The following is a 72,089-nucleotide window of genomic DNA, read 5'->3' as shown; positions in this document are numbered from 1 at the left end:
TACCTGACTTCTCCCAATCATTCAGCCCAGCACATTGGAGAGGTGATATATGTAATTAACAAATCCAGGTCCTAGCTGACTGCAAAAAATAAATTTCCTCAAATTGGCTGGATGTTTGGTATTAGTAATCATGTGAGCAGTGATGTGTCAATTTTCGGTAAGCCACTAACATTCAGCATAGCAATTTGCATATCTGACACATTTTGTGTCAACACCGTTTGATTGTTGAAACTCATGACATCAATAAATTTGGTTAAGTAGAACAGAGCAACAATCAGTAAACAACACAACCCATTTTCAGTAGAGAGCAATGAGTAGGGACACTTTACCATGTGTTGAAATATGTTAGGAATGAGAGAATGAGCAACATGACGCAGCAATAATCTTTTGAGAAACAGAAGCAGGGCATCATGGTAGTTGTAGTAATTTCAAAGACAACTTCCAAAACTTGAAAAATGGTTACTGGAACATACCTGAGGGACATATGCAATGGAAATGGGCTAGATACTTACAATGTGACACAAATAAGGGTATTGCGTTATTTGGTGTTGTTCCATCACCATACTATCATGTGTCATATAATGGAGATTGACACCTGTAATCTTAGATACAATGCAATACATTCATGCAAACAATCCCAAATATCTGATACTGAAAGTTTGAGGTTTCGCTGTTATGAAAATATGTGCAGAACACATTGGCAACAGCTGAGTTGAGAATAAACAGGACATTTAGGTTGATTGAGCCTTTGCAAAGTGTAACTTACCAGACTCCCCTTCATCAGGTATTCCTGTCATATGTATGTGGTATCAACAAGGCCTTCTCCTTTGAGGGCATGACTGGTATTGGTGGCTCGGGAGAACCGCCACCAGTCTGGTTGGCCTCCAAGTGATGCTTGCAGGCCAGAGAACGCAACTTCCCCCACACGTCATTCCACCTCTTCCTAATTTCTTCCTGTGTGAGCAGGTTGTTTGCTACAACATTTACTCTGTCGACTATTCTGAACCACATTTGCCTTTTCTGTGATAGGGGTATATTTTGGACGTGGACTTCAAACAATTGTGGCTCTAACCTTAGGATTTCATTCACTATGAATGCCAACTTTCCCCTCAGTAAAATGTGGATTTTTGGGACCTGGCATTGTGCAAAATAATTTGATTAAATGAAAAATATTGACCACAATGAAATAAATGTAAGAAGATAAAGGAACAAGAAACAGGGAAAAGACACAAAAAAAACTGACTTCACTGGCAAAATCTCAGGTAGCAAATGTTGTGGTGCAGTGGATTGGCAAACGAACGTGGTCTGAAATGGGTTGTGTTTTGTAGTGTGGTATGCAGGTGTTTCCATTTGGGCAATAGACATTAAGGGCCGTATTATGCATGCGCTGCATTTTCCTTCATTGTGCTGGGCGCACTTTTTAATAGTTACACCTGGCACAATGAAGGAAAATGTGCCGTATTATGATGAATGTGCTGCTCTCCAGGCAGCCGTGAAGAACCGGGTATTTAGAACCCAGCGGCGCCAGGGGCACACCCAAAGTCTTCGGGTTCACCTGTCTTAGAATACAGAGACACAGGATACTTCTTGGTGGCATCAGAGATCGAATTTATTGGCTGCAGCCAGTAACAGGAGTCCTAGAAGTCATCACGGTATGAGTTCTCAGGAGACTGCTCAAATTTACAAAGCAAGTCATCCCTTTTTATGCCAGAAACATCACATTACAGTCAAACACCCATTGTTTTACAAATTGTCCAATCGCATGTAACCACACCAAAAGTATCGCATGACGGAAAAACCCACTTTTCAGTTGTCCGGCCCATGATCAATCATCGAACAATCCCAACATTCTTCTTTAGACAAGCCGGACAGACCCATAATAAAGAGACCACAACCCATATCGTAAATGGACCATAAAAGAAGAAACAGAAACAGATAGAAGTAGGATGGGGCATGGTTGTGTGCAATAAAACTTTACGAGATCCCGTGCTCTGACCCTTAATCAAGATCAGCTAGCGGGCGGGAACGGGTTTGGCAGGGTCGGCCTCAGGCAACGAGGTCAGTTCACTCAAGTCATGTAGGAGTCAGCACAAACTCGAGCCAAGGTGCGCCTGACCAAAAAGCTCGTTTAACCACAGTCATTGGCCTATGTGAGGGCAACCACAAAATGGCTACCATGCGCAAAATGGAACCCAGGGTTCGGAACGAAAACCCTAAATACGCAGTGAATCCATTGGTGTAATGTGACGAAAACACACTTACTAGCCGAACTCACTAGTTATGGTTCGCTGTTACCAAAATCGTAACGGACCCATGATATTTATAGCGCAGATTCAGATTTCACGAAACCTCAGACCCTCCTTTTGCCCTTACATAGGCAATCTTAGTCTGCATCTGAATTGATGTCGATATTCATCAAATCATCAAGGTGCTGTTGAAGCATCATCTTATCTCTCTGTACCTTTCTCAAGACAGGCGGTCTCCTAACACAGGTAGTAGCACAAAGGCCACATATGGCAGGACCACACTGTACACAGAGACAACACAAGAAAAGAATCGCTAAAGCCACACCAATGATCGTCAGAATCCACCATCCCCAAGCGGATAACAGTCCCCAAAACCATCCAGTTAACGACCAATCTCCTCCATCCGTATGTATTGACTCGGAGATCTTATGTAGCCTGGAGATGGCCTCGTATACTGTCGGAGCATTATCTGGAATGAAAACGCAGCAACTCGATTGGATCACTTTACATACTCCACCTCGATCTGCAAGTATGACATCTAAAACCATACGATTCTGCAATGTCATAAGGCGATCCGCTTGAAGCTCAGCTGTCAAATTACTAAGGGCACCGGCAGTTTCGTTTATGGTGGATTCATCCACTCTCGTCAATTGCCGCAAGCTCCTACTGTTAACCATAGGTCTCCAAAACGGTAGGAAACCCTTAAAGGAGTCTCCCACTTCTTGTCCAGCGGTATCTTCCTGATCGAAGACACCCCTGGCAACTCTCGTCTTGTGGTAATCTGCGGCAGCAGTATACGTAGGAGGCAACAAATATCCAACATAACATGTTCCCGAAAAATCAGGGGGCAACCATGTATATGCTCTGTTGTAGCAAACAAAATACGTACCCTTGGCTGCCAAAAACGGCGGGGAAGACTGAGACGTAAAAACATACGTCTGAGTACAAACACTCTTCCCTAACTGAGCTTTCGGATTCCTGCCAATACCTTGCAGACAAAAACGACCTCGGTGGGGTACGATCCAAATCGGAGGTGACCTCTTTCGTCTCTGCTTTTCACTCAGGCTAACACTGTATCCAGTCGCGTTCCAGCCAACATAAGCTAGTAACTCGTCCTTGGGAATAGTCCTATTCGTATCGATATCCCTACTCATATTCGAAATTCCCTTCACCAAGGCTCTATTACTCGAGTTATCTCTTATGGAACGCAGGGGATAGACTTCGATAGCATAAATGAACATCATCTGGAAGGCCCATAAAGACCCATTCTGACTAAACGGCAGAACCAGATAGGGAATACCTCTATCCGTAGTATGTGGCATAAGACCACACACCCAACAATTAGTGATGTTTACTACCAACTGATGTTGATGCAGAAGCTGTACAAATGAGTTATTTGCAAATTCTGACTTTCTAATCTGCTTGTGTTCGGGTAAGATATGAAAAGAATGCAACGAAGTAGTGATAGGAAAAGACGTAGGTTGGGAAGTGGGTGCAGAAGTCAAGTGGGTAGAAAAAACAATCCAACCCACCAAAGCTAACGTTATGCTAAGAAACATCATAATACATGTAATCGGAAAACATTTGAGATGTATTATCCTGCATAGTTTCATCTTAAAGTTCGTTTTCTCAACAGCTCTCTTGACCTCAAAAAATTCCATCCTCTCACCGTGCTGTTCGCGGCGGTTGGTTTTCTTCTGCTAAGGAGTGCGTCTGTCAGTCCAGGGAACGCCCTAGGACCAACCAGAACCATCGACCTTGTGTCTACACGGCTGCAATCCCAAGTCTTTACACCGCGACCTTACAGCTGAACCCGGATGGTGGTTCGAAAAAAAGGAAAAAGAAGATCAAAACAGTTCCTCGGCTGAAAGAGTGCTGTTCTCAAAATGAAAGGAATTATTTGTTCTTTATTAGTCCATTGTTTCTAGACCGCAGGTTATAATGACTTTTACCAGGCTCTGTCTGACTTTGAAACAACAGTTCAGGTTCAGTGGTGTCCAATCTTAAAGGTGAAGGCACAGCTGCTTGCAAGACATCGTCATCTCCTTTCTCAGACCTTGTCCATACCAATTCAGCATCGCTAAACGGTGTGAATTTCGGAAATCTCTCAGTTTCGGTGTCTGCGATACCTCCGCGGATCCACTGGTCGTACGGCAGTGGTAAGGGTACCCTCTTACAGTGTACGCCGTGGATCCAATTTCTTTTTCCGAAGACTTTTACAGATGTCCTTGTAGACAACAACACCTGGTGAGGGCCCGTCCAACGGGGCTGATCGTTCTTAGTCCTCTGAAAATTCTTTACCAGGATCCAATCACCAGGATTAATAGTATGACCTGGGTCCACATATGCTGGTGGCAAGCTATCATGAACCTGTTGATGCAAGACACACAATTTAGCCGTCAGATCATACAAATAGTCCACCAACACAGGATAATCGATGTCACTAAATTTCGTTGGTCTCGGCACTCCCCACACATTTGCCGGTCGACCAAAAACAATTTCATACGGACTAAGTCCAATTCGGGAATGCACTGTAGTTCTAGTTGACAAAAGTGCCAATGGGAAGGCATCGGGCCATTGGAGACCAGAACTCGCCTGACTCTTGGCTAACTTCAGCTTCAGAGTGCCATTATAGCACTCCACTAAACCAGCTGATTGGGGATGATTCGCAGCGTGGAATTTCTGCTTTATGCCCAAACCCTCACATACTCTCTTCATGATCCTGCCCACAAACTCACTTCCGTTATCACTCCACACCATCCTTGGCAACCCGAACCTAGGGAAATATTCTTTGAGCAAGACTTTAGCTGTGGACAAGGCAGTATTATCTTTTAGGGGGTATGCCTCTACCCATCTAGAAAAGGCACAAACAACTACAAGGACGTATTTCAAATTGTTGCATCTTTCCATGTGGATAAAATCCAATTGCAAAACCTCAAACGCATACGTCGGAGGCGCGAAGTGACCAGCTGGAGTTGGAGTTACTTACCAGGATTATACATCAGACACACCATACAATTTTGACCACATTCTCCGCACACTTGGGAATTCATCCGTGCTCCCACACTGGAGCCAACAGCTTACAAATCCCTTTCGCACTGATGTGAGACATCCCATGTGCCATCGTAACCACCGCAAGCACATACGCATCGGGTAACATCCATCTTTGGTGTTCCGACAACTCAACCCAACAACCAGTCGAATGCAATCTACCCGTAGTTTCTCTCCACACGTTTTTCTCACTCTCCGTAGCTTTGGCCTGAATCGATTTCACACTCCCAATCGTATCCTCACACATTCCAGCTGCACCACTCCATCTCACAGGGCCTGCAACATACATTCGACCCATCACATTTTTCGCTGTTTCTTTCGCAACTTCGTCCGCAAATGCATTACCACGGCCAACATCATCCGTAACCTTTCGGTGAGCACTACACTTCACAATCGCAACTTGCTTCGGCAGAGTAAGTGACTCAAGAAGCTCATTCACCAACTGTCCATGTTGGATTTTAGTTCCATGCGACGTAAGAAATCCTCGCTCTCTCCACAAGCGTCCAAAACTGTGTGCTACACCAAACGCATACTGACTATCGGTATATACATTCACTCTCTTTCCTTCAGATAAGACACACGCTCTTGTTAATGCGATCAATTCCGCTGCTTGTGCTGAATTATAGCTCACTCGTGCAGTTTCAACAATCGTACACAATGTCGTCACGGCATATGCCGCAGTCGTTTCACCATTCGGGAGCTTGTAGCATGACCCATCAACCCATAGCGTACCATCTGGATTTGAAAGAGGAGTATCTTTTAGATCAACTCTACCCTTCGTTTCCTCTTCTGTCCTAAGAAAGCAATCATGCTGTTCTTGACCATTCTTATCCACAGAAATCGGCAACAATGTCGCTGGATTTAATACGTTACACCGTTTAATGTGCACGTGACTGGCCAAAAGCGTCAACTCATAACCCGACAACCTTGCACTAGTAAGATGCTGAGTCTTTGTTCTGTTCAATAAAGTATCCACTGCATGTGGAACCATCACCACCAACGTATTATCCATCACCAACCCAGCAGACTGTCGGATGGAAACAGCCGCTGCTGCTGTAGCTCTCAAGCAACTCGGCAATGCTCTAGCTACCGGATCCAAAGTCGACGAGAAATACACACATGGACGCTGCTTCTCACCAAACTGCTGCGTCAAAACTGACAATGCACAACCCTCTCTCTCATGAACGTAGAGTGTAAAAGGCTTACTGTAGTCAGGAGTACCCAACACCGGAGCAGAACACAACGCGTCACGCAATTCAGAAAAACTTTTATGACAATCGTCAGACCAGGGAAGAGGACTCGGTGTATCCTTACAAGTCAAAGCCAACAAAGGTTTTCCAACAAGGAAAAATTCGGAATCCACTGTCTACAGTACGATGTGATACCCAAGAAAGCGCGTACCTCACTCTGCGTACTAGGCACAGTCATTTGAGCAATTGCTTGGATTCGTTCTGGGGTCAACCTCCTTCCCTCCTTCGACAAGAGATGACCTAAGTAGGTCACTTCTTGGCGACAGTACTGTAACTTCGAAGGTGACACTTTATGATGCAAATCAGACAAATTTTGTAACAACGAAAGAGTAGTTTCTTTACAAGTTTCCTTATCATCAGTAGCCACTAACAGATCGTCAACATACTGAATAAGAGCAGCACCCGCAGGCAACACAAAAGTATCAAGCTGAGTTATCAAAGCCTGACTATAGATGAACGGACTTTCGCAATAGCCTTGAGGAGCGCACTTAAACCGGAAGCTTCATCCTCCCAAAGAGAAGCCAAAAATATCTCTACTTTCTTCGGCAATTGGAATACTAAAGAAAGCGTTCTTCAAGTCTATGATGGAGAACCAGGCAGCTGAAGCTGGAATCAAAGTCAACAAAGCAGTAATGTCCGGAACAACAGGAAACTGGGGCACAACAATCTTATTAACCTCTCGAAGGTCAATCACAAACCGATACTCAGGCTGCTGAGAAGAATCAGTACGCTTCAAGACAGGCAGAACAGGACTGTTACACACGTTACCTCTCGTATCTTCGATCACACCTTTCTCAATTAAATCATAGATGATCGCTAAAAGCGCTCTTTCATCATCACTCGAAATCCGATATTGGGGAATACGTGGCAATCTAACATTCGATTTGAGCGTCACAACATATGGTGGAATCCCCAAAAGACCCACATCATTAGGACCAGTAGCCCAAAGAGTATCAGGGAGACAACGCAATTCCAGTGGAAGCTGATCTCTAGACAGATACATCGGAGAGGTCACTCGCTTACCCAATGTAAGGTGTACTGCCGAAGGAGAACAATACAATGTTGCGTGCAGTCTCTTTAACAAATCCAGACCCAACAAATTCTCACCACAACCTGTCGTTAGAATAATGGGTGCCTCCAATTCACAAGGCCCAATAGAAAGAGACAAGGGACTAGAAACTGGATTACGAGCCGGGGCGCCAGAAAATCCCACTGAAATATTCGTTAAGCCAGACAAAGGTGCGCCAGGGAGTTTAGAGTGCATGATAGAACTCTTCGCTGCACCAGTATCTAAAAGAAAAGGCTCTACCACACCCGATGTAACCACTGCAACATAAGGTCCATTCTGGTCTACTGGAACTGACACTACTCCCTCTCTTTGTCCTTGGCTGTCCTAGCAATCATTATAGCCCGTACTCTCACTCTCAACGTAGCAATCGTCAACATAATATTGCGGAGATCTGCCAGTCTGTACGTTCTGCTGATCAAAATAATTCATAGACGTCTGTGGGGGAAAAGAACGTTCGTTCTGAGGGAATGCGCCACGTCCTCTACCCCTAGACACCTGCTGGAAACTACCACGACCTCTTGGAGCCAACATACCGCTCGCACGTTGTCGTAAAACAGGGCACTCATTCTTATAATGACCTTCCTCAATACGTGCACTGATTCAGACCCAAAGGTGGTCTTGGAGGAAAATACTCAGGTTTCTGTGACAGTCTCTGAAACTATGGAGGTTGCTGAAACTGTAGACGTTGCTGTGATTCTTGCTGATTCGAGCGAGGCGGATACGCCTGCTGCAGAAGAACCTTCGTTTTTAAGTCTTTTGTCTTTTTCTCTAATCTATCTTTCTCATCCTTATCCCTATTCTCGTAGTACTGTGCAGTCGCCAATATCTGGGCCGACGAAGAGACAGCCCAAGAACTCTCGGAATCTTTCAACTTATTACACAGTTCGGGAAGTAAATTAAAGACAAACTTATCTACAAACAATCTCTGGCCACCTTCCGTACTCATATCTTGACCGCTATGATCTATAAAAGTCTCTTCAAACCTGGTGAAGAAATCAGACACACTTTCGTCCTTCTTCTGCTTACATGCTGTCAACTTGTCCCAATTCACTCGTAACGCTGGCATCATCGTTTTCATCATATTAATAATTCTACCGGGTAAATCCGCAATTAGAGGCTCAGGTTTAGCTCCTCCTACCTGTCTAGCATCTGCAGCTGCAATATTCACCCATGTATCACCTAATTCTACTGTATGATCCTCATGGCGAATCTTCACCCACAACGGTTGAGGGACTACATTACCCAATAACATATCCACATCAGCTAGATTCATAATGCATGCGTCGACTGTCTGGGACAACTCCTTATAATACCCCGCGGGATTCTTACGGGGGTCGGGTAAGGTTTGCTTAAGAGCCAAAACCTCAGCTCTCTTCCAAGGGACATGTATCCAAACTCGTCGGGAAATGAGCCAAAATAGGTGGATTAGTGTTTGCGTCTCCCTCTCTCCAAACTGGAGGAACCTCTCTCATTGGATATTGTCGTACCTTCTTTCTAACTGAGGCATCAGGCTCAAACAATGGCTGGGGAGGAAGTGCAGACCTATATGTAAGAAGTGTCACTACCGCATCCTCGACACCAGCTCCCACTATCGTCCCTTTGGCAAACTCACTCTGAATATCAAGCAATCCAACAGGAGCCAACTCCAATTCATCATCTTCCCACTGTTCCCGAAGCAAAGTACACATCATATCAAAAACATACCGCTGCCTCGGCTCTTTCCACTGTAGGAACGTATTCAGAACCGCTCCCGGATCATACCTAGAAACATTCGTAACCCACCTACGAGCCAACGAATCCAACACTCCACGCTCCACAGAACCAGGGAGCTGACTACGTCTCTGTCTGTCATCAGAAACGGGAGTCGTGACTAGCGACCCAAATAGAGGAGTTAAGAAATTAGTAACAGTGTCAGCTACTCCCCGACGAACAGAAGGGGAAGCAGTCATAAGAACAGGAGAAAAGGTACATTGCGATGGCAAAGAAAAAGACGCAGAAGTGGAGGAAGTCGAAGGGACAGGAGCAGGAGGCACAGCAGTCTGAGTCAAAGGTAAAGTAGGCAAACCAGGAAGAGGGGGTGCCGGAGGAACCTGAACCAACTGTGTAACAGGAAAAGAGGGTTGCGGAGGGACTAAAGGCTGACCAGCAACCTGTTGTACAACAAGCGGTAATATCGGTGCAGTAGCACCTTGCACGTAAGGGGGAGGTGACTTTAACAAATAGGACATTAATGGATCCTTTTCGGGATCCTTAACAGGATTCACAAGAGGGGGTGACAAAACTGGATAACATTTGTCAATAGCCATATGATGTTGCCTATTTGACACCTCAATCGCTTTATCTTCTTCATCTTCTTTAAACTGCCTAGCAGCTTGCATTATCGATACACCCTTTTCTCTCTTATCTCTTTTAGCTTGTTTTATCTCTCGTTATCTGGCTTCTTTGCGCCAAAGGCAGAAGGAGTCGAACATTGCCGGCCGGCTTTCTTCCTAAATAATTTCGCTTCCAAATTGTCTAAAATCTATGTATCAAAACTACCATGTTGGGGACATCGTAAGACACCATCTTTCCTAGTATAGCGGACCCATACTTCATTAAACGTAATGGGGCCCATGCCGTGTTTAGAATAGAGCTCATAAGTCGGAGTTCCAACTGGGGGTATCGGACACGAGTCCTCCAATCGGAACTTCCTGTTATAACCACAACAAAACCAAGTACCAAATTTGCTACGATTAGGCATCTTCGCTCACTAATCGAGCTTCAAACTTCAAGGGGCTATCTCTACCGATACACTCGTAAATATACGAGACCCTCGGCTTTGGAAATTGCAATTTTCAAATCAAAACTAAGGACCAAACAAACTAAGAACCAAACTAAGAACCAAGCAAAACCAAGAACCGATCAAACTAAGGACCAAGTAAAACTAAGAACCAAACAAATTAGTGGGAGCGACCCACTTATACTTAACCAAGTTGTCTGCTACGCCACCCAGAAGATCCGTCGATCGTCTCGCCTTACGAAGTTTCACAAAAAGGGGGGGTGTCCAAGACAGGGCGACAGTCAGGGCAGCGGTCCTTACGTAGCCGTCAGAAGGGGGAAACCTCGTCGAAAAGACCTTCGGTCCACGTTTTCGACATGCAGGGGTCGCTGAAGTGGGGGCCCTCCTCCAGAGTTTCCTCACGAAGTTCCTCTCGATCCTCGGGCTTGGACCGGTACCGCTTGATGTCGGCCCACGTCGGGCTCCAACTGAAGAACCGGGTATTTAGAACCCAGCGGCGCCAGGGGCACGCCCAAAGTCTTCGGGTTCACCTGTCTTAGAATACAGAGACACAGGATACTTCTTGGTGGCGTCAGAGATCGAATTTATTGGCTGCAGCCAGTAACAGAAGTCCTAGAAGTCATCACGGTATGAGTTCTCAGGAGACTGCTCAAATTTACAAAGCAAGTCATCCCTTTTTATGCCAGAAACATCACATTACAGACAAACACCCATTGTTTTACAAATTGTCCAATCGCATGTAACCACACCAAAAGTATCGCATGACGGAAAAACCCACTTTTCAGTTGTCCGGCCCATGATCAATCATCGAACAATCCCAACATTCTTCTTTAGACAAGCTGGACAGACCCATAATAAAGAGACCACAACCCATATCGTAAATGCACCATAAAAGAAGAAACAGAAACAGATAGAAGTAGGATGGGGCATGTTTGTGTGCAATAAAACTTTACGAGATCCCGTGCTCTGACCCTTAATCAAGATCAGCTAGCGGGCAGGAACGGGTTTGGCAGGGTCGGCCTCAGGCAACGAGGTCAGTTCACTCAAGTCATGTAAGAGCCAGCACAAATTCGAGCCAAGGTGCGCCTGACCAAAAAGCTCGTTTAACCACAGTCATCGGCCTATGTGAGGGCAACCACAAAATGGCTACCATGCGCAAAATGGAACCCAGGGTTCGGAACGAAAACCCTAAATACGCAGTGAATCCATTGGTGTAATGTGACGAAAACACACGTACTAGCCGAACTCACTAGTTACGGTTCACTGTTACCAAAATCGTAATGGAACCATGATATTTATAGCGCAGATTCAGATTTCACGGAACCTCAGACGCGAATTCGAGCTGCCCCCAGGGCAGCGAATTGATGTGAAAAATGGAAAGGCTGCTTTGAAGCCACTCCGTGTTTTCATTGTAGAGGTAGTTACCCGCCTGCACTTTGAAGTGGAAATTGACATCCCTTTGCAGGCGAGTGCAGTAAGTGACTGCACCCCACTGCAAGAGGATGTCTGGGGGGTCCATTGGACCCACTGTCCCCCATCCAGAGGGCTGCAATCAGGGGGCGTCCTGGCAGTGCACCACCTTTTAGGTGGCGCACTATCAGTGCGCCTCCTGAGAACTTTTTTGTCTCTGCACCCGCGTCTGTAATACAGCACAGGCATACAGGCGAAAGGATTCCCTCATTTGAATGAGGGACAACCCCATGGAAATGAGGGAATGCCCTCTGAAGATGGCACTGGTGCTTTATGTGTGCCAGCACTATCGGTATTACTGAAAGGGATGCACAAGTGTCTGCAGCCTGTTCTGCGATACCAAAGTGTCCCAGAGGTGTGCAAACGCCTGTTGCACCCCCGGGGCACTTGCAGCCATGGCGGCTGCAGGTAAGAGCGGTGGGGCAGTGGGGCCAGGTGAGGGAGGATTTCGAAAGACGACCACGAGGGAAAATTCATTATTAATTTAATTCTCTCGGGATTTCCCCTCACCTGGTCCCACCTCCCCACCACTCTTACCTGCAGCATCCGCGGCTGGGCACTTGCATAATACTGCCCCATGTGATTTCTACAGTCATCCACCCAATTGCCACAGTAATAGTGCAATGTTGATCGCGTACTGAGACGGAATCTGTTGGGGAGGCGCTGCTATACACCACCAGCATAGCTGTGGCATTTAAATAGGCTCGGCAGAAACATGCTGCCCTGACAGCGATGGAGTTGTATTAGCCAGCATTGGAGTCCTCGGCATTGGCGATGGTGTGCAGCGACCACGGCGGTAAACACTCTGTCGATGCGGAAGGCGAGTTAGCCTGCATGCCTCTAAATATGGCAGGCAAAAGACCGTCGTCTCGGAAAAGTAATTGGGACCTCTAATATCTACATCAGTCCCTAAGTCACATAGGCTACACCTACAGCCAAGAAAGTATATTGCTGGAAAATGCGAATAAATGCACTAAATATCACTCTAATGCAGCTAATATAGGGTCACTACAAAATAAGATCTTGTAATTAATGTAAGTGGACACAACCACTCCCCATATATGATAGAAATAGAAGTGAGAGAGGTATTGCAGGCTATAAGAGAGGCATGCACTAGCTCCCAGGAATCCACAACCAAAATCCTAAAAGATAAACTCCCTAAAGTCCCTGCACACATCAAAGCCCAACTGCCACCTATAGCCACTTTAAAATGTTTAATTGCATTAACTAAAAAAGCCTCCAGTGATACTCCATGTGCACCTAGAAGATACCAAGATATAGAAATACATGAACTTTTATAAATGACAAATAATGAGGAACCCTTCCTGTTATACGACAACCTAAACAGTAAAAGACAAATCCTTATATTTACTTGAGGAGATAATTTACTAAAACTAAGTCATTGTAAAAACCTGGGTGATGGATGGGACCCTCAAAATGTGTCCCAAACCATTAACTCAATATGCAGCATACATGGTGAAAATCAAACACAATTATCCCTTTTTTAATATATGCCCTACTAACAAATAAACAAAGTAGCACTTACTACAAACTCTTAAACCACATTAAACATAAAACGAGTATCTGCTACCACAAATAATAATCAAAGACTTTGAACAAGTAATGATTCAAACCACTTTAAAATTTAACCCCATACAATCATACAAGGCTGTTACTGCCATTTCATTCAAAGCATATGGAGACATATCACCACAAGTTTTTAAATGATAGCACTAGCCTATTTTCCTGTCACCAAGGTAGCTAACCACTATCATTTACTAGTGAAAAGTCCTTTCTACTTACAATATGAACAAAAACAAAATCTCGTAATGGGTCATTTTGAAGATACTTGGGTTGGCACGCTACATACATTGCTCCGGACACAGATGCCAACTTGAATTCCAAATAACATGGCGGAATGTTGATGACAGAACCTTGGCAAAGGAAGCTGAAACAAACAAGGCAGTGGTTGGGTGAAGCAATGCTTTCCAGTCCACATTAGGCAGAACCCAACCTACACTCTATGCATTTATTGTAAGTAAACGTTATTGCTTGATTATTAAAACTATTGAAATGTAGTACACAGTAAATACATTAAAAATATATTTAAAAAATGCATAAAATAGGCACATAGTGCCATCACCGCTGTCATTAAAAAAATCAAAACACATCTGAAGGAGTGCTCTATTGAAAGATTTAAAAAGGACTCGGTAGATTGAGGTGAGTAAGCCCCAAGACTATTGATGCCAGTTGTCTCGACAGGCGACAATGTATATAATTGAAGCACACTAATAGAATGTAGTATGCTCCCCTCCCCCAATGCGTTATGGATTTGCGTAGAAAGCTATTTTTATAATCTATAAATCTGTGAAGGTGTGGCGGTTAAAGTGCAATATGCCTAGGATAAAACTTAAAACTCTGTCCAAGCACAGGGTGATTATGCCTATTTCATGTATTTTTTAATATATTTTTTTATGTATTTACTATGGACTGCATTGCAATGATTTTAATTATCAAGCAATAAAGATTAGTTACGAATCTATACCAATTTGGGGAAGATGTTGGACACCAAAGTGTGACATTACTATTCCCATTCCAATCTAAACCAATTGGAAAATATGTTAGACACCAAATAGGTGAAATTTACTATTGTCACTCTAATCTAAACAAATTTAGGGAAGATGTTGGACAATAAGGTGGCGATTCCGATCCTTTAAAAAAAAATTCTGACCGACTGGTATCCGTATTTTTTTACGTACGAATCGTACAAGTCCCGTACAAACGGCGAAGTACGATTCGTACGTGAAAAATACATATGAATTGCGTCGGGAAAATGGTCCGAGAGGGAGCCGTAAATTTTTACGTCCGAATAGCGTCGGGAAAAGTGTCCGATAGGGAGCCGGACATTTTTACGTGCAAATCGTAAAACAGAAGTCCAAGCGCGCAAGTACGATCCGTACCGCCCGTCCGAATACACAACCGCATGTAAAAGGCCCCGTACAGAGCGAACGCTGTAGCACACATGTACACGGGTAAACTTGTGCCCGGATACGAGTCGTACAGCCCCCCTCACCCCACACATATCAGCACCGTACCCCCGTATGTCAGCACCGTACCCCCCCTCCGCACTGTACCCCAACACCGTAGCACAGCCCCCCACCTGTACGCGCCGCACCCCAGGCCCGTCTCCCAGCCCCGCACCTGTACGCCCTGTACCCCAGGACCGTACCCCAGCCCCCCACCTGTACACGCCGCACCCCAGGCCCGTCTCCCAGTCCCGTACCTGTATGCACCATACCCCAACACCGTAGCCCAGCCCCGTACCTCTACGCACCGTACCCCAACACCGTAGCACACCCCCGCACCTGTACGCACCGTACCCCAACACCGAAGCACAGCCCCGCACCTGTACGCACCGTACCCCAACACACTAGCACATCCCTGCAACTGTACACACCGTACCCCAACACCGTAGCACAGCCCGCACCTGTATGCACCGTACCCCAACACCGTAGCACAGCCCCGCACCTGTACACACCATACCCCAACACCGTAGCACAGCCCCGCACCTGTACGCACCGTACCCCAACAACGTAGCACAGCCCCCCACCTGTACGCGATGCACCCTGGTCTCGTACCCCAGCCCCGTACCTGTACGCACCATACCCCAACAGCACTCTCACCCAGCATCGCGTATGTACGGACCTTACCTACGCGAAAAATACTCGTACAGAACCAGGACACTGTAAAACAGCACAAGGAGGGTCAATTCGACTCGCACAACACCACAAAACACGTCTACATGACAAAATACATCTCTATGACTGACCTGGCTCATCCAAACAGGCAAACAGAGGCCCTAAATCACAACCACCTCTTATAACACACCCACCACAAATTCAAACCCAACCACACCCACAAATGGACCAATAAAAAGGGCCCACACACACAACCCATGAGCCTTTGCAACAGACCCGCTGCTGACAGACCCCACAGACAAACAACTGCACCTTACTCACATCTTAACTACACCTTAACTTACACACCTTCACACAACCTCATTCACAAACACCCCCTCTTCACATTCACACACACAGCATCACATTCACACCCACACACCCACAACCATCCACACCCACACCCCACACCATGCCCACAGACAAGAATCCAAAGATCACAAGGGCAGAGCTGGACCTCCTCGTCAACGAAGTCATCAGAGTCGAGCCACAGCTGTTTGGAACATTGGTCAGACAGACCAGCATAGCCCAAAAAACAAGCCTGTGGCAGAGGATTGTCGATAAGGTGAATGCTGTTGCGCCCATCCGAAGGACCAGGCATGAATGCCAAGCCAGGTGGTACGATCTGCGCAGGGCAGTCAAGAGGAAAATGAACGAGGAATATGCCCAGAGTAACATCACTGGAGGCGGGCTGCCCCGCAGACCCGTACATTACCATCCCTGGGAGGAGAAGGTGATGGCCATGCTTCCGCCTGTGGGAGTACACGGAGTCGAAGGAGTCGCAGAGCCTGGTGAGTACACAAACAACTCACGTAACATGGGGGGAATGGCATCACCACAAATACACAAAATCCACGCAACTTCCCCCAAGCCCTCACCGCACACAACCACACTCAAATCCACGCTCATGCCACTAACGTCTCCATGCCCCATTCACAAATAAAGGCAATGCCATGTCCCAGGCCGCACCAACCACAAACCCAAGACTGGATGTCCGGGATGCTGGGAGGGTGGGGCTCACACAACACATTGTGCAACTCCGAAGCAGACACCAATGGCCTCAGCCCATATGGCCTAGGTACATACACATGCACCATGCCCAATGCACAGGGACTGGCAAAGTACTGACAAGGTAGCTGACACTTGGCCCTGCTGTATGCAGCACAAGGCCCTCCTGTGACCACTGTTCACTCAAACACCAACTCCACAAGCTCAGATATCTAGCACAGGCACTCAAACTGACTGTCATGCCAGCATGCACCATGAGGGGACAGACATATCACCTGGCAGACCCAATGACAAATCACACTACACCCAACAGCAGGCCCGGTCACACACCCCCCCTCACACAAGCACACACCCCCGGGGCAGGCAACGGATTTACCCACTCTCACAATGGACATGTGACACAACAAGACCAATCCATCGCCAAATAAGCATCCGAGACAAAATTCTACTGGTTAAACACTCAGGAGAACATACCAATCGGTCCCCGGCAACATGCCCATCCCCAAGTGTACATTGAGAGGAATGCTAGGCACATCCAACTACCTGGAGGATCTGTGACAACTTGAATATGTATGAAACATGGATGTGGCATGAAACAGCATTAACATTGTCTCTCTCACACACAGGGCAACATCATCGACCTCCCCCCAACAATGGGGTGGAACAATCACAGTCCCAGGCTCAGCGTGAAGATGATCCCACCGGCAGCGACGACTCTCACCACTCCGTGGATGACCCCGACCAACCTGGCCCCTCTGGTGCCCAAGCCCCTGCAGCACCTACGTCAGGTACATCTATGCCAACCACCACCCGCATTCCTGCCACATCCCAGGAGACACCCAGGAGCCCTGCTCACACTGAACAACACAGCCAGTCTGACCAGGAGGGACAAGGTTCTCCGGGCACCCATGCGGAGGCAGACAACCCAGATAATGCTATCCCTCAGGGGTCCCGTAGACCCGATGTGCCCACAACGGCAGGCCAGGCTCGTGTGGGCAGGGGTGGTGGGAGTGGAGGCAGGCGGAGGCGAGAACCTTACCAGCCAGCTGAGGGAACCGGTATGTCACACATACGCCACATCCTGGACAACTACCGGAGTGACACAAGGGGCATCAGCCAGGTAGTGTCGAGCCTCACAGAGATGAAGGGGACCCTCGACGAGATGAAGAACCTACAGGCCGAGCAACATGCCAGTCAACAACAACACCAAGGACGGATGGAGGCAAGACTGGCTGAGCTCCTGGCGGTTCAAACGGACATGAGCCGTTCACTCCGTCTGATCGCCGACAACATGGGCAACCCTCCCTGTGCCACCAGGCGAAGACCAGCACCAGCCACAGGGAGGGAGGAGGAGGAGGATTCATCTGACAGAGCGTCCCAAGCATCGTCATGGCCTGCATCTGAGGGTCCCCAGAGGAAGGTGGGTCGTCCATGGAAAAGACAGTGAGAGGCAGCGGACCATCCACATCTCCCAGGTCACCTGGCCTGGCACCTGGCCCACTGGCGCAACAGCAGCACCTCACCCAATGACATTCTCTGCCACATGGACTTGCTGGTCACAGTCTGACCAATGATGACCAACACTGTGGTCTGGACTCTGATGACTCCAACTGACAAGGATGCCATCTCCCCCTGTGAACTTTGGATTCTATGCACCGGGTAGAGCACCTTAGTACATCTACCAAAAGACTTACCCCACCAAAAATAAAAAATAAAATTTTTCATGAGATGTTGCTGTCATTTGGCATTAGTCCACAACATATGTATGTGTAAATGTCAAACTATGCCTGAGTGTTGAACTAACTCCAGCCATCCATACCCTGGCATCTGAGTCTGCTACAGGACACACATGGGTCACAATTTATCAGGCAATGCAGACATGGAGCACAATACTCACCTGTGATGGCCTCAAGCTGCTGAGGGGTTGCTTGCAATACTGTGCGGACAGATCTATTTGGAAGAGTATCATTAAGGCGTAGAGGTCATGCCTCATTTGGATGTTCCCGGGGAGGGAGTCCCAGGTATGTGTTCCCAGGTGGGAGAACTATGTCCTGCATGCTGGAGTACGGTGGATCTGAAGAATGGTGGCCAGGTCAAGGTTGGATGCACGGAGATGGCACTACGGGTTCTCGGATGACAGTGGTACAAGGTTGGTGTTGGGTCGGGGTTGTGGCCTGCCTCCTGAGTGTGGGTGGGGAGTCTGAAGGTCATCCTGCAGCACACAGTGATCCATTGCAGCTATCTCTGCTGAACGGTGATGTGGCTGGGGCGCCGGATGTTGCAGCTGAGGTGCGCAGATGCTGCCTGGATGTGGACAAGTGTCCCGGGAGTTTGGATGTGGCTGCCCCGTAGAGGGCAGGGCACTATTTGCCACGGATGTTGTCGTGGACCTGGGGGATGGTCCGTCTTTCCTTGGATCTATCTGGAGATCATGTGCATAATGCAGAGGGTGTTGCAGTCTGAGGCACAGATGCTGGTGATTACCATGGCAAATGTGAGCAAGCAATCCATGATGCACACCATCTTGTGTGCATGGACACTGGGTGCTTGTGCGGGGCTTCTGCGGGTGGGACACAAGCAGTTGACCCAGATGTAAGGGGACAATCCTCAGATGATGACCTCAGTCCTGTACAAGTCCAGCCTCAGGTGGCTGCTGTTCTGCCATTCATCAATGGAGCTCATGCAATCTTGAATATTGGAACTGGCAATGTCTGCATCCTTGGTGAGGGTGAGGAGCACCTGGCTGTCAATGGCATACAAGTTGATGATGAGGTTGTGTGCGCATGTGATGGTGGAGAGGGGGGTCCTGGACACATTGTAGATTGACATGCTGAGAGATGATACCTGTGCCATGTGCCTCACAACGACAGCATACTACATGCAGAAGCCTTGAGTCCCACTCCCATGGCCTTGCCGGGATACAGAGCCGGTGGGGAGTAGGAGGGACATGACCTGGTGGGTGTGACAGGGCCTGGAAGGCGTGGCAGCGCTGTGTAGGCAGCCGTAGTTGCACACTCATCATGCAAAGGTGTTGTGTGTGCGCATAGTGTATGCCTGAGAGCTGGCGGCAGATGTGTGGATGGACATTGCTTGGAGGGTGGCTGCAACATCAGACTGTAGTGTGATGTGGGTCATGCAAGGACATGATGCTCGTGCAATGTGCACGTTGCATGTGCAGACGGTCCAGCCTTTGGCACCGCGTGGCAGCAACTGTGGCACAGACAAGCTGATGACAACCAAATGAATGGGTTGATGGAGGAAGGGAGGAGCATCTTTGATGTGTGTGTGTTGCCAAATCAGGAAACTTAGTGTGCCCTTGCTGCAGTGGCTGCAACAGCAGGCTGCATGTCCTGGGAACTATGTCACAATTTCCACACAAAGACTAGGATGTCAGAAAGGACTACTGCAACAGGTGTATGTCAAGGAAGGAGTGACCGGTTTTCAATGGCACACCCAGAGACTAAGGATGCACAATCCCCAAAGATGACTGACACCGGATCATTAAACTGAAGACCAAGCTGCGCACAGGAAACACACCCCAGAAGGTGTTGACGGCCCGTTGTGGGGACCAACATACCAAAACACATACACAGCCATGGACGTCATGCACAATAGAGAATCAAATACATGTAGAACAGCATGCAGGTTGCTAATCTACACATAGACTCATATGCACAATCCTTGACAACCATGCCAGAGATGGCGCATGCACAGTGGCAAGAGACCTGCATTGACAGAGATGAGGCACCTTGGAGGCTGAGGAACACCTTTATTACTCAGGCTCACACCTATGGAAATGCATCAATATTAACGGACCAAGTGAAGGGGGTGAGCCAAACATCCCCTTCTGCACACGGAGAGGCTGCAATTCCCCATTGAGCCTCTTATGGGGATGTCCCGCAATATGTCCACCCGTAGCCTCCCGTATGTTTCCGAGGGAAGTTGTCCACACATTGATGCCTTCATCAAAAACCACAATCCCATAACAGATGACTGTCACGAAGTGTGACTATCAATTCATGTGAATATTTAGAAGAAACAAGGTCCCATTTAAAAATAGATAGAATTTTAAATATCACAATTTTCCAATCAAAAATTGGATTTAATGTTTTATTCAGAAGATGAATTAAGATATAATACAGTTGCTAAGAACAAGAATGCACGTGGTGAAATAAGTGAGCAGCCCGTGAGTAGTCAAGGAAATCAGCCGATTTCCTAACCGCAGGCAAGTGACTTAAAAAGTGTCTTTTTGTGTATCTGAAATAAAGATTATTTAAAGTCACAATTGAGAAACATCTCATACTCTGAATAGAAAATTTCACTGTAACATCAAGAGATTAGAGATGTAGGTCGACGACGTTTCGATCCCCAATTTGATGGTGGGATCTCTTCAGGACTAAAAAGGTGATGGAATGCCTGGGAAAGTGAGCCTGGGTGGGTAAGGAAGAGGGGGGTGGGGAGAAAAAAGGGAAAGGGAAAGGAGTTAATTTGCGGGAAAGGAAAGGTAAAGGAGTTGTGGGTAATAGCATAGTGTGGTGCATTTTATCAATACCATGGTGAGTGGACATGTATGCTTAGTAACAAAACCTGCACAGGAGCAGTGCCCACACATTACAAACAACTACCACACCCAAAAAGCCTTGCTGCAATCCTTACCCAAAGGAGACTTTTCACCATGTCCGTGCATGTAACGCTGATTCAGCACACGTTGCATTACTCATGAGGAATAGCAGGAGCACAACGATGTCACGAGCAGACAGTATGCGCAACTACCTGGGGATGAGAGACACACAAGAAGTCAGGAAAAACATAGTCATCCGCATGCATGGTCATGTACTCTACATGAATAAGGTTGACACCATGCTAGTTGTCAATTGAGTGTGTCAGCTAAAATGTGTGGAATGACATCAGCACTCGAGTGACACATCAGCACACACGTCAAAGTCACTTAGCATACAGTCAGCTGGACACACACATTGCAACACACACCACACATGGCTCCCAGCGTAAACACTCAGACCCAGGGACTCACCATTATGAGAAGAAGTTGCGTATGAGCTGACTCCAGATGTCCTCCTCCTCCTCCTCCTCCTCCTCACTTGCCTCATGACCAAGGCCGTCATCCTCCACGGGTGGATGTTCCTGCTCATCGGGATCCAGGATGAGTGGCACAGCTTTCTCCACTGCCATGTTGTGCAGCATGCAGCACACGAGGAAGATTTTGCAGACCTTCACCGGTGCATATGGGAGGGACCCGCCGGTCTTGTGGAGGCAACGGAATCGGCTCTTCATGAGGCCAAACGTCCTCTCAATCACTCGCCTGGTCTGCCCATGGGCGTTGTTGTAACGGTGGTCTGCAGCTGTTCTCGGGTTGCGGAGAGGCGTCACCAGCCATGGCATGTTGGGATAGCCAGAGTCCCCTACATGGAAACATCATGTAAAGAAGTGGGTCAGGAGATGCCGTCACATACTAAGATACCGCTGAATACTGGACAAACAGAGTCTACCCACCAACAAGACATGCTCGTTCGTTGTGCAGCTGCAGCATCATTTCTGGAACCCTGCTACGCCTCATTATGTAGGCATCGTGGTAGTGTTGCCGTAGGCATACGCCATAGTGCTGCGGACCGTACCCGCGTGTGTACGGCCCGTAGCACTATGGTAGTGTTGGCGTAGGCATACGCCATAGTGCTATGGGCCGTACCCGCGTGAGTACGGCCCGTAGCACTATGGTAGTGTTGGCGTAGGCATACGCCATAGTGCTACGGGCCGTACACACGCGGGTATGGGCCGTATCACTAGAGTAGTGGTGTCCTAGGGGTACGTATGAAACGCACCGTACCTGTGTGGGAATTTGAATATTACAATGGGGACACATAAGGGACAAGTATTAGGGCCTACATGCTTGCTGGTTGCCATGGATACCCAGTTTAAAGATCAAATTTTTCCATCACGTGGCCTGGAAAAAGCAGTTGGCCACATTATACATTGTTGCAAAGTGGTTGCTGACCTAACATGATGCTGCAAATTTGAAAAAATGCTAATGCTGTCACTGGTGTATGTTTAAAGGGATTGGAGGAAACGTAGGATGCAAATGAGTCTGACCAATCACTCTGTACTCCAGTTACTGAAATAGCCCAGCAAGGCAGATATAAGTCAGCCAGAAACCATGAGAGGGCACTTGCCTGCACAACCTTTGATTCAACACCACTGCTGCTGCTTGTGATTCCTCTGGCACCATGTCGCGGACTGTTGAGAGGGCCCAGTCATTCACACAAGAAGAGAATGAGGCGTTGCTGGACGTCATCCTCCCACAGTTCCCCAGCCTGTATGGTAGACCAGGGGAGCAGGTGATTGCTGACTCCGCTACCTTTGACTGTGCCCCTTCTTTTTGTGACTGGCACTTCTGGCATTGTTTCCAGGTGTGACAGACATGAAATGTTGTTTAGAGTGGGTCCCAGGGGAAGGGGAATGGCTCATGTCTGTCATGCAGAGCATGATGTGGTTCATGTGTGCACTCCTCACTTGCATTGTGCTTACTGTGACATTCACTGCATGCTGCATGGCACATTCAGCAGAGCTAATCCTCTTGTCCCTTCTTGTTCTAAAGTCCTGAGGTGATTCAGTGTTCCCCCCGTGTGACAGGTGACTGTACCCACAGATGTGTGTGAGTGGAGTGGAGCTGTGGTGAGAGTGTCCAAATGATCTGGACATTAATGTGTGTGAATGTTCCTTGTCATGTGGGTGAGTGTCTATGTGGAGTGTTGCACCACAGCTGCATGGAGGAGGCAACAGCTCTACCCATCTGATGTGAGAAGTGATCCGTGCTGTGCGTCTGACTTGCTGGGCTAGCCCTGCGCCTGTGACACCCCCCAGGCAAGTGGCACATGTGAGGTTTGTATCGGCTGTTGCCACTGGCAGGTGAATGATCTGTGCCTGTGTGTGTCTGTGTAGTCTGCTGATCTTGGGTCAGTGGCCTGGGGCATGTGACTGCATGGAGGTGCTGGCCATCAGCTTTGTGTTGCTTGTGAAGTACAGTGTGTGCCATGATCAGGGAGTGTGTCGCACCCCTCATGCCACCTGTGTACTTCCAACGCCATGTAGTGCATTGGGCCTTACACAGAGGCCAATGTCCCTATGACAAAGCTGCTATTATTTTGCAGCATACTATGCACTGTTCAACAAATCAAAGATGTTCTAATGTGTGTCTCTGTGACATGGAGCAGGTGTAGTGATCTATTCTCACTTTGGCATCCTCACAGGTAACCGCCTACGAGAAGGGGAAGATATGGAAGCGGGCCGTCAGGGCCGTGATCTCCGTGGAGGGTCGCAGTCGGCGCCTGGCACAGGTGAGGAAACACTGGCTAGACATCCGGTGCTGGACCAGGAGGATCGCCCGGGTCCTGCTGGGGGACTCACCAGAAGGCAAGAACCGCGGGAGCCGGCGCCTGACCCACCAAATGAAACGTGTCCTGGCGGTGGTCTTCCCTGACATGGATAGGCGGTTACAGGCGAAGCAGCAGCAGCAAGGGGGTAGGTACATGTGTGTTTGTTGTGTGTCACCAGCTTTGGGAAGTGCTCAGTCGCATGGATACACTGCCAGGGTTAATATGTGCATTGCATTTTCTGTTCCCCAAAGTCATCCGCTGCTGTTGTTCCTCCTTTCCCCTCCTTGACATGTGTTCCCTGGTCTGTGTGTATTCACTATTGCACATGGTCATCTAGGCTGGCAGTTAATCCAAGTGCACATTGCTGTCTGCATCATGTGGGGGTGGGGTCGGAGACATGTGTTGTTACCTTGCCTGTACCCTGTCCTGTTCAGTCATTTGGGGGTCCATATCAGTTGGCACTGATGCTGAGTCTCAACATAGGAGTGTGAGTGTTCAAATGAACAGACTTGCAGCATGCATGACCGATGTTGTGGCCTCAGACATGATGTGCATGAGTGGGGGATATGCATAGTGCCGGGACGGTAGCTCATGTTACAGTCAGACAATTCCAGGACCATGGAGCAGTGTGCCTCTAATGCCTTGCCTCGGTATCATGTGTGTCATCCAACACTGTGCCCATTCTCAATGTGTTCAGCATAGATTTGCCTCTGTGGCATTGTTCCCTGGCCTCATTTGTATTTATCTAAAGTGTACTACATGTGCCCATTGTACAGGCTGACCAAATTTTGCTTCTGCATCCTCACACTGGCCAGTGCCTGTGTGTCTATGTACAACAATCTGTTGAGGTTTTTTGTCACAAATATGTGTTGGCAGCCTCATGAGGTGAAGTGGAGTACATTTAGGATTTCCTGATGCACTTTTTAGTAAACCCAGATTGAGAGGTGTCACTTCTTGAACTGTCCCAATCACATTGTCTCAGGTATGGGGTGTTTTTGCGGGCAAGGACTACATGTCCAAACCTTATGTCACCTTGCCAAGTCTGACCAGTGTGTGATGATTGTCTGGACAGGCACTCAATGTGAAGTGACCCAGGCATGTTGTGCAGGGTGTCATGTTTGTGCTTTGCAGCATGTGTCACAAGTTAAAAAACATGTTTCCTGCTCATCCATTATTGGCACGGGTGTGTGCTCCAGATGCTATGTGGTTTGGTCTGTGTGAGCTGGAATCTGTGTGGACATTCTTCGTTCACATCAGGGTGTCTCCTCAGTGAAGGTGCTCCTTATTCCAACACAATTTCAGGGCCATTTGCTAATGCATTGTCCTGTGTCTGGACATGTGTGCCACTCCACATGACAGGTAGTGTGTCAGATGTGTTGCCAACTGTGTCATCATGGTACGGATGTCCATGTGGCAGGTGGCATGTTTTAAGTTGTTATTCAAGAAGTCATGTGCACTGGCACTCACTACACTTGTCAACATGTCCAAATAGTTTATATGCTTCACTTTGATTTTTGTGAAGGACAATGATGTACCTGCATGACAGATGTCTCCCAAGGGAGTGCACAAGTACCACTTTTACACTTTTGTGGAACACGCTGGCACAATTAGAACATGGGCACATTTCTGTCCAAAATGTGTTTAGGAATTATACATATCCATGTTCCCACAGTGTGTTAGCATTTGGGTTAGTCCTTGGTTGTTGCTGATGCCAACTTACCAGTGTCAAGTCATCCCGACCACCGTGGTGCCATGTATATGTACTTCCTGATACCACATTTCTTCTTAACATTGGCTTCTTGGCATTAGGCGGGCAGCTCATACAATGACTGTGTAAATGTAGTTTTGTGTGCACCTCCTTGTGAGACTTCTGATATTCATGCACATGTGTGTTCTGTTCCACAGGTGGGGCATTCACACATTCCAAATATGTCAATTGTGTAACGTTTTGTGCTTCCCATTGGATCAGATAGTATTACTTTTGCTTTTCTACAGTACTCACAGGTCTATGAGTGTGGGGACCCCTTCAGCATTGGCGTCTGTTATTTGGCATTGGGTGCACCCATACTATTTCGTTTACAGTGACCAGGAGGTGGCATGCCATCATGGTCTGCCTGTGCTCCACTGTTCACAGACACTAGCTTCTCTGTATAATTGGATATCCAGTTATTTGCTGTGGTGTCCTGATTTTCATTATTTCAGGGGGCATGTTGGGTGAACCAACTGGGGAGTGCAGGGCTTACATATGTGCTGGGTATTCTAGATGTTCCTCATGATGCTTTTCATGATATGCACTGTGACCTATTTAGTTTGGACTCATGTGTCAGATGTACACAGGTGACTGATTATTTCCTGTCTCTTCACCTTGCCCACAGCATCATCGGGGGACACCGAGGGAGACACCTGCACAGACGTGGAGGATGGATCCAGCACCAGTGCCACTACTCCTGGCGAGTCGACAGCATCAAGTGGCACGGAGGGCGAGGGGAGTGGGGCGGAGGACCTGGGCAGTACCACCACAAACTACAACGCGGACGGGTCCGAGGCTGAACTCCCTGAGGGGGCGGAGGCTGCTCCAACAGCTGGCAGCAGCACTACAACTGTCACCGCCCCTTCCATTCCCATCACCGCCCTCCCAGTTGCTCCGGTCCCTTCTGTCCGTGTAGGGCAACAACGTGTCTCCTTCGTGCCAGGCACCGCACCCCCTGCCCCTGTCTCTCCTGCTGCCCTCACTGCCGAGTCTGTGGACATTCAGCGGCAGTTGCAGGTTGGGCAGACATCGATCCTGACTGTCCTCCATGGCCACACCAGAATGCTGACACAGATGGTGTCGTACATGGAGGGCATGTCATCAGCGATGTCTGACCAACGGATGTTGCTGAGGTCCATGGACTCGTCACTGATGGCAGCAGTGAGTGTCCTGCAGCGCTTGCTCCCCCACCTACCCTTGTGCCATCCACACTTCCCACTCCCATTCCTGTCCCAAGCACACACACACCTTCCCAGGTAGGTACCACACCAGACACAGGCAGCACACCAACAGGGAAGGGCAAGTGCACACCTTCTGTCATGCACACTCAGGGGGAAGAAGGCACACCCACTGGGTCTGGGGCACACAGGCAGACACGCAGCCACAGTCAGAGTCAGCATGCCTCACTCCCCAGTCCCTCCAATGTCACTCCCCTCGGCTCCCCTGCCCCACAGTCTGAGAAGGAGACCTACTTGGCTGTGCTGGGCCTCAGCCCCACTGTTTCACCTGCGTGCAAACGGGCAAGGCACTCCACAGGTAGGGGAGTTGAGTCCCCCCCTGTCCACCACCTTCCCCAGTAGCGCTGCAACCCATCCCTCCGCCCCCCCCTCCTTGGGGCCTGTGGTTCCTTCGGGTGCAGGGGAGACGCTGCAAGAGCTTGCGGACGTGTGCAGCGCAATACTGACCTCCACCTTTGGCGCTGCCCCACCCCCTGTGGTGGAGTCGTCCGTCCCTGCACCCCCAACACCTGCCCTACCCCCTCCTGTCCCTGAAGTGCCTGGTCCTTCCCCACATGATGCCCCCACCCCAGTCAATCAACCAGAGGTATCTAATGTGCAGGCAAGCTAGGGGAGATGCGTGGCCATGTGTCCCCCCCCATGACTTCGTGTCTGGACTGGCCTACGGCCTTTGTAAATAGTGTCCTTTTCTACTTTTTGTTTTCATGCTGAATAAAGAATTTTGTTTTAACTTTGCACACAATTGCTTTTCAGGTATTGATGTTGGTGCTGATGCTCCATGAGTTGGGGTGGTGATCATGTGTTGGGTATCTGGGAAATGTAGTAGTCTGCTGCTCATGGGGTGGACCCTGGTATCTGCGTGGCATCACAAGGTCTCTGCAATGATTCTTTGGTCGTGTATGCTCTTTGTGTTTTGAGACATTGTCCCAAGGAGTGTTCCTTTCTCTGTGGCACCTGACATCTTCCCTGCAGGGAGTTGCACCATTGTTGTGCTGACCTGTGTCTACATTCCCTTGGTGGCTGATGGATCACTTCAACTATGTCCATGCCTGCTCAGCAATGTGTCCGGCTGCATCGTCTGTGCCATCCTTGGTAGCTACTGTACTTGTGTATAGAGTATGTTGCCATGCCTCCATGGGGAAATGGTCCCTTTTCCGCACTATGCATGTGTGTACTCCCAGCCTAGCACACATATGGTACTTGTTCTGCAGGGTATTTGGTCACCTGACTGACAATTGTGGGCATTGTATCTGTGGGAAAGTCCACCCTTTTCCTTCCATGGGAGACAACAACTTGGTGGCTGTGCCAGCACCTGTATATTCCTATCAGTCCTGGAATGTGCGTGACAGTGTGTGTTCCCTTTGACTTTCTTAGTTTAGTGGGTTTCACATAACTATACAGTCTTGTGACATGATCTCAGTGTGTGTATTGTGCTGCATCCGCCAGGGGTGGGTATGCATGTGTCATTTGTCACCGCACCCACATGTGGTCTGTCATGCAGTGGGGGAATGACATCCATCCTCATGGGAGTGGGACACTGCTGTCAGTGATGTGTTGATTTGGCACTCTCAACATAGTCGCACATTGGGGATGCGTTCATGGACCCATGGAGTTGTGGTCATCTGAGGATGATGCACCCACCCCTCATATATCAGGCCACTGCTGGCAGTCCTCTGCACCCACCCCTCATATGTCTGGGCACTGCTGGGAGTGATATGCACCCACCCCTCATATGTCTGGGCACTGCTGGGAGGCCTCTGCACCCACCCCTCATATGTCTGGGCACTGCTGGGAGTCCTCTGCACCCACCCCTCATATGTCTGGGCACTGCTGGGAGTGATATGCACCCACCCCTCATATGTCTGGGCACTGCTGGGAGGCCTCTGCACCCACCCCTCATATGTCTTGACACTGCTGGGAGGCCTCTGCACCCACCCCTCATATGTCTGGGCACTGCTGGGAGTGATATGCACCCACCCCTCATATGTCTGGGCGCTGCTGGGAGTCATCTGCACCCACCCCTCATATGTCTGGGCACTGCTGGGAGTCCTCTGCACCCACCCCTCATATGTCTGGGCACTGCTTGGAGTGATATGCACCCACCCCTCATATGTCTGGGCACTGCTGGGAGTGATATGCACCCACCCCTCATATGTCTGGGCACTGCTGGGAGGCCTCTGTACCCACCCCTTATATGTCTGGGTACTGCTGGGAGTCCTCTGCACCCACCCCTCATATGTCTGGGCACTGCTGGGAGGCCTCTGCACCCACCCCTCATATGTCTGGGCACTGCTGGGAGGCCTCTGCACCCACCCCATATATATCTGGGCACTGCTGGGAGGCCTCCGCACCCTACCCCATGTCTCTGTCCACTGCTGGGAGTCCTGGGCACCCACCCCCATGTCTCTGTCCACTGCTGGGAGTCCCCTGCAGCCAACCACCCACCCACCCACCCGCCCCCTTGGTGCAGTACACTGCTGTCCTGTGCATACACACACACCAATATACTGCTTAGATGCTGCACCAGGCCCTATGCCAATATTTGTGGAGTGTGTACGCCTTGTATCCATTCTGTACTGGTGCCGTAGGGGTACGGGTGGGACGGACCCTAACCCCGCAATCATAGGGTGTACGGGCCGTACCCACGCTCCGAGGGCATGGCTACAGCGCATACCCCTCCATCACCACTCCAATGGTGGTACGGGCCGTACCCACGCTCTGAGGGCGTGGGTACGGTGCGTGCCCCTCCATCACCACTCCAATGGTGGTACAGGCCGTACCCACGCTGTGGGGCGTGGGTACAGCCCGTACCACCATTGGAGTGGTGATGGAGGTGTACGCGCCGTACCCACGCTGTGGGGGCGTGGGGACGGCCCGTACCACCATTGGAGTGGTGATGGAGGGGTACCCGCCGTACCCACGCTCTGAGGGCGTGGGTATGCGTAATTTAACTTGGGTGGGGGTTATGTTTCCTGCCCCTGGCCCCCCCCCCCTTTGCCCCTGGGTGTTGTTCTGACCTTCTGCGGCGTCTGCATCGGTTTCTGTGCACCAGGTCGTAGGCTAGGAGGGCCGGGATGACACGTAGGATGGGGTCCATGGCTGTCCGTCGCGTACCGGTGCTCCTTCTTCGCTTCGTCCTCAATTTCCCGGCAGTTTTTGGCTGCCGTAAAAAATGGTCCGTGCGGAGTGACATTGGCACGAATCGTACTTGCTGGTCCGTAAAACGCTGCCTGACTCCGTCCGAACGTCACGTACGCGATGTCCCGGATCGGAATTGTGGGCATTTTTTCGCCGCACATACTTTTGTACGAATCGTACGGAAATGATATTTCTGTACGATTCGTACTTGCTGGTTTGTAAGGAGGATTTCCCGGGTACGAGTTGTACGGAGAAAACGCTCCGTACGACCATTCGTACCCGGGTTTTACAGGATCGGAATCGGCACCTAAATGGGTGAGATTTACAAGTCCCACTCCAATCTAAACCAATTTTGAGAGGGTGTTGGACACTGAAGGGGTGATATTTACTGTTCCCACCCGATCAAAAACAATTTGCGGAATTTGTTGGACACTAAAGGGCTGACATTTTCGTAATGTCACTCCAATCTAAACTAAATTGGAGAAGATGTTGGATACTAAAGGGGTGATGTACTATTGCCACTCAAATCTAAACCAATTTGGAAGAGGAGTTTGTATAGTAAAAGAGTGACATTTACTATTACTACTCAAATGAAACCAATTTGTGAAAGGTGTTGGACACTAAAGGGGTGACATTTAGGTGCCGATTCCGATCCGGGTAGGAAAGCACTCTGACCGAGCCGGATCCGGAGTGTTTTCCGACCGAGCTGGATTTCTGCAGTCCGACACGGCCGTATGTTGCCGGACTCGGTTCGGTCGGACTCCCATAGAAGTCAATGGGAGCCAGTCATACGACGCGTACATGGGCTCCCATTGACGGAATGGCTACGTCTCGCGCAAGGGCGCCCCCTACAGTGGGTATGCGTTGGTGCCATCCGCACCGTACAGGCCTGTGTTGGGGGGACCCTTGAGTCTCTCCCTGTGTCCGAGTCGTAGGGCTGCGGGTGACAGGGGGTCCAACACGGACCCCCAAAGGCAACCACCCTGACGTTTTGCGAGCCGGACACTCCGGCTCGCACAGGCTGTCCTACGCGTGCATCGTACTGGCTCGGTCGTAAATCGAAACCATTGCACGCCACGGTTAGCTTACGACCGAGACGAACGGAGCGGTTCTGACCCGGAAACCACTCGGTCAGTGAATTTCACGTAGCTCGCATCATACTTGCTCGCTCGTACAGCTGTATGAGTCGGGCGGAAAACACACATACGGCTCGTAGTCTTTCCGGACGGATTGCGTTCGGTGCCCTTCAAACCCGGATGGGAATCGGCCCCTTACTGGTCCCACTCCAATCTGAACCAATTTGTGGAAGATGTTGGACACTATAGGGGTGAAACTTACTATTCCTACTCCAATCTAAATCAGTTTGGGGAAGGTGTTATACACTAAAGGAGTGATATTTACAATTCCCACTACAATACAAAACGTTTTAATTCAAAGTGCTGGACACTAAAATGTTTATATATACAATCAATACTCCACTCGCACATAATTTTTTAACCACAAAATAAAATAAAAATGACCTTAAAAAACTAGAACCCAAACAAAATCCTAAATATTGATAACTAAATATATATAATCACATTTTTATCACTATTAATAATTAATATTCCTACTAATATGCAAACATATTTTTTAAATTTGAAACATAAGAAACAAAATCATACTGCAAAAATACAAATCATAAAAGTAAAAATAATATGAAATTAATTATCAAATTAAATAGATAAAATATCGTGTACAGTATAATTCATAAATTATAGTTTGTTCACAAATAATCTTATAATGTATAAATATACAACAAAATATAAATGAATATATCATAAAAATGAATATTCAGTCTATTTTCATAATTTAATTGGAAAGCATTTCAAAAACGTTAAAAATAATACCAATGTTGCAATTACAATTTTTCCAACAATGTATTTACAATGACATTATAATTTGCAACATTTAAAAAAACTGTTAAAATAATTAATAAATAAAAAGTATAAAAATATATGAAATATATTTTTATGAAACTAAATGTACACATGTCTCATTACTAAATACATTTTTGATATAATTTAAATTTTACCAAATTTTCTATGATATAAATATTTAGTTTAGTGTTGACAATAAAATATATTTTTTACTCTGCTATTCCTGTTTATAATACTTTTAACAATCCAATATTTTCTGTTTGATATACATTATTGCTTATATATGTTTGTTATTATTCATTAAGTAATATTATGAATTTGAATTGTTTACCTATTTTTTTTTGTTAAAATAAAAAAAAGATATATTATTTAGTTCACAATATTAATAAAACTATATTTTAATTTAATTGTAACATTTAAAGTAAGTTTCGAATATGTTATATAAACGCGTAGAGGATTTTTTACTGGTATGCTGAATTAAATCACAATCTTGCTAATTGGAATTTTGGAATCTGCTTCGATTATTTCTGAGTGTGAGCAGACCTGTCTCCAACTGGAGACGTTGCTTTTGGAAATTGTAATGACCTGGCTCCGTCGTACCGTGAACGCACCACCGAGAGTGCCCAGGTGTTGAAAAAACGGGCCGTAAGAGGAAGGAAGTGAATCTTTGACACGGGCGAACGCCGGCAGAAAAGAACAGACAAAGAGCGTTGAAAGTACGCAGTATCACCATTTCGAGCAGACCGGGGAAAGCGAAACCGGAGGGGAACGCTGAACGCAGAAAATTCCAAAAGGGTGAGCGAGCTTTTTTCAATGTCACAATGTTGCATGTCAAACTGTTGAATGCCGGCTGATACCATTGAGGCTCCATCGAAGTCTTAAAACACATGAGTAAAGAATACTCGGGGAACTATTCTTATCTGGAATATTGCAGAACTATCGTGTTGTCTCTGGAGAAATGTAAAGAAGCTTTAACAAAATCATAAACACACCCAAGCAAAGGAAACCAGTACAAGTTATGGAAAAAAGAGAGGCAAACAGAATAGCAGTAATAGAAACCTTCTTTGAACAAAAAGTCATCGAAGATAAAGATCTAGGCGCAGCCAGCGGTTCAAAAAGTTCGGACATTAAAAACAAACTAAGAACGTGGGAAAAACTTTCAAAAAAATAAATAAATAAATGGTGGGAGGTTGCCACACTCAGAAAATACTTAGAAGTGCAACGTGTACCACGTGGTTTGCGCATACATCTATTACCAAATCATCAAGAAACAAGTAATGAACTATTAAATGAATGGGGAGAATTCATATTGAAGTCATCTCTTGGGCTAATGGAAAAACTGATTAAACATATTGAAAAAGCATTAGAAAAAACAACAATACAGTTAAAAGAATTGGAGAAAGAATTAACTGCAGTAGAACTCAATTTGGAACAAACTAAATTCAAGGAAGAATTGGAACATTACATTGAAAAACACGAAGAAATCGTGAAAACGAGAAAACAAGTGAAATTCCAAAGGGATAAAGATGACTACTTGAATGGCCGCATTTTCACATATGCCAGAAAATACGACCAATTTAAGCAACAAGATCAATCGAGTTTGGTAACAGGCGCAACAGGGAGTGTATCATCGCTCACTTCCACGGATGCAAGTGAAGGAGAGATCGAACAAAGTGAGGCACGCCCAAAATGCTCTTTTTTAGGCGAAATGTGATTGGGAAAAGAATATGGAAGCCCTACCAAGTGCCAACCGCGGAAGAGGAAGAGGACGGGGACAAACAAGATCAAACCCACGGGAAGAGGGAAGCGCGACAACAAGTCTAAAAAGAGCTGGAGCAACAACCAGAAGCATGAGACAGAAATGGACTTAGGGATAAGATCTGAAGAACCTTCCCAAGAACTAGAAGTAATCAATCTTTCAAAAAAAGTGCTAACAGAAATGGAAGAAAGAATTCTAAAAAGAGGTCAGTATTTCTGCCCAACCAATAATCTGGACCTAGCTCAAATGAGAATAGACCTGTACAAATATATTCGTAAAATAAAATTAGCGAAAGTCTTTGCAGAAAATCCTAAAATGTCGGAATATACTAAAAAAATTGAAACACCAAAAATGGATTTAACAGTAAAAGAAACGGAAAGTTTTGTCACATTGATGGAACTAGATGAAGATCCAGATTTCACAACAAACCAACTAAGTGTATATTGCCCACAATTAGGAGCAGGGACAAGTGGCAAGAAAATGAAATCAAAATTCTACCCTCAATTACCACAGGGCAAAAAAGTGGATACATTCCATGAAGCGGTTATAAAGGATTTGTACCAATTTAGCTATGGAAAAAGAAAAAACAACCTCACAGAGAAAGAAAAAGAAGCATTACAGAATTTTAAAAAAGATGATACAATTGAAATTAAGAGAGCAGATAAAGGTGGCAACATCATCATCATGGAAAAAGATGCCTACATGCGGGAAGCATATTCCCAACTAAGAAATAAAGAATATTATGAAAAACTGAAAGAAAATCCAACAAAGAGATGGAAAGAAGAGCTTGATGTAAAGTTAACAAGTTGGAAGACTGAAAACCTTCTGGATGAAGATGAAGCAAAATATTTAAAAACGGACCATCCGAGGATGGCAACAATATACTTCCTCCCCAAAATCCACAAACATCCAACTAGACCACCGGGAAGACCGATAATATCGGCAAAAGGAGCACTATTGGAGAATATGGCAAACTACATAGATGTGTACCTACTACCATATGTAAAAAAAACTAACATCATACCTACAAGACACTGGAGATCTGTTAAGACGCATACAAGAAACCCCTTGGATGGATACGTATCAACTTGTCACTATGGACGTGATATCACTATACACGAACATAAGAAATGATATTGGGATAAGAGCCTGTGAACATTTCCTACAAGATAGAAATATTCAGTATGGGGCCCACAACAAGATGTTGTTAGAAATGATCACCATATGTCTTGAACAAAATGTTTTTATGTTTGGAGAAGAAATATTTCGCCAAGTCAAAGGAACAGCGATGGGCTTTTCATTTAGTCCAAGTTTTGCCTGTCTCACAATGGGCTGGTGGGAAAACATCATCGCCTGGTCAATAGAGAACGATCTATATGTAAACAAGACCGTAATGTGGTTACGGTATATAGACGACCTGCTGCTAATCTGGGATGGGACCAATGAAGAATTCAAAGAATATTTTGAAATCCTTAACAACACAGAAACAGGTTTAAAATTCACATATTACATCAGTAGAGAGAGAGTTGTCTTACTGGATACTGAAATCTATATCGACAATGAAAAAGTTCAAACTACGCTACATCGAAAAAGTACAGCAACCAATGCTGTCCTACATGCTCAGAGCTTCCATCAAACAAGTTTGATTAACAACATACCATACGGGGAATTTTTAAGAATAAAGAGAATCTGTTCACAGGAGGATGAATGAAAAGTGAACTGTCAGAAGGCATGTGAAAGTTTAAAAAAAAGAAAGTACAACCCGAAAATTGTAGCAGCAGCTTTTGAAAGAACAACAAAAATACCAAGAATTGAACTATTGAAAGAAAAAACCCCACAAATGTTAGAAGAGGAGAAAAAAGATCAAAAAATCCGCCTAGTAACTACACATTCCACTGAAAACAAACACATTACGAGGATTATAAGAAAAAATTGGCACATCTTGCATCTTGATCCAACTGTGGCAAGCATAATAGGGGATCAACCAAACATCACGTACAGAAGGACGAAAAACCTTAAAGATCAGTTGACTCACAGTCATTTCTTACCCAAAAGAAAGCAAGAATCATGGTTGAAACCACAGGGGTTTTACAAATGCAGAAGCTGTAAAGTGTGCACCATAGCAAAGAATATGAAAGAAATCAAAACGGCTGACAACAAAAAATGGAAAATCCAACAACTCATAAATTGTAAGAGCCAATACGTAATTTACATTATTGAATGCCCCTGCCCACTAAAATATGTGGGAAGCACCATATGTGAACTGAAAAAACGCATCCTGGAGCATGTGCGAGCCACAGTCAATAATGACAGAAGTAATGCAGTAGCAAAGCATATGGAACAAAAGCATGGGGGAGACTGGAAGAAGTTAACTTTCTATGCGGTGGAAGCTGTAGCAAAACACACAAGAGGTGGCAATAGAGAAAAAATCCTGAGACAAAAGGAGTCAAGACATATCCTGAACTTTCGTACCTTGACCCCGAACGGATTGAACCAGGATGAAGAGATGCATTCGCATCTGTGAAACTCAAAAAGAAGTCAATGAACTGTTTGAACTTTTTTGCCTCCAAATTGGAAAAACTGTCCAATAATTTTTATTTTAACTTGAACAGAAGCAGATTTATAACACTAAGGTTGGTGGTGGGTTTGCAGTAGTATGATTGCAAAAATATTCACTGGAAAATAAATGAGTACTCCTTATAAATCAGACATATAGAGTAAGGGAAGTTAAAATAAAGGGCAAAACTACGTGGACAAACTCTAAAAGGATGAGGTCGTTGTCGTTACCCACCGGAGGGTATAAACCAAAGAGTATAATAAACACGAAAGTTAGTTTTATCAAAGAAAGAGCGACGAGACCGAATAGAAATAATTTACTGGATATTGATATCCTAGAATTGTAATTTCAAGAATGCTAAGAACAGACAATGAATTGCTCGTAATATTAATTTCCTTTGTAATATAAAAATTGGTTACAATGGTATAAAATACAACATAATAAGAAAGGAGTCAGGAGTAAGAAAAACAATGAATAACAGCACACTATGGGTGATAATGTAAATAAAATAAAGCACAGTGATAGTGATAGAACTACACTAACCAGAATGCACTGCAAACAAGAACCAGGAAGTGATGCAATGACGTATGAGGAAATGGGCTTAAAAGATGGGCAAAACATGGTAGAAGTGTATTGATTGAACCTCGTGAAAAAGATCTTTGTAAAGATTGAAACGCGTAGAGGATTTTTTACTGGTATGCTGAATTAAATCACAATCTTGATAATTGGAATTTTGGAATCTGCTTCGATTATTTCTGAGTGCGAGCGGACCTGTCTCCAACTGGAGACGTTGCTTTTGGAATATATATATATATATATATATATATATATATATATATATATATATATATATATTTTTTTTTTTTTTTACTCCCGATTTTCACACAAAGTCCGAAAGAAGAGAAAGCACTCTAAGGATTTTGCTGCAAAGTGATCAATGTTTAAGGAGGAGACCGAAATGCGCTGCGCGTTGTAACAATGTTCTGTGCACAATAAAAGCACTTTGCAGCAAAGTCCTGAGAGTGAGTTCTCCTCTTTCGCACTTTGTGTGAAAATCATGAGTAAAGATTTGCTGCCTTTGACCCTGCTGGGAGATATTCACCCCTCAGATTGTGATAAATATATATATATGTATGTTAGATACATAATACGTTTGAGATATTGTTAATATTTTCAATTTACTGTATTTTAAAAATTGTTTAATTTTAAATTTTGCTCTCCGCCTAAAATTTAGGAGCCGACCGACCACCCAGGCATCTGGGCAATGTCCCCATTAAACATTGTCCAGGCAGTCTTTCTGCTCGTTGTGGGGGGGGGCAAAAGCCTTACCAGAAACCATGGAAAACTGGCCAAAATACTAGAAAGGGTAGGGGTGGCTCATCCGGACATCGGACCTGTGGGGGGGCAGAAATCCCACTACATGTTTTTAAAAACAGGAACAGACCAAACCAGAGACCATAAAATGACCACTTTGACATCATAATTTTCATCTGTTCCTTTCAGAGGCGATAGATCAAGACACACATGTGAGGTGATATTTTTTTGGGCAACCGTTGGAATACTGGGTGGTAGAATTTTGGGGATTCCTGCAGTTTACTAAACTTTCTCTCTGAGAAGAAAATGCATGGATTTAGCCAAACATTAAAGTTTGCAGGTATTTGGACAATAATGTCCGCTGCATGGTTTTAGCCGTGTACCCCTGTCCTGAGTGCCCAACTGTACTGTTGTATGAATCCCTGATTCAGATTTTTGTTGTCTTAGGCAAACACGGCTCATGTGTGTGAACCATGACATAGGCCTGTCTCATGTATTCTAGTCTTGTTGGGCCGGGAGGCACACCCAAATAGCTAGCCTCATAGTGGGGGAAGGCTACTGCCTTCACCAAGGGCTAAGCAGCATGACAGGGTGGAGGCAGCATAGCATGTAGTGATTAATAAGAGTGTACAGGTTGTGTTTTACCTGTGTCACTGGAGTGAGTATTATTCAAAAATACATCTGCAGGATTCCCTCCTAGACCAAAACACTGGTACTGCACAGGCACACTGTACACAAATGGACTTGTTTGCAAATTTTATTTAGTGATAGTAATGAGTACATTATTTTGTGTTTCACAACAGCACCTCTTCAGCAATATAACATATAGGGCTCCCAGTTTTATGGTTTTATTTTTTTTTACTTTTCCATCTGTATTTATCCATATTTACTTTGTGGCCATCTTGTTGGTATTTATCCATATTTATTTTGTGTTTTGAGAATTAATGGAGTTGTAAAATGGAACATTTCCACATTGATTTAACTGATGAACATGCTCTCAGACTTTGATGTCCGTCGTGTTTTAGCAAATTAAACAGCCAAATAAAACAAAACATTACACCCACAGGTAAATATTCTCATTACATTTCATATATGTGTTAACATATGCTTGTATTTAAGCAAATCTTATCCTGTTTTTTAACTGGTCATGCTGTCTGCCTGCTCAGCTGTTGGCCTGGAATTCAGGAAAAAGATCATGGCGAGTCAACCACAGGAAGCACAACTTTCAGTATTTTTCCGCTTTTAAAAATACATACAGACCAGAAACATATAGATTTCTATCTGTATTTAGCTGTAAAAATCAGTAAAAACGGAAACCTGTGTGCTTCAATCACATATACAAATGTCTGTGACACACATCTTTTGCCATTTCTCACTTGTCTGCCATGTCACTACTGATAGTCGGTGTTCATGCAGTATTAAGCTGAAACAAGGGGTCCCGTCCCACATGGCCCCACTCTTAGCCCCACCTTGTTTAATCTCTACATCACGCCTTTGGCAGAGATTACTGAAAAATTTGTGGTCAGGGCTGTGTCCTATGCTGACGACACACAATTGGTGGTGTCCCTAACACAAGCACATGAGAAGGCAGCCATCAATTTTTCGACATGCCTTCAAGAACTGGCATCCTGTATGGCTAACAACTGCCTTAAATTGAAGGGTAATAAAACTGAAGTGCTGGTGATAGGCAAAGCGCCCTTGGTTTGGTCACCGGCATGGGGGCCTGAGACACTGGGACCAACCCAATCCCCTTGCGAACAGGTTAGGAACCTAAGGATTTGTGACTGGACACCAAGCTCTCTTTTGAGAACCACACTAGGCGAGTGGCAGAAACATGTTTTGGAGTTTTGCTCGGACTCTGGAAGACTTTAGATGTGCTGCCAATTACAGCAAGGAAAACTATGGTTCACTCTCTGGTGACATCACACTTGGATTACGGGAACGCACTTTATCTGGGAGCCAATACCAAATGTATACAGAGACTCCAATGCATTCAGAATGGAGCAGCGCGTCTCGTTCTGATGTTACCTAAGAGAGGCCCTTCTAACAAGGCCTTAGCTTCCCTGCACTGGCTTCCGGTAAGGGAGCGAATTCTGTTTAAAGCTCTATGTGTAAGCCATCGTATCTTACAAAGAAAGGGGCCCACCTACCTGCACGACTTACTAACCCCTTATTCCCCGACCCCTCAACTGAGATCAAGCGGGACGGGGCAGGTTAGCATTCCATCTATCAGAAGAGCAAGGATGGGTGGTCGCTCCTTTCGTTTTTTAGCAGCCAAGCACTGGAATAAACTCCCCCCGGGGCTCCGGCTGGAGGCCTCGGAGACTATCTTCCAAAAGGAGTTAAAAACTTGGCTCTATCCCTCTTTAAGCCCTCCTGTCTAACCGCTTATGCTTTCTCTTCCCTGTCCAGAATACGATCTTTCTGTACCGCAGCGCGGGGACACACTAGTCAGTGTAGCCAGGCGCTGTACAAATTTGTTTATTATTATTATTATCATTATTATTATTAATATTATTATTATTATTAACGTTTGTCTTGTCTTGGTAAGTCCACATAGAAATCACTACAACTACCATGAGGTCCTGTCAGTTCAACACTAACCAAGATGTTATAGTGCATGTGAAACACTCACATTGCATACATCCCATGTCAAAGAAACATTTGTATGGATGTGTCATTAAAGTGAAACACACTTTCTGTGCTACACCTCTGTATTGGAATCTCACCCACCAACCACATGAAAAAGCAATGTGAGTCAATGGGATTACATAGAATCAGTGTTAGAACCATTCTAATGGCATTAGAAGGATTAACGCCACCTACATTTTCTCCCGATTCCTGCGTTCCCACCGACTTCACTGCATGCCTCAGTTCAGCTGACGCTTACTACCTCCTGCTGTCATTCGCACCCGCTCACCAGCTCCCTGTACTCCGGCTGCTATTTATGCCTCATACACCTTAATGACGTGCCTCAACATACCACCCTATTAAAAAGCTATTGTGCTGCTACGGGAGTGTTTAGGCTCCTGCTCGTCATATACTTCACAACCATCCCTGATGTTTTTTTTTACATTTTCGTCTCAGGCATAATCTCTTATGTCCTGATGATGATCCCTATAACCAAGTAGGGGATCGAAACGTCATCGGCCATAGTACTGTGACTTCTCTTACTGTTATGTAATTGGATATATGACCATAGGTACCTAAGAATATATGTGACATGATCATTTTCTCTTCAATGTAGTCATATGGATGAATGCCTGAGTCTAGAAGATTTTTAACTTCTTTTTTGGTTGTTTTCCCACCTTATTGATGTGTGTTTTAATAAATAAATTTATTTAATCTTCCCATTTGGACACCTGACGTAGACTCATTGTATCTCAATGTAGTATGCTTTATGATATTTCTCAGGAAGGAACCTTTGTTCCTTTAAAATACTTATACCCACGGTCCCATAATACCTTTGTGTTTCCCTAGTTTTTGAAAATATTTATCCATCATGTGTAGTGGATCAATGTTTGGTATAGCCATGGTGTTATGTTCTAAGTTGAGTACATGTAGCTGAGCCCTTAGATGTGTAATTAAGGCACATTGCAGGTGCCTTCCCTAACCATCCTGTCAGAATTAAGATATCATCTGAACAAACATATCTTATTGACCACATATTTGTTTTCTATACCCCATTCCTGAGGGAATGCTATTAATATGCAAGGCAACAGAGATCACTCCCAGGAAGGGTTCTGACACATGACAGGAAAATGCAAAGTTTGATAAAGTGCCCAAAAGAATTGTTTTGTGAAGATAAAAGTTTCCCTTTATGTAGGATGTGAAGGTTAAAATGTATGCTATCTGGTTACTAGCACATTTTAGAATGATTGTATTCTTATATAAAAAACAACAAATTAACTTTAGTGCTGGAAGTGCTCCATGTACATCAGTGTAAATCAACCTGGGGTCATTTGACTGTAACACAAATGGATACTATAGTAAGCTGGCTCTCCATATATTCTACGAAAAGGAAGTACAGTGTGCAGAGAGTTTAAAGAATCTCCAAATGGTACACAGAGGTAAAAGCAGATAATTTTGATGCTCTTTTTGTGGTAGTGTAGGCGAGCAGATAGGCTTATCAGGGGTTAGTGCTAAGAATTTGTTGTCCTCCACAGAGGCAATAAATGACACACACGCAAGAATAAATCTGAGAACTATCTATAAAAATAATATCGATTTTTTTAGATTGTGTTAGTCCAGGAACACAATTCTAAGGTAAGTACTTCCGGAGTTATGATTTTTCAAAGTTTGGAAAATATATCACTTTTATACACAATTACGCACCATATGAAACAATGGCTTAAAAGTGGAACAATGCATAGAAAATCAGGCAATGCTTTCACAAAGTTCACTTTCTTGTTTTAGGGCATAGTGCTGAGGTCTTGGAAAATGGTGCGCAAAGACGAAAAGGGCCACTTGAAAATGCACTGCATAGGTGGATTTACAGGTAAGTCTGAGGGGGCTCCTTCGAGGGAGGAGGTCGCAACAGACTAGGAACCATGGGAGCACAACAGGTAAGTTGATGCCAAGGCTGGTGGGGCCAGGTGCAGAATGAACATGTTAGCTGGGCGCTGGGTGTCTTTAGGTCCTTGCAGTCAGGAGCAGGCAACTTTGAGAGGCAATCTCAGAACAGCTGGCCCACTCAGGAAGTGGGTTTCGGGTGTCTTGATGTCAATCAATGGTTGCTTGCTTCTGGTGCTTTGGGAGTTCGGTGTGGAGTCTTCTACTGGGTGTTTGCTGTTGAGAGTCTGGTACCCCGGGTATTGGTATGCCACAGCTCAAGTAGGTCCTGATGTCTCCAAACTTGGTGATGAGACACATCTAACTATCTGAAGCTGTTGTGCCTTTCCTTGCTTCAGTGCTGCATTAAGGTAGTCAGGGAGCAGCAAGCCAACAACCAAGACTTCACGTGATCGGTGGCCGCTTAACTCTAAGGGAGCCTCTTGTTGATATCCTGAAGGCTGGAGGTGCGCCGGGGTTCTTGGAGTCCTTTCAGGTTTCAGGACAACACAACATAGGTGATTGTCGAGGACTGAGAGCAACAGGCAGGGCTTGGCACCTTTTTCTTCTGCAGCATAGCTTCTTCTCTTTGGCAGCGGGCTTTCTTTGTCCTTGTCTTTTCTTGTCCATTGAATTAGATGTTCAGGTCTCGGGTGCCACCTACATACTGAATTTAGTCCCATTACAAGGGAAGAAAGGTAGTAGTTAATGGGCTACCTATCTTTAGGGTGGGCTCACTGTATAGTGACTGCATCCTGTGGGAGGAGTCACGACTAGGGGTGGGTGGAATTTGCGAAAGCGACTTCCGAAAATTATCGCGAAAATGTTAAAAATCTCCGCAAACAAGCGGAAATATCGCGAAGATGCAGAAGTTTTTTTCCGGCATGTTTGCGAGATTTTCTGCATGGTTGCGGGTCGCCAACTTACCCATGTGGTTGCTTGCGGGCGCGGCCATCTTGTTTTCAGTTGTCTCGCGGTGCATGATCGCGAGAAAAAAGACGTGATCGCGCGACGCATGACGTCACTGCGGACGCGAACTGTCGCGAGACAGCGCAAATGGCTAAAACATTACAACATCTCATGGAGAACGCGACCGGATCGGGAAAACTTGTCGGCGAACGTGGGGATTCAGGTAAGGCGATCGCGCGCGCACGAGAATGTATTATTTTACGGCGCGAGCAAGAACCAAATTATCGCAAAGCTGCGGAATGCGGAAATTTTGACATTTCCGCGCTCTCCGCGGAACGCGGAAATGCCAAATTATCGCAAATTCCGCGAACGGAACGGAAATTTTGCCCAGGCCTAGTCACGACCCTAGCCCTGATAGGTTGTTTTTCCACCATCCCAAAATGGTGGAATTTCAGGAGAGGCGTTCACCTCACCTGCCCTGCCTTTGGGGTGATGAAGGCTAAGTAGGGACTCTCCTCCTAATCTTACAAGTTTTCCTGTCATTCCTCCAGCCAAAAGTGGAGCAGGAAAGAGGGTTTGGCTTACCCCACTATCTGGAGATTCCTGGGTAGATTTCAAAGGTGGCACTGCCATTGAAGCTTCCTTCTCAGGAAGGCCATCCTGTCCTGGAGGAGGTATGAAGCACTTCCGCCAAGAGCAGACTTTTTACCTGTCCTCTGAGAGTGCAGGCTCTCACCCCATGAGGTCGGAAACATACTGGTAATAACAGGCTGGCGAACTCAAGTCAGGAACTACACCAGTGCTTGGTAGGTTTTCAGTAGACCCTCTAAAATGGTCACCTGTGTGAATGTATTAATACATCAATCACTGGCAGTAGTGGTGATTTATCAAGACAAGATGTGTGGTACAAACATCTTAGACATCAGTGAAGCCATCATGGTGCTAGGAAACTCATGTTGACGAGTATCCAGCCCATGCATTCTTCATGGCTTCCCTGTGCACTTACAAAATCCAGAATAGACAGGACATTGTAAGGGTATATCTGCTCTTGCTGATATGCCCTCCCAGAGGATATAGTGCACCCGGCCTTATGACTAAAGGACTCCAGTAGGGGTGACTTATCTATACCTTATGTAGTGTATGGGAGGCTTATGCTAAAAGAACAAAGGATGAACAGAATGCAGAACAATGTTATACATTCACCCCAGTACAGAGATCTGGGCCTAATTCCCTTGTTTTTTGCTCCCCATGCCATTCCAGTTTGATCCCAGCCATATGCAAATCAGTCCTGACCCTGCTCCCAATGGGAACAGTCCAGCCTGAACTGCTAGCCAGGTCCTCCCTGGACTGTAAACAAGCATCCTAGGACCAGTTTCAGGGTTTCACCCCTCATCAGCCAAGATAGCTTGACTCCAGTGGCATGGAGAGCACGGTACCCACGTCTGTGCATACCCGTCCCACTCAGGGTCACAAATGCAAAAAGAACAATTGATTGACACAATGCACAACAATGTCATACATTCACCCTAGTACAGAGATCTGGGCATAATTCCATCGTTTTTTTGATCCCCATGCCGTTCGAGTTTGAACCCAGCCATATGCAAATCAGTCTTGACCCGGCGCCCAATGGGAACAGTACTGCCCGAACTGCCAGGCCAGGTCCTCTGATGAGGGGTGAAACCCAAAAACCGGTCCTAGGATGCTTGTTTCCAGTCCAGCGAGGACCTGGCTTGGCAGTTCGGACTAAACTGGAGTGGCACGGTGTACAAAATAATGATATTATTTAACCCAGATCACTTGACTGGGGGTGAATGTATTGATCTGTTCTGCATTCTGTCCACCAATTGTGTGTCTTTTGCTTTCTTGCCCTAAGTGCGTTGGCTATACCAAGACGTGGGTTCTGGTCTCACTGTGCCACTGAATTCAAGGTATCCTGGCTGATGAGGGGTGAAACCCAGAAACCGGTCCTTGGATGCTTGTTTCCGGTCCAGGGAGGACCTGGCTTGGCAGTTCTGGCTGGACTGTTCCCATGATGCACAGGATCAAGACCAGTTTGCATATGGCCAGGTCTAAACTGGGATGGCATGGTGAGCAAAAGAGTGGTGGATTTAACCCAGATCTCTTGACTGGAGGTGAATGTTTTGATTTGTTCTGCATTCCGTCCATCAATTGTGTGTCTTTTGCTTTCTCGCCCTACGTGTGCCGGATATGCCCAGACATGATTCCCGGGCTCACTGTGCCACTGGATTCAAGCTATCCTGGCTGATGAAAAGTGAAAAGCCGAAACCAGTCCTAGGATGCTTGTTCCTGGTTCAGGGAGGACCTGGCCTGGCAGTTTGGGCTGGACTGTTCCCATGAGGCACATGATCAAGACTGATTTGCATATGGCCAGGTCTAAACTGGGGTGGCATGGTGAGCAAAAGAGTGATGGATTTAAACCAGATCTCTTGACTGGGGGTGAATGTTTTGTTGTGTTCTGCATTCCGTTCATCAATTGTGTGTCTTGTGTATGGGAGGCATGGCACACATGGCTGTGTGTCCTGTCGACTCTATACATTTCTCTGCACCAAGATGTGCAGCCTCTAATGGCAGAGTGCATAGCCTTTGTGCAGGGTCCCTGGGGTGGCACAACCAGTGCTGCAGACCCAGAGGACCCTCTTCAGTACCCATGCCCTAGGTACCAAGGGTACCTTTTACCAGTAACGTACAAGGGTAGCTGAATTTGTGCCAATCGTTGTACAATGTTTGGGAAAGAGATTTGGCACTGGGAACCTGCTTAGCAGGGACCCAGTTCATGTACAATTCGAAATCACATCAGACAGCAGGCAAAAAGCGGGGGCTAACCATGCAAAATGAGGCACGTTCCTACAGATACTTTGAATTCTAGTGCATTTGAAATAACATGCATCCTTTAAAATGAATAATTTTTAAGTAGCTTCATGCCTATTTCACAGGTAGATTCAATCATAAATATACTGAACATACCAAAACTCATGTTGATTGTTTAGAGCACTTAAGTCGTACTGCACCTTGATATTTACTTTCATTATTATGATCGATAGAGTAAAAACAAGTATTGTCATTCTAAAATCTGAGTATGATATCTAATTCCTAAATAATAAGTTACTACATAAAAAATTAAATGTTATCATGAATTTGTTTGATTTTCAAAAAAATTGTAAACATATTGGTGATATTGACAATATACTTTAGATGAGTGCCAGTGTGCATATTGTCATAAAGCATCATTGTACATCTATGTATTGCGTGTTGTTGCATAGCATCACCCATGCATTGCTACTCAAATCTTCATTATGCGTGACGCAAAGGACACTAAAGGTGTAGACTCGTTGGAGCATGTTATATGATGTACCTTTCACTTTTATGTTCTAGGGATTTGGTCATATTGGACTATGTAAAGTGTGTTTTGAAGGTATCGTTTGTAGGTCATGGTGTTTTGCATTGTTTTGGTATCGTGATTGCATGTGCCATTGTGTAATTTTCATTATTGTTCTTTGTCTTAGCTTGTCTTTGTGTAATGTATTTGGGGGTTTTGCAGTATTTTGTGGGGGGTTTTTGGGCAGTGTTATATAGTGCGAACTCAACCCGAAGATATTGGAGCGCTTTAAATGAGCACCAGGTGCATTAAAGATGGACACATTCATTTTTGGTAGGCATGGGGAGATTACGTGATTTGCCCAGAAACACAGGATGTTGAGCCGACGCCGAGACTCAAACCTGGTTTCCCAGCTCCAAATTTGGCTGCTCTGTCCGTTAGGCCACACCTCTTGTTAATGGGGGTTATTTAGGGGTAGGTTCAATAGTTTGTTAGTGTTATACATTTAGTGATGCCTGGAAAGGGCAGTACACTGAACTTTGCTGAGAGGGATTTCGGGGCCCATGTGTGGCAAGGGGAGCATTGCCTGCCCACGATGCTAGCTGGTGGAAGAGTGGTCCAAGGATACACATATGAGAAAAGGGCGGTGCTGTAGGCGGGTTCATCAAAATCTGGTTTGCCCGAACATCAACAGATTAGACAGTGCAGCAGATGCAACAATTATTTGGTAATTAAGCAAGAATGCTCATCATTGTTAAGAAATGATTTGTCTTAGCATATTTTCATCTCAGTTAATGTGTATTGTAAATATTGGGTTTAGTTTTGAATTTGAGCATGATTAAGGTTCTACTGTACTTTGATAATCAGTCCATTGTGCAGCTTATTAAATATATTTATAAGTGATTATATTGTAATATTATGACAAGCACTGTGTATTAAATTTTCCATTTTTTTACGGCATAGGTGGATATTCAAAACACACAAAAGTTGATGCGAGGAATGCTTTCAATTTGTCTAAACACTGGCAATCGTTCGGCGTAGCATCCCATTCCATTGTTCTTTTGCTCATCTACCACCTTAGTTTGGACCCAGCCACATGCAAATCAGTCTTAACCCTGTGTTCCCTTGGAACAGTCCAGCCCAAACTGCCAGGCCATGTCCTCCCCGAACCAGGACATAAGCAACCCAGGACCTGTTTCCCCCTAATTATGGGCTTATTAGTCGCATACAGCTTGGTTTCAGTGACACAGTGAGCATGGGACCCACATCTGGGCATACCCAAGCCACTTAGAGTGCTACATGAAACCCACAAAAGTTGATGGGAGGAATGCTTGCAATTTGTCTAACCACTGACAATCGCTTGGAACCTCACTTTGATCATCCAAGTGGGGGAGAAGTAGGAACAGTGCAGCACTTAGGTTGCTGGGGGGGCACCAGTCAATACCGTCTATCCCTCGTGGGCATGCTGACCTCTGGGCAATCTGGGCAGGTGAAGCCGGATCATGCTGCTTGTGGTTGTCATTATTTTGCTCTGCTACAGGTTTGCCGCCGCCAGCACTCTCCGAGATGGGTACCGCAGTTATCACAGGTGTATTCAGACGCCCCAAGCCCCACAGCACATTTACAGCTCTTCCAATACCGCAAGGGGGGGGGGGGCTACGATGACAGCGTTCACAGCCCTTAGCTGCCAGAGCCCTTCACTCACCCAGTTGACTCCATGCGTTCCAGGCCACGCCCCCTCTTAGTGTGGTATTTTGTTGTGCTGGTGAAATGTTCAGATTTTTTATTATGCTGTCTTTTTGTGCTACACTATTTTAATGTCAGTTTGTTGTGTTGTTCTGTCTGCCTTCTGTTTTGACTGCTTTGTTGTGATGTGCTCTTGTATATTTCAAATATGTTATGTTGCTTTGGTATTTATTGTGTTATGTTCTGTTGTTTACATCTGATATGTCAAGAAATACTGCTACATTTCCAGCTAAAAACAGCACAATACTATCAGGCTCTAATGGCAAACAACCATTTACCACTCTATACAGTAAACATAGGTCTCACGATGTTCCCCCTATGTGATACGGCCCTTAATTCTTTTTTTAAAATTTCAATACATATTTTAACTCGGTGCTATGCCATGAGCTTTGTTTTTGGAATTTGAAACAAACCTTGTGGGCTCGGCTATAGATGTGTGCGCGCTGCAAAGGCAGCAATATTCACCTGCGCGAGCTGTTGCTTCTCACACCACAATGTGTGCTGCGAACAACTTTTCAGCTGTTCTCTAATGAGGTTATTTTTTAATATAAACAAACATAAAGCAAATGCAAATTGGGAATTTATAAGCAATTGCACTTCTGCAGACCTCTCCGGTCATGTTTGTTTATTTCTTTTTGGGTGATCAGTAATCTGCTAGACACAATTAAATTATTTTGTACCACATTATATCTTGAAATATGCATTTTTCCCATCTGGGAAACATTTGTACAGCATAAATGATGAAATCATCTGCATAAATTGGATATTTCACTAAGTCTAAGTTTTCACATTAATAATTGATGCATCGCTTGAATTAAACATGAGATGCTCCAGTTGTTTTTATTGTTTAATTTGACTACAAACAGAACCTCTTCTGAATAGGGATGAGAGTGTGCAGTTATAGCAATGATAAAATGTACTTTTGTTTCCAGAAATGGTGTCCTTCTAGCCTTTTCAATTGTAACATTTGCAGATCCCAATCACACATGGGGCTGTGATGTAATTGAGTTGGCCAATGACTATTCTTAGGAGACTGATGTGACTTATCAGAGGCAGGAAAAGACTAGTGACATGGATCAGGGAGAGCCCAGGGTTGCAGATGCTACACTTGCATGTGACCATGGCACAGCGCTAGCTTGTGCTGTCAGGGGCTGTAAATGCAATGGAAGGAACAGAACCAAAAGAGCTGTCGAAGTCTAGAGCCAAATCATTAACATTTGAGCTGCCTCAGAGCTTAGCGCCTGTTTTTGGTGTTTACACTGCATGAAGTGCACAGAGATACTGGCTTATTAAAAATCATAAACTGTACTCCTAGTGTTCACACTTCCTCATCCATCACACTGATACTCCCACAAAAAACGACAACTACATGTCAGTGGTCATCACACACAACATGAAAACCCTTCCCACATATGTTGAAAACAAAGGGCCTGATATACAAAGGAACACTTACACTTTGGTGTAAGTTTATGATTGTTTGCTCTTCACAAAGGTATTTGACTAGTATTGTCTTTCCGACTGCAGAGTCTACACACACCAAAATATAGGACAGTCCCATCTTATAATGTGCGGAGACTCTGAAGAGTTTAGGGGTGTTAAGGGTGATATTAAGATTTGGGGTGGGTATTGGTAAAGGGTGCTAAGGGTAATTTTAAGGCTTTGGGGTAGGCATTAATAAAGGGTGGTAAGGGAATTTTAGAGTTTAGGGTGGGTTGTGGTGAAGGGTGGTGGTTTCTTTTTGGGATTGAGTGCTGGTAGTGGTGAATGGTGGTAAGGGTAATGTTAGTGTTTAGAGGTGGTGAGGGTCATTTAAGGGTTTATGAGTAGGTAATGGTAAAGGATGGAAAAGGTAGTTTTAGGGTTTTGGAGTGGGTAGTGGTAAAGGCTGGTAAGGGTAATTTAGGTGTTTAGGGGTGGTAGTGGTTAGGAGTAAGTGAAACAAATGGGGACTTTGGCCAGATGTACAAAATTCTAATTTTGCATTTCTTAAATATCAATTCCATAGGAATCGCTACTTTGGAAATGCAAAATGTTAAGCACAAAATTTACGATTTCCTAATAGCGAATCCTACAGAGTAGGTATCACCATTAGGAAATCGCAAATAGAAAATACTATTGCATTCCCACCCATGGACCAAATAGGACATGATTTGCAATTCCTAAATAGCGATTTCCTAACAGGAAATAACAACTTAGGAAATCCAAACCTAAGGGTGCCTCTGAGCTTAAGGCTCTCCGTGGAGACACCCTGAGCGCTTCATGTCACATTAGAAACTTTTGCATAGGGTTACCGTTGGTTATGAGTCAATGGTAATAGCATTTCCTAAATGGCCAATTAGCATTTAGGAAATGCTTTGTACATGTGCTATAAGAATCACAAATAGGTAATCCCTATTTGCATTTCCTAAATTGTGGTCGCAATTTGCGATTTCTAAATTGCGACTGGTTTTTGGCCTTTGTACATATGAAAAGGTTATTGAGCATTGCTGTGCAGTAAAGGTGTGCATTTTAACGCCGTACAACCACTTATGTTAAACATTGTTCACAACAATGTTTACACATTGCATGCCATTACAAAGCGGTCATTACAATGACTGCATTGTTACATCACATGCCATTACAATGCAAGCCGTTACGATGACTAGGGGGCAGAAGGTGTTGGATTTTATACTATTCCAACATCCAGCACCCCCCTAGAGCAAGTCGTTGTAATGACGAGTTGTAATGGTCTGAGATGTTACAACACGTTCGTTGTTATGACCGCGTTGTAATGGCATGCGTTCTAAACGCATGCGTTGTAATGTGGCATATGCCCACCTATGGCCAACTGTTGCACAGCCAGTTTGTAGGCTGATATAGTGTTTTCTCAATGTGGGCTCAGAAGTGGATGGTTCCCACAGTGGGGACGGGGGCAGGAGTAGGTAGTGTCGGGAGGCAGCTAAACTGGATCCAGAGTTAGGGCTGGTGCAGACAGGAACCCTGAGACACGTGATTGGTGAACACAATATCAAGAGATAGAGGCAGAAAAGGTGGGGCCTGAGGTGATTTCAATCGGTAAGTAGAGGGAGTTACTGGTGGAGTACATTAAAGCTAGTTGTGCCAATCAGAAAAGTTCAATCCACGAAGGGTAGAAAGGTGTCTAGAGGAGAGGCTATATTCAAACAGCAGAAGGGAGGCATAAGGGAGGACTCAAGACACAGCTACATGGCTCTGACAGAAGGCTTTTTATTTTTCTTAGACAGGCCTGGAATTTGGAAGCTGTGCTCCATATCCCTGAAGTAGTGTTCCGAATGAATCCCCTCATGGTTCTTATGTTTAGTATGAATAAAAAAGGTTTAATTTAAATAGCGATACCCCTCAGTTCAAAAGAGGTTATTTCCGGATATTGAAAGGTGACATTTGCGAAGTGGGGAGTGAAGAAATCAGTCTCAATGTTATCACTGGAGAAATCCTTATGAAATTTTAAAAGACTGGAATATGCACTAAATATTCGCAGTGATGACTGATTGTGACACTAAGAAGACATTAAAATCTGTACTGATTTCAGTGCTTAATTTGTAAAATATTAATTGCCAGGGCTCTGATCATCGCCCTTGTCATCGCTGCCAAAACAACTCCTAACCATCTCTCTTGGATGTAAATGCATCAGTTCAGATTATTCCAGGTCCCCATAGCTAAAGGAATGGCTGGGGAGTCAGGTATTAGTAATGTTTTAATGTATATTGTTTTCCCTAACAACTGAAATACTTCTCATCTCTAAATTACATGAACAGCGCCACCTTGTGGCAGACTGCCCTAAGTGTGGTATTGTCAATTAGGTGCCGGTGCTGAGCACCGGAAACCAATTAAGCTCCGGCTCAAATTAAGCACTGACTGATTTGATCATGTCTATTGAATAAGCGCTACCTCCATTTCTTTAAAGTTTAACTAAGAGCCTGTTAATTTCTTGTCCCTGTGTTTTACTTCCCATTGCAGCCTTGCCAACTCATGGTTGTACGGTGGAATTATGAGCCAGAACTGATGATTTTTACACCATTCATTTAGGGACCCCTGTATGTAAATCCTTGTATTTGGAGTCACATAAATGATTCTGCGTTGATTAAATATTCACCCACTGATAGGGAGTGTGCAGTCTGTACACACCCATTAATGGACACCTTGTGTGCATTCACAAACTTTTTTCTGACACATTCTCAACTTGGAAATGGTTGGACATTTACTCTTTTCAAGGGCAAGAGTTAATTGTTTTCCTGGGTGGAAAATAAAAGAGAACACTTTCAAAATTGGTGGGGGTGTAGGGGAGGTCGTTTCTCCCGGAGAGAAATATGTTTCCATTGGAGAAAAAATTGATCTACCAAAAATCTATATCATTTCCTTGGTGCAAAGAGTTACGTAATATTGTGCGTGAAAGAATGCTGCTGTATAGTTACCACTGCAGATCCACAGAGATTTTCTAGGAGAAGGCCTGGAAGCCTGCAGCTGTTTCCACTAAAAAAGGGACATGGTGCCTTGTAACCCAACTGAGCCAAAACACTGATTGTAAAATAAATACCATTATGGCACCGGAGGGATTTTTTCAAATAGAACCAGCCTTTAAACAAAGCTACAGTGACTACATCCCCTAACCACTCGAGACTATATGAAACAATCTGTGCACATCAACTCCCATGCGTGTCCCTAAATTTGCATTCCTACACTGTGTCCTATAAGAAGTCCTTGCAGATGTACACAACGAAAACAATGCAATTAACAAAGAAAACATAACTTTGCTGTTCTACGATGCTCTTTTCTATTCTTTCCAACATGAACTCACGGTATATACAACCAATAAGGTACTTCCGTGAAAAAGACATATTGGAGCTCTTTTCAGTGGCCATATTTTTACATATTGGCATACATACCTGTAATTCAACTGCATCGTTAGTGAGATACTGGCTCGATTTTATGTTACTACTTAAAGTTTATCCGTACATAACTCAAATGTGTTGACTGTATTTTTTATAATCAACATACAGCTTTATCTTTGAGTTTATAAACTATTGTGCCACTCTGGAGACTTTCTATAAACTATGCCATGTTCAATCTCTAAAAATTACGCATTTGTTATTATTAAGAACTCGTGGGAAAAGAAAACAAATTGTTTTGTAAGCCTTATGAAATAGGAAGAGTGACAAAAAATTCACCTGCCCCTTTTTATTTCACTGTGTACAAACTCAAATGGAGATTTTGCATAATTTTGCATCCATATATGACTAATACTTCCAATGTTCTCACTTTCCTCTGTTCTGTTGTTATGGAAGTAAATCCTTGTTTGTAACAGTACCCCATTAGTGGAATGTGGAAGTGATTCCTCACAAAACTACACACGATGGGGCATATTCACAAGGATCTATCCCACAGCACTAGTTTACCCGCGATAGAATCCGTTAAAAACATTGCCACAGATGACCCCCGCAACTATCAGTAATGAGATGCAGAGTAGGTGTTCCCGTGCCAAAAGCCGCGACAACACCACGCCACAACATTCACAACGACCAGCCAGAATTGCGATAAGAACACAAAACAGGCGATATGGCGCGTTAGCAGCAGGAAAATAATACCGGCTCTGCCCTGATGCAAAGACGGACCACAGCCTCCACCACAAAAGGGAGCACAGCCCACAGCCACATCAGAAGGGCAACAGATGCCATGGAGCCACTGGTCATGCGGCCCAAACACACAAGAGGGCCGCAACACCCACCACCACCACCCCAGGACCCCAACACCCACCAGGAACCCCCCCTCGGACCACCACAGAGGCTGCGCAGACAAAGACAGCGGACCCCCAGGAAACCCACCAGCCTCACAGACCAGCCGCGGCCCGTGGAGGGTGTTCCTTGGGGCGGAAAGGCAGGGCGGGGGTGGGGGAGGGGCAGCATGGGGGGCACTAAAAACCGGAATATGCATAATTTGCGATGCAGGGCGCAATACGAAATTCGTTTTATTTATTTAATTGTTTACTTACCTCCAATTATCCATATTCCGGTTTTCAGTACCCCGCACCCTGCCCCTCCCCCTCCCCCGCCCCGCCTTTCAGCCCCATGGAACACCCTCCATGGGTCGCGGCTGTCACAGACCCAACACCTGACAATGTCATTGCCCACTGCAGGCACAAAAAGACAACCATCGTACGCATCCTGACCGACATCACCCAACAGGCTGACGGCACCAATACAGCGGACAACCAACAACCCACCCCACACAAAGCTTCTGGCTGTGCTGCACCTGTTTGCCCCTGGTATCCCCCAATCAACACCCGCTAGAGTCGGATGAGTCTCACAGCCGGCCACATCCAAGTCCCTCACACCTGTCTTGGACAACATCATCAGCCTGGTACCCCAGTCCCTATATGTTTAACACAATGCACAGGATCCGCTGGAGACCAAGCAAGGACCATACGCCAATGCTGGATGCACACACATGTTGGAAGCAATCCACAGCACACATGTCCTACCTGTGCCCCCTGGTGACACAGCACACAATCACCGCAACAGAAAGCACACGTCTCACATCAATGTGCAGGCAACATCCGAACACCGATCTCGCCTCCAAATACCCAGCCAGTGTGCATGGTTCCTTCATCCTCCGACAGTTCATCAGCTAACAGCATTCCCAGGATGGCACCAAGGGAAATGCACAGCCCCTTTGCAAGCTCCAAATGAACACCCCACTCACCTCAACTCCACAACCATGTAACTCACAACCGTGGCAATGCAGACATCAAAAAATTCCAACCAAGATGCAAAACAACATGCCCACCCACAAGACACGACAGAAGAACTCACAATGGTAACCTGGGAAAGCTGTGAATATGAGCCATCAACGGCATGGCACCTCAGCCACACGTCAGCTGAATGTGGGGAGAGGTGGCAACCAAGCATGTGTGAAGGATGCAGGAGAACCATGATTGGGAAAGTACACAATGCCAAGAGTGGTGGAGATGTGCTGGACAGACCCCAGTATGCCAAAAACACCCATATCCATGGCGACATACACCTCTGGTGTATGGAGTGTAGTGGACAGTGGTCGCAACCATGTCACCCCAGTCAGTGGCGGAGTTCGCGGAAATGTTGCCTGTTATGTCCCCCCCGTAAGTGTGAGTGGAGTGGCATTGCCCAGCGTACGCCAGGCCAGCATAGGGGTGTGAATAAAAACCACGTAGCCCTGGGCGTGGTCCTCTTCCGGACAGCCCAATGTCTCTTCCAGGGTGGCGCCTCTCACCATGCCACGAGGCCAACGCCGTCCTCATGAGCGGAGTTGCCTGCGATCCTGTGCGCCTGCCATACCCCGGCCCGCTGGACCCCAAACCCATCAGGCCCGCCCCTGTGCAGCCAGGCCACACTGATCACCTTCAGACACCAGCGTGTGTCAAGGAGGGCCCACAACGTGCCTGCGCAAGCTCCAAGCCCCAGGCCTGCGACCTTGGCAGCCTCTCAGACCATCACGGCCTCCACGACACAGGCCACTTTACTCCTTTCTCTTTGACTTACTCTACTGCCGACTCCAGCCTACACCACGGTCAAGTAGGTCATGCATTTGGAACTAAGTCTTGATTACACCATGGCAGTGAACATTATTTAAGGCAGAGTTCATGTCACTGTACTGCCTTCGATGTGGGCCACCAAGTCTGTGCATAGCATTACAACCACACGTGTCTGTGGGCATACGTGGACTACTGCCCTTGGCCTACGCTGCGCACGAGTAGGTCACAGAATTGGAACTTGACATCGATTATTCAAAGGCAGAATACATATCATCGCACACAAGGAGAGGCGTAAGAGGATGACGCGTTGCAGGCCCATCGTTAAGGAGGTGATCGAACACTACCGAACTCTGCCCTGGTGTCACTAACTGTGCATCGCGAGCCAACAACAGGTGGGCGTGGTCCCCTGATGACTACTGCCTTCAGCCCACTCTACGGACAAGTAGGTCACACATTTGGAACTGAGTCTTGATCAGACATTGTCCTTGTACACACAAAAAGAAAGATTCTACTTCAGTGCACTCTCTTTGGTCAGGTGGCAGCAACCATGTGCATAGCATCCCAATGACATGTGGCTGTGGGCCCTTGCTGAGCGCTGCCCCAGACCTACACTGCGGTCGAATAGGTCACACACAACTTCGAATTCAGCCTTGGTTTATTTATGGCAGACTTGATGTCATTGTACAGGCCTCATCGCAGACTGCATCCCTTTTCAGCCCCGGTGCCACTATGTCTATTCCCCGAGACCCATGGACACTTTCTGGTTGGACTTTGGTGGTAACTGAGTCCATAGACTTGGGGCCCGATTCACAGAACTAACTTAAGACAAAATCCTAAACTTACTACTTTTGGTATTCACAGAAGTTAGAATTTTGTCTTAAGTTTGTCTTAAGACAAACTTAAGACAGACTTAAGACAGTCTTAAGACAAACTTAAGACAGACTTAAGACAGTCTTAAGACAGACTTAAGACAGTCTTAAGACAGACTTAAGACAAACTTAAGACAGACTTAAGACAGACTTAAGACAAAATCCTAACTTCTGTGAATACCATAAGTAGTAAGTTTAGGATTTTGTCTTAAGTTAGTTCTGTGAATCGGCCCCTTGGGGTTGTCGTCGCCATCATGGTGGTGATACAGACTTTGTGGCAAAAACAACGCTGTGGCATTCCACCCCTCCATTTGCTGTCCCCCGCAACCCTCCGCAACATACATCACGGACATTGATGAGGACCCGCTCAAGTCGCATGGCCCATCTGACTGCACCGCTGGGGAATGTGCCGGCCGCAGTGTATCTAGGGCCAATAACTCTGTGCAGGTCATGTACAGGACCCCTACTTCTGAGATATTGGATGGCCTCTGAGGCGACTGCCTTAGGGTCATCAACGCCATGTGTCTGCGGCCCTGCGCTGTCTGCTGCCTCCGGCCTCAACTGTGGTCCACCAGGGCTCACACATCAAATCGAGTCCAGACTGGCCCAGATGTCGCATCACTGCAGGAGGCACATGCCATCACCGCCATCTGCCAGAGTCGTAACGGTGGTCCTGACAGACTCACAGAGTTGCTCACACCTGCCGTGGATGATATCATCAGACTGATAACCTGCCCCGCACTCCAGGTGCCACTGACTCAGTGCACAGCAAGCCATCGTCCGTTACTGATTGAGTTTTGTGCTGTGGAGAGGTTGCGCAGCAATGTCACCTCAAGCAGTGTGGGAGACCTGGGACGTTGATGAGGAAGATGATGCAGGTCTAACACACCCCAGTACATCTGCATCGGGAATATCTCAAGGGGACACAATCCGAGAGTTTTTCTTCAGATGGGCGCGCTCAGCTGTAGTGCTCAAACCTCAGTGCACTGCAACTCACGGACACTTCTGTTTGCATGTTGCATGTTGTGTGTCCTCTGGAAATTCTCAGGCCCCTCCATGTTGGTCAGCAGTTGACTCTGATATGTTTTCAGTTTCCGTTGCACTGGTGTCCACTGTTCAAGTGGTTGCCAGCACAAAGCACTCCCTGCGGGCTGGGGCACGTTGCTGTGGCCAGTTCAACATAATATCTGCATGTGTCCCTGTGGTCTTGTTGTATGCATGAGGGCCCAGGGCCCTACGACATTAAATTGTGCTGTGTACAGCAGATGCAGGCATGTCACCGCAGGTATCAGGTTTGAGCTTGGACATGTAGCTTTGTCGTCATCCAATCAATTCGTAAGGGGAGTGGCCTGGGCCGTTGTACGCAGAGCCAACGTGTGTGTGTGACAGATATGTGCAGGCCCCTGGGCGTGGTTGTGCACTGTGAATGTGTATCTGCATGTGTCTCTATGGCAGTGTGGGTCTCCTTTGTGGGGTGTAGGTGGTCCCTGAAGGGTAATAGACACCAACATATGTGATCTGGTTTGCCTTCCATGGGTTAGGAGCCCACCCACACCTGTTGGGCCACCTCCTTTTGGCATGCTGACACATGGCATTGGGGTGCCATGTGTGGGTGGGTGAAGTGTTGTGAGCCGGCTGTGCTTGTGGGTGCTTCCTGCTATGTGGTCTGTTGCAGGCTCTGTATTCTCCTCTAAGTAGCTTGGCTGCCTGGGTCCTGGTGGTGGGTTGCATGGGATATCCATGGGCTGTTGTAGGGCGTTGGTGTTGAAGGTGTGGTGGTCCTCTCTGGCATCACAAATGTGTTGTCTTCTGTGCTCTGCTGGAGGTGTTGTGTGCCCCTCTGCAATGTGAAGGGGAGATGCATGTTGATGTTGTGTTAACATGTATGCTGGCGGATTGTTCTGGGTTACATGCAGACTGTATGACAATGTACATTGTGACTGTTTGGGAGGTGCTGAATACTGCTGAGGGACAGTGTACATTTGGGCCACATGACAGATGTGAGGTCGTACGCGTACATTTCCATTTCACAGTTTCCTGCTCTGTCAGATGTAGGCATGTTTCTGTGCATGTGCGGAGCCAGTTGTGTCCTCTATTCTGCAGTGTCAGCTTTGAGCATTGTACTACGTTGTCATCAATGTGGGTGTGCTGTTCTTGCTGTGTGTGTGTGCTGCAGTGTGCCAAGGGGATGAGGGACATGATCCAGGGTAATTTTGGGTGTGCAGTGTGCTACACCTTGTGCATGTGTGTCATTGTGCCCATCTCCCCCCGTCCCCCCAGTCCCTGGTTGTTACTCACCCTGTTGATGTTGTGTCAGGTCCTCTTGAGCTGTGTCCGTACTCCCTACTCCTTGCACCGTCTCCACACAGATGACTGCGGCCTCGGCTTCCTACAGCTCCTCCTGTGGAGCAGGACTGCCACCTCCTGTCGCCATTGCAGCCTTTCTGTTGGCAGCGGGCTTGTGTCTGGTTTAGATAGTCATATCATGCCAGCGCCTCTTGGCCTCCTCGATTGGCCTCCTCGTCACACCGACTGCATTCCAGGTGGTCTACTTGTGGGTCAGTTGTTGGTAGTGTTCTGTCACCTCCGTGACGCTGATCTGGTTTTGCTGCGGACTGCTCCCCGAATTCCTCTCCCTCTTCTCCTCGGCCGTCCCCGTTGTTCCTTGCTGGTGGTCTGTGGGGTTTGTGGGCTTCGCGTTGGCCTCTGCGCTGGGTCAGGGTGCATCCATGTTGCTACGTGCTTTGGCTTGTTTCTGGTGTGTTGTTTCGGTGGTTTTTATGGGGCATTTTCCCGCCAGACGCGTGGGATTTTCAAGCCTGTGGCTAGTTTTCGCTACTTTTGTACTGCGTTTGGCCTCATTGCATGATTTTTTGCGTTCGCGTTTCGCATTTTTGCGGTGTGGCGTTGAATTTTGCGTGGTCATTTGACGCGTTATCTGGTCACTATCGCATGCTACCGCCGCGTAGTGAATACTTGGTTGGCACAGCAATATTTTCCCACGATAGGCTGCGATGTTGAGAATTGCATTAAGCTTGCGGTAGTTATCACACGTTCTTGTTAATATACCCCTATCTTTCTTAAATTGTGCAATGATAAGGGCAGAGCAATTTAGGACAGTGTTTTGAAAAGGTGTTTATGATTTTTTTGATTTTAGATTCCATGATTTTAATTTGTTGTCCATATCCAGACCGCATGCAAACTCCTGTGCGGACTCAAAAAGCTATATAATTAGGTTCTGAAAGAACTATGCTTCGAGTAAACTGGGGGCATGTCTGTGCGCTTCACAGGATTGTAGGAGGAATTGGATGAGGTACAACACTTATGTTTAAGCCATGACCCTTTCGTCTTCAGACATTTGTTGGTAGAAATGGATGGTTACTACCAATTCATTTTTTAGTTTAAACCCAACCAATTGCTTACTAAGCTAGTTCCTTTTGGAATAAGTTTCTTTACATGTACAAAGCCTCTTTTTCCCCATGTTTATGAGTTGATACTGACAAAGGAATAACCACACCTTTGCCGAAATGCATTGACCGTCATAGAGGCAGACTTACCAAGTTATCATAAAGGAAGAACATTCTTAGAGGAGCCTCTTGCAGGCTAATTAAAAATATTTGAGCTTTCTTATTTGTGGCTGCATTCAAATAGTATGCTTCAAATGGTAAGAGAGGAAATCCTTCATCAAATTAACGAATTGAGTTAGAGTTTAGAGAAGGTTAGAGAAAAATGGTGATGAAAAGAAAATTTGTAAATATAAAAAAAGTATGTTTGAAAGGTTGAAATTAATAGAAGAATCGATTATCAGCAGGAAGTCAAGAAAATTCACCAGAGACAGACTAGATTATGAGAAAGGAGTAAGGACACATTTACACTTTTGCCAAAGGATTTGACAATATGAGGAGACAACAAGACAGTCAACACAATAGATATATACAAGAAGGGTCAATGAGTGATGCTAGTAAAGAGATAAGATTAGATATTGATTCATAGGACAAAAGGAAAACCCAGTTGAAATGTTTTTTTTGTATTTTTGTATCATTTTTATTATTGACTTTGCAAAAAAAAGAAAGATACAGATCGTACATAGGAAGTACAACAAAAAGAAGAACAGTCACAGTGTGTGTCCATATACGTAAATTCAGGGGTGTTACTGGGAACTGAATACAGTATATAAGTGTAAATTCCTTGGGGAGCTGCGTATTCGCTTTATGAATCATCACAGAACAGTCTTGAAAATGTTCATAGCGTGCAAGTGTTATAACCATTAATAACTTCCATACAGAGTCATTAACATTGAAATTGCAAAAGGGCATCATTTACTAGATGGGTACCTGGTGTAGCACCCCTGAAAAAATGACTGTAGCAAGTACAACCTCACCCATAACCCCCCCACCCGCCTTACAAGGAAGTCAGAGTACTAGGAAATTCACTCCTTACTAGCCCAAAATCTCTGGTATGGGCTCCAAAGGTTTTTGGGTCGACTTTGGGTAGGGAGCAGTTCACAGTATAATTCTGACTGCGTATTGCAGTACAACATATCTCTTGACCATTTTGCCACGGTAGGGGGTGGCCAACGCATCCAACGCATAGTAACTCCCCACTTCGCTATCAGCAAACCCATATCGACCGGGCGCCTCATATCTTTGTGTAACCGCTTAGGGAAGCCAAGGAGAGCCAAGTCAGGGTCTTTTTAGTTATGGCGCTAAGTTTTTAAAATATTAAGATCCAATAATTCGCTATGGAGGGGCAGAGCCAACCTAAATGTAGAAATCCTGCTGGCTCTTCTCCGCACCTCTCACACTTCACTGTATCCCATAAGCCATATCTATATAATCAGGATGGGGTATAGTAAACTCTGTTGAGATATTTAAACTGGATAAGACTGTGCCGTCCATTCAGGGAAATGTGTTGTGTGGATTCACAGCCATAGCGCCATGTATCATCGTCAAGCATGACCTCTAAGTCAGTCTGCCACTCTAATCTGGCTTTAGTGTAGTGATTTTTCTGATAGTCTTGTACTATGCTATAAATACTTGGGACGATTTTTCCTGAGGATTCCGAGTGTAACATTAGAGAGAAAGGGGCAACCTCCGGTGGTTCCCTCATATCCTCACCCAACATATCATGGAGTGCATGTCTAACCCTGAAAGAAGGCAATATTGTGAGTGGAGAAATATCCTGCTTTTCCGAGATTAGTTCGTCCCAACCACGTCCCTTCCCATCTTCAAATCGGTCTCCTATTTCCGAGATATAAAGTCGTGCTAGGGCGCGCACCACCTCAAATTCAGCTAGTATCAGCAGCCAACCACTCATTTGCGAGAGAGGAGAGTACAAAATCATGGCAGCTTGCCTTTTAAGTAAATTATGCCAAGCATGCGCAGTGGCGTTTATAGAATCTAAAGTGCCAGCACGCCTAATTGGGGCATGGAGCAGAAATGTGGTCAAGTGGGATGGCGAAGCTGCAACTCTCTCTATGATAAGATGAGGGTGGGTTATTGATGGAGCCAGTAGAAGCATGCAAACTTTATGCCACTCAGTAATAAAGCTCCACATCCGGGGCACCGAGCCCACCCATGGAGTATGGGAGTGTAAGGACATCCCACTGGACCCTGGGCTGCTTACCCGCCCAAGCTAACTTGACCTGTAGGGACTTGATAAGTTTGAAAAAGTGGGCAGGGAGAACCATAGGTATATTTAAAAACAAAAACAGAAATCTAGGTAACACTACCATTTTCATCAAGGATATACATCCTAAAAGGGACAATGGGAGCCGCACCCACCTATTAATATCGTCCCCTAATTTAGTGATTGCCCTGCCACAATTCTCAGTAAACACCATCTCAGAATTCGTGTGCACCTGGATACCCAAATATCGCACAGAGTCAGTGGACTAGGTCAGCAGGAACTCCAATTCTATCAGTTTCATAGATGTGGTGAGTGGAAAAATGGTAGATTTGAACCAATTAATTTTAAGGCCCTGAGAATTTGCCATACCTTATCACTTCCCTTAATACTGGGGAAAGGTTAGCCTCCAGGTCTCTAATGTATAATAGAGTGTCGTCAGCCTAGGTAGAGATTATTAAATTGTATCCGGGGAAATGAATCCCTATGTGGTTGTGATATTTCATGAGGGCACATGCCAAAGGGTCGACCACAAAAGCCTAACGTAGTGGTGATAATGGTTACCCCTGGCGAGTGCCTCTGGAAATTGTGATAGGGGAGGTGAACAAATGACTCGGACAGTTAGGAAGCTATAAAAGATTGCCACCAGCCAAATGAAGAAGTCACCAATACCCCTACGTCTTAACACCAGCATCATATAATTCCATTCGATGGAGTTGAAAGACTTTTCAGCGTGTAAAAAGATCACAGTTGCTTTAGTCTCTGGCTTAATGTGTTGAATAGCTCCAAATAACGTGCGCAGCATGTGTGTTAAAGTGCGCCCGGGAACAAACCCTGCCTGCTCAGGACCAACCAATGTCAGGATAAGGGGAGCAAATTGATGCGCCAGGACTTTGGTAAATAATTTAGTATCGACATTTAACAGTGACAGTGGCCTGCAAGATGAGCCTTCATTCGGAGGCTTGCCCGGCTTCAGGAGCGTGACTAACATAGCCTCCCACATGGTTGGAGGCATAATCCCACTTTCTCCCATCTCCTCGAACAGGGTAATCAGGTGGGAACGAGCAGCTCTTTGAACTCCTTGTAAAAAGCCACCGTTAAGCTGTCTTGACCCGGGGAGCTATTTCCACACATGGATTTTAATGCTTCCAAGACTTCCCAGGACTCTTAAGGTAGCCTTTATGCTCGTCGGAAAGCCATGGTAGTTTAATGTGTTTCATATAGTCCAGGGCTGTAGCGTCTGTACCAGTCGATCTAGTTTGGTAAAGGTCTGAATAGTAGTTCTTAAAGCAGTCGGCTATGGTGTCAGGGTCGCTTGTCATCCCGCCTGTTACTACATGAAGTTCAGTGACGCCTGCCATTTCACGCCTACCCTTCATAATGGCTGCTAAAGTAGCATCCGGGTGTTCTCCCTCACCATATGTTTTTGCCAAGGCATGCTTCCCTAGAAGATTGACCTCTCTATCAGCTTCTTCATGGTACTCTTCTAATGTAATTTTGAGCTCATCCATGACTTGTTTATAGGGAACCAAGTTTCTTTTCAAGTGATTTTAAGTGCCCTCTTATAGACCGGAGGACCCCCAATTGGTTAGCAATTGCTATCCCTCTAATATAGACCTTGAAGATTTCCCAGATAGTAGCAAATTGGGTTACACATCCCATATTAATATAAAAAAGGACTCGATAGCTTCTGGCATGTCAGTCCTGAATACCTTGCCTAGGAGTGCATAGGGCGGAAACCTCCAAGTAAAAGGGGCCAGCCTTTTCTGTGGGCTCTCAAGGTCTAATAGAATCGGTGAGTAGTCGGAATATGAATGTGGGAGTACCTCGCAGGCAAGTATTGCCAGTTTCAATGTGCCTGCAATGAACCAGTAATCAATTCTAGTATATAGATCATGTGGGGCAGAGTAGTGTGTGAAGCCCCCCTCTCCTCCAGACCTCAAGCGCCAAACATCCACCATGCCCAACTCAACTATTGCATCTTCTATTGCCCTGGCAGCTAATGACTGGCGTTGAGTAAGGCCCCTGGATCGGTCTAGGGTGTAGGGTCTCAAGAGCTTCTAAAGAAAGTTCAGCAGCGTGGAATATTCCATGTAACCTTCTGCGAGCTAGCAGCGGGCTATCTCTGGGACGGTGGGTCTCCTGTAAGAGGGCTATATCTATATTATGCCTGTTAAGAGAAGCAATAACTTTCTTGGTTTTCCGCAGAAATTCAAGCCTCTGAAATTCCAGGTCAACAATCGCAGCCTATTGCCAAGGTTCTAAGAGAGGGGGAAATTCCTTGCCGATATCACTCCATTGCTCACGCATGTAATCGCCCTTCCTCTTTTTCCTAACTCGATCCCCTCCTGGCAGAGATATTAAGGGTGGGCGTAGTTCGCGAAAAATGCACTTAGCGAAGCTACGCAAAGTGAAGTTCGCACTACGCGAGCTCCGCGTAGCACTTCGCGAACTGCGTAGTAACATGTTCGCACTGTGCAAGATGTTGTTTTCAATGATTGCACAGTGCGGACAGGCAACCGTCACTGTGCAATCATTGAAAATGGCATCTTGCACAGTGCGAGCTGTAGTTTTCTGCTGCTCGAGTAGATTTTTACTCGAGCGGCAGCTTTCTCAACGCGAACTGGTAGTTTCTCATCGCGAGCGGTCGCGATCATACGCGACACCTCGCAATGAGAAACCTGACCTCCTCGCGTTGGGAATCTCGCCGGGAGGTTTATTTTCCATGCTCGCGATCGCCAACTTGATGTTGCTGATCGCGAACAAGCAAAAAGTCTCGCCGGGATGTCATTTTGCTTGCTCGCGGTCGCAAACTTGACGTTGAGGACCGCAAGCAAGAAAAAATTACCGCAGCACTACGCAACACTACGCTACGCGTGTTCGCACTGTGCTACGCGCAGTTCACGTAGTGCGAAGTAGCGCGAACTTCGCAAACTACGCGAGCGTAGCGTAGTGCTTCGCCCAGGCTTATATTAAACACATTTCGCACACTGTGACCATAACAAGATAAAAGAAAAAAAGCATCCAAAACAAAATTACCCCCACCACCCACGCCATGCAAACCCAAACTTTACATAGTCAAAAAAAAAACTCCCCTCCCTTTTCTCTAGAAAATTAAAGGCAATGAGCCATGGAGTGTTTAACACACAGGGTTAGATCTTACCACAGCACCAATGAGTACACAAGTAAAATACAAACGTTGCTATGCCATCTGAGCATATTTCATCCGTGAAGAGCAGTTATAACACTATATTCACATTAAGGGAGGTGTGACCCTCACTTCCCATAAGTATGTAAAACATTTTGCCAGGGAATCAGGGTGTCCAAGGTTCACCCAATATGTGGCACCCCCCTAAAAAAAAATGTTATTGAATTATTAACGCCAATACTTACAGTAGTTAGGCCCCTTCCTCCTCACTAGTATGGCTGTCGCAGGCCAGTCCAAATTTTGCACAGCATAGTCCAGTGTTGAGGACGGAGCTTGGGCAAAAGTCACTCTGGTGAAGCAGGACCTTTAGGGTAAAAGAAAACACTGGACAGAGCTCACCTTATTCTTGTTCGTCCATGCCGCCACCGGCCGCCTCATCAAGCCTCTCGGCTTCCGCATTCCGCTCCCCTGCTTTAGAATATTTTTTTAAAGCTTTCTGCAGGGATTTCGGGTCCAAAAAAATCCTAGATTTACCATTCATGGTGACTTTAAGCCTGGCCGGCTAGAGCATGGCGTAGTCTATGTTTTGTTCGAGGAGGCGACTCTTCAGTGGGGAAAACTGACATCTGGCATCTTGGACCTTCATGGTGAAGTCCTGGATACAGGGATATAGTAGAGCCCTCATATTGCAAGACTCCCTTTTCTCTAGCTTGTTTCAATGCCACGTCCCTATCCCTGTAATTTACCAGCTTTGCAATCACAGGGCACGGAGGGCCACCCGGAGGGGGCTTAGGACCAAGCGAGCGATGAGCACGTTCGAATATGAACACCTCGGAAAAGGTTTCACGACCCAGTAGTGCGATGAGGAGTTTCTCTGTGAACTCTTCCATTTTACCCATCGCGGTGGATTCTGGCAGGCTTGTGATATGTATATTGCTCCTCCTGGCCCTGGCCTCCAAATACTTTTCCTTGTCCTGTAGCACAACTAGTGTTTTTGCCAGTTGTTTCTGGACTGAGTCGGACTCTGACTGCGCCTCCTCTACTTCCGACATGCGCCGTTCAGCCATGTCGATACGCTCCGTGTGCTTTTCGAGGCGCTCTGACATTCTGTCCATGCGTAATGCTAACGTGTCCATTTTCTCATCAATAGTTGAAAGGCTCTTCTGCATTGCAGCAAGTATCTGCCTGATATCGCTGGCCGCCTCTTCTGGTGTGTTTGCCTGCTCCCCCTGAAGAATGGGCCCCCTCCGCTTCTCTGTTCCTTGATTTCCTCTGTTCGAAAAGTAGTTTCGTTTTGATCCTGTCCACCTTGCCCATGCCTGACCCAGGGGAGTCGCGACTGTCTCCAGCTGCCGGCCTCCAGACATTCCCAGCTTTGGTTGTGGGGTCAGCGATATGTATCAGCCCCTCTTACAATGTCAGCACATGATCAACACTTAGGCAGCAGCCGCAGGCAGTTACAGTAGCTCAGGCTTCCGGGATGGGATCCACTAACCTCTTCAGCTGGGCACTGGCAGAGGCTGGGTAGCCACATGTCCCCCCAGCACCACCATAAGCAATTGGGAGTTACGTACCCCCAATGCGGCCTAGGTCTCTAGGGGATACCAGTAGGCATAGTCAAACCTTTTTCGTGCTGCAATTTGAGACCCAAGACCTGCGCCCTCTCTTATGGTGATTTGTGGGCACCCAACGCCTCTTCAATCTGTCAGTCTCACCTGGATCCTGCAAACTCGGCACCTTGGTCACTGAAAGGGCGTACAGGAAAGAAGGCTTCATCCCTCGCGGGCTCCAAACGGGCATGTCACTCCTGTTGGCAGCAATTAGGTCAAACGGTTGCTTGTATCAGCTAAAGCCACCCCAGAGCAGATGCGTCAGCAACAATTCACTGGGGGCCCGGACCAGCCAGACATAAAAACTCCCCGTGTGAGGGCTGTGCGGTCGCTGTTCAAGTGTTGGGCAGGGCAGCCCTTCACAGACTCCGCAGAGTCATGCGGCCCCATCCCCAGGCCCAAGGCAGCAATAGTGAGGGAAGGTGCGTGCTCCATGTCTGGAACCTCTGACATCCTCAGGATTCCACCTAGGGGCACCATCCTGTGCGTTCTCGTGGCAGGACTCATGGGGGGGTCTCCCACCTGGACTCCTCCCGGCAAGGGCAATTATTGCAGGGCCCGGGTGATCTGTGCACAGCAGCGTATGTTCTTTACGGGCACTATTCGGCTCCAGGAGGCATTCGACTCTGCAGTAATCCTGTTCTGGCAAGGCAGAGGATCAGAGCTCATGCAGTCCCCAATTCCTGCTCCTCGCAGCAGGGTTACAGCCTCTGCAGTGGCTAATTGAGGGTGGTGAACAGGCCGAAGGGACAGGCCGCGTCCGTCCTCACGGTGTGGCACACTCGAAACACCACTCTGGTCACATCAATCGGGAGCCCAGCTCCAGCACTTCCCACTCTGCTGTGTATGAAGTGTAGTATTCCCACGGATGTTAGGATCCCTGTTGAATAATACCGATGGCTCGCGGAGCTCTATCAACACGTGGCAATCTTCAGCCTCTGCAAGCTTCGCCCCCCAAAAACCAGTGGAAATAAATGTACACGCCGACCATTGGAGATGAGTTTCATTTTTTAGGGCTAGACCAATGGTCAAACCACAGATCATAAAAAGATCAAGGAGGATGCAAAGGATCCAAAAGGGCAAATTAAACAAAGAAGAAGGGGACAAAACAAACAGAGGACAAGGAAAACTGAATGGGAGAGTGATCGCCAGATGCAAGAAATCATAATCAATGATAAAACTGTCATTAATATTACATACATGGTGGTTATTCACTCAGATATTCAAATACTATGCTTAGGTTTATCATACTGTCCAGTAGCAGAGTTAAATTTTGTGCAAACCAGAACTGATTTGTTCAGGTTCATATTGCAATTCAAATTAAAATTGGTGTTCGCCATGAAAAGCAATTGAAATGTCACCCCTTTGCCTTTGGCCGCAGATGATATATTTATTAATATCTTAGTTGAGGATGTGGAGATTGGAAGACAGTTAATAGAGCTTGGACAAAAAAATGATGGTGATGGAAGGGAGATAAATGATGAGGATGTACTGAAGGTTTTGAATGCTTATTCCGCAGAGGAAGGTGGGAGGGAATTCAAAACAAAATCTGTGTATGTTCCATATGATATGTTAAACTAGTTTTTAGATGTAGTAACCAAGGTATTCACGGATATACAAATTTCATTAAGTAAATAAATTGATCACCAAATATATCAGTCAACTATGAACAAAATTGGGGAGGATGAGAAATGTATAGTACGCATCTTTTTTACATTTATTTTTATATAACACCAACTAGACCCAAAACATCGGGTATCAGAAGGCTTTACATGAGCACCAGTTTCGTTACAGATTGAAACATTCATTATTATTTTTTTGTTAGGCATGAGGAGATTAAGTGATTTGTACAGTATCACAGGATGTTGAGTGTCATTGCTGAGACAGCTGCGATGAAGCGGGTAACATCGTACCATGGCCCATAGATATATACATGACAGAGGCTTTGAAACACTTATGTGATATTTCATGTTACAAGACAAAAGTATATAAGGAATACTATTTGAATCTTAATGAAGATGTCCACAAAGATTTATTGATCTGGCGAGATCAGAGTTTGATCAATACAGATGAATATACATTTCTGATGGTTGACCACCCCAAACTCCTTAGTTTCTATTTGGTACCGAAAATCCATAAGGATGCTAAGGTATGTCCAGGTAGACCTATTTATAGCTCCCCAAAAAAGCTTATTTGAAAATACTTCTAAGTATATAGATGCATTTCTAAGACCTTTGATATCAGTTTTACCATCCTACATTAAAGATTCTACAGATTTCCTCAAAAGGGTATTTAATATCACCTAGGAACAAGAAATGCTATTGATGACACTGGATGTCTCTACTTTATACACCAGCATACAACATAAGGATGGCTAACAAGCTGTCCGTCATTTTTTAAACTGAGACCCATCAAATGTTACGATCATACTTGTATGCTTTCAAAGATGATTCAGTGGTGTCTAATGAAAAATATGTTTCTCTTCAGTAATGATTTGGTTAAGCAACAATGTGGGATTGCAAGGGGAACCTTCTTTGCCCTTAGTTATGCAAATGGTATAGATAACAGAAAATTGACAGATCATATTTTTTTGTGAGTCCACTACATTGATGTTATTTTCATCATTTGGAGAGGTACTAAGGAACACATTAAGGTTTTTGTACAGTACATTAATGTTAATGACCTGAATCAGAATTTTACCTGCAATAGTAATGGGCCATAACATTTTCCAGACGTGAGGCTCATTGTAGAACAAGGAGAATTGATTCCAACATTGTACTGGAAACCAAGTGCAGGAAGCAGCATGTTTTAACTCGAAACGTTTGAAAGCGAGTATATGATGTACTGTTTAGACAAAAGAGTATATCATATACTCTTTTGAATAAAGAGATCCTGCTGTACAGATCAGGAATGCAAGCAAAATGGATGTAAATGGCGGCCAGACTCAAAAGTATAGGTTATACTGAGGCATTATTGGATGAGGCAGTAAGTAAAGTTGCAAAGAGACAGAGGAATTATATTCTCTTGAAGATCAGCAGCTGTAAACATTAGACAGTATGCAGATTTATTACTTATTTTCACAGAAAACATGCACAAATCAGGTTGATACTAGGGAAACATTGGCACCCGCTGAGAAGGGACCCAGCTATTGGCTGATCTTTATCTAGAAGACTTTAGATTACTTTCAGAAGAGCACGCTCTCTGAGAGACACGCTAGTGATGAGTGATGTTGTGTTGGTAAAGAAAGAGACCATGTAGTTTAAACCTATGGAAGTTTTTTCTTAATGCAAAAAATTCAAGGAATGTAGGTAAGGGGTAAATGTAAGGGAACCTATTACACCATTCAACAAAGAGGATATGTAGAAGTAAATTTGTGGTGTGCGTGATGAAATTCCCCTATCCAAAGATCTATGTAGGGAGCACCATCTTACCAGCTCATAAGAGAATACTCCAACATCTTAGAGGCATCTAACATACAAACAACATTTATTTGCTCTCAAGACATTTTCATGAGATTCCTGGTCGGGCAGGTCAATTACTCTAATCCATTGTGATTGACAACTTTTCTAACAGCAGAAGAGGGGGAGCCCATGAAAATCAATTGCGCAGATTAGAATCTTGTTATATTTTAATGATGGATTGCATGCAACTAAGAGGTTTGAATCATGAGGACAAAATGTATATACATTTATGATTTTGCTCGACAGCCAGATCTATTCAGCCTTTAGTATTTTGTCTTTAGAGTTTTTAATCAGTTTTGTAACCAGTGTTTTGATAGCAAGAATGTCCCTTGCATACTTCTTTATGGTTCAAGGTTGATGATACAGAGGGTGGATCAGAATGAAAGATGAAATGAATGAAGATTACCCAGATAATGTGAAAGAGTGTTATTAGATTAATGAGTTTGTTTAATTGTGACATCAAAAGCTGCATGATTATAGTGATACCTCATGTGCTAGTGAATTGCAAATGAATACTTTTATGTCATTTTGCCCACTAGTGTTTGATGTTGATTACACACTCTGATATAGGTGTAGCTTTGATTTACTATGTTATTTAGTTTCCCATTTTCATGTACTTTAAATATGATGTCATTTTTGCCCACTGTGACCTGATATAAATCATGTGACTGGATGAGGTTAAGAATTGCTCTATTTTGTAAATCAGGTTGTTATTTATTTCTGCACGTAAAACAATAATTTGGTTGATTTTGGAGAGTTTTCTCAGTACTGTGGGGGCTTTCTCAGTAGTCTGTTTTTTATATCTATAGTTGTTTTGCATATGCCACAATGCAAAATGACAACTTACATTGCGATCAAGAATGTATACATCGGTGCTAGCACCATTGGTGGTGTAGATAGGTCAGAGTTTCTTTAGGAAATCTATTTTTTTTCTTTATTAATAACTTTGTTTCTATTTGATTAATCACCAAAAATGTTCTTTAATAAAATTGTTTATCCACTTTGCCACTTCATGAAAAGTTTTACGCTGATGGCTCAATAGAATTACATCAGTTAGAACTTTACTTAGAAGAGTGCTTTTTGGTATTTGGTGTAAATCTGTTCAGCTGTTTTTGAGAAATTAGTGTTTCAAAAGATGCTCAGTGTGAGTATGAAGGGGTTAACTAGCTAGTTAAAAGTTAGAGATATCTGGACTGTTGATGTTCTAATATGTAGGGGTTGGATGAACTAATGGAGTTTAACTCCCCAGAATTTCATAGAGTTACATAAAAAATCAGCGGAGTTCCACGAGTGGGCAGAATCCGCACCAGGAGCTTGTTCTGCCCAGCTGCCCAGCAGCTTTCTCACTGCGAGTAGCAGCTTTCTCAACGTGAACAGTTATAATTGCCAGCGACCACTTGCATTGAGAAAATCTTATTGGGTGCCATCCTAGCACTTGATAATTGAACTAGAGGGTGGCAATTCTAGCTCACCAAATTAAAGTTGGCAAACCGCACATGAGAAGAAACTCTGCCACACGGCCGTTGGTGGAGTTTTGCTGGAACTCTGCATTACAAGTGTAACAAGGAGTGGGAAAAACTCCTCAAACTCATAAGGCTGAGTGGACTTAATCGCCCACCCCTACACATATAGTATAAT

Source organism: Triturus cristatus, chromosome 6 (genome assembly GCF_964204655.1).
Source record: "Triturus cristatus chromosome 6, aTriCri1.1, whole genome shotgun sequence".
NCBI lineage: Eukaryota > Metazoa > Chordata > Amphibia > Caudata > Salamandridae > Triturus > Triturus cristatus.
This window is presented reverse-complemented; position numbering follows the sequence as displayed.